This window comes from Pinus tabuliformis, chromosome 4_2, assembly GCF_031772625.1.
Source record: "Pinus tabuliformis cultivar Carrire ecotype Pingquan chromosome 4_2, CPIR1, whole genome shotgun sequence".
NCBI classification, from domain to species: domain Eukaryota; kingdom Viridiplantae; phylum Streptophyta; class Pinopsida; order Pinales; family Pinaceae; genus Pinus; species Pinus tabuliformis.
Window position 1 is genome coordinate 701,183,175 of NC_142304.1, and position 72,089 is coordinate 701,255,263.

General features: G+C 34.1%; 3 protein-coding genes across 3 annotated transcripts; 1 reads left to right on the plus strand and 2 right to left on the minus strand.

Annotated features, from left to right (window-relative positions):
- Positions 1-3,914: 3,914 nt before the first annotated feature.
- On the minus strand, positions 3,915-4,411 carry LOC149171417 (SKP1-like protein 3). The gene is made up of 2 exons (XM_089425961.1): positions 4,124-4,411; positions 3,915-4,022 (listed from the first exon to the last, which is right to left on the minus strand). Exons 1-2 carry the CDS (start codon positions 4,409-4,411, stop codon positions 3,915-3,917), a joined length of 396 nt encoding a protein of 131 aa, XP_089282087.1.
- Positions 4,412-40,188: 35,777 nt separating this feature from the next.
- Positions 40,189-40,685, minus strand: LOC149171418 (uncharacterized). The gene is made up of 2 exons (XM_089425963.1): positions 40,398-40,685; positions 40,189-40,296 (listed from the first exon to the last, which is right to left on the minus strand). The coding sequence occupies exons 1-2, from the start codon at positions 40,683-40,685 to the stop codon at positions 40,189-40,191; spliced, it is 396 nt and encodes a 131-aa protein (XP_089282089.1).
- Positions 40,686-54,243: 13,558 nt separating this feature from the next.
- Positions 54,244-54,733, plus strand: LOC149171419 (E3 ubiquitin ligase complex SCF subunit scon-3-like). Its single transcript, XM_089425964.1, has 2 exons — positions 54,244-54,531; positions 54,614-54,733. Exons 1-2 carry the CDS (start codon positions 54,244-54,246, stop codon positions 54,731-54,733), a joined length of 408 nt encoding a protein of 135 aa, XP_089282090.1.
- Positions 54,734-72,089: the final 17,356 nt, after the last annotated feature.

Genomic DNA, 72,089 nt, shown 5'->3' on the forward strand with positions numbered 1-72,089 from the left:
AAGGCTCTTCGACAGAAAAGAAGGAAGCCAACACCACAGATACAGGTTCAGTATCTGGTTCAGGTATGAGTGATGAAGTATTGTCAGTTAATATTTCAAAACATGATCAACATTGGTTGTTAGATTCCGGGGCATCTAACCACATGTGTATTCATAAATATTGGTTTAAAACATATAAATCAATTGATGATGGTGTTGTGTACATGGGTAATGATGTAACATGTAATATTGTTGGGATTGGAAGCATACAACTACAAATGTTTGATGGCACAACCAAAATATTAACTGATGTGAGGCATGTACCAGATTTAAGGAAAAATTTGATTTCATTAGGAGCACTTGATTCAAATGGATATAAAACTGTAATTCAAGGTGGAGTTATGAAAATCTATAAAGGTATCTTACTAGTGATGAAAGCCAAGAAAGTAGGAAATCTATTTCAGTTAGAAGGTAGAACTGGGTCAGATCATGTGTCTATGTCTGAACATCACAGTAGTTCCATTCACTTATGGCATCAAAGATTGGGGCATATGAGTGAAAGAGGATTGAAAATTTTGGCTGACCGAAAGTTACTTCCTAATCTAAGATCTGGAAAATTGGATTTCTGTAAACATTGTCTGTTTGGTAAGCAAAGTAACAAAAGTTTAAAACAGGAGAACATACTAGTAAAGGTATACTTGATTATATTCATTCAGATGTTTGGGGTCCAGCCCCTACAGCGTCGTATGGTGGCTCGTCTTATTTTGTATCATTCATTGATGACTTTTTTAGGAAGGTTTGGGTCTACATGTTGAAAAGAAAGTTTGATGTGTTTTCAGTTTTCAAGTAGTTTAGAGCATTGGTAGAAAACAACACTGGTAGAACAATAAAGTGTTTAAGAACTAACAATGGTGATGAGTTTACTTCCAGGGAGTTTGACAGCTATTGCAAGGATGCAGGGATCGAAAGACATAAGACCACGGTTTATACTCCTCAGCAGAATGGAGTTGTTGAACGCATGAACAGGACTCTTCTAGAGAGAGCAAGGTGTATGCTGAGTAATGCCAGGTTGCAAAAGGAGTTGTGCACGGAAGCAGTGGCAACAGCTTGTTATGTGATAAACCGATCTCCATCAACAGCAATAGGCTGCAAGGTTCCGCAAGAGGTATGGACAGGACACCCTTGTGACTATTCTAAACTCAGAGTGTTTGGTTGTGATGCATATGCTCTAGTGCCTAAACATCAGCGAACTAAATTAGATCCCAAATCGAAAAGGTATATCTTTGTTGGGTATGGTGATGGAACAAAGGGATTTAGATTGTGGGATCCTACTACCCGCAAAATCATCATCAACGAAGATGTAAAGTTTGATGAATCCTCTCTTGTACAGTTAGATGTAGATAGAAGATTGAAACAGGATGATGTATCTGATTTCTAGCATATTCAGTTTGACAACATTTCTAATGATAGTCTTAATGACCATAATTCAGATTCTAGTCATGAACAGGTTTCAGAATCAGATTATGAACAGGGTTCAGATGGAGGACATGAACAGGTCTCAGATGGCGATCATGAAGAAGTTCCTTCAGTTGATAGAAAACCAATTGTGGAAGCACCATAAACGTTCTTAAGGAGGTCTACAAGGATCAAACGCCTTCCGAGAAGGTATGATGATCATGTTACTTCAGTTGCTTTGATCGCTAATGATGATGAACCTTTGTGTTATCAGGAAGCTGTAGAAGGTTCAAATAATGACAAGTGGAAAGCAGCCATGAAGGAAGAAATGATGGCCTTAGGTAAGAATGGCACGTGGGATCTGGTTGAACTTCCGAAAGGCAGGAAAACTGTGGGGTTTAAATGGGTTTTCAAGCTGAAACGGGGTGTGAATGATACGGAAGACGGGTACAAAGCGAGACTGGTTGCAAAAGGGTTTTCTCAGAAAGCTGGCATAGACTTTCATGAGATATTTTCACCAGTGGTTAAAATTGTTTCAATTAGAATTGTGTTAGCATTAGTGGCTTTGTTTGATTTGGAGTTGCAGCAGTTAGATGTTAAGACTGCGTTTCTACATGGTGATTTAGATGAGGAAATATATATGGAACAACCGGAAGGGTTTGTTCAGCATCGCAATGATAAATTTGTCTGCAGGCTCAAGAAGTCATTATATGGCCTGAAGCAGTCGCCTCGGCAGTGGTATAAGAAGTTTGATTCTTTCATGTTGAGTCAGAAATATGTAAGAAGTGAATATGATCATTGTGTTTACTTTAAGCAGTTAAATAATGGCATGTTCATTATCTTAGTGTTGTATGTTGATGATATGCTTTTAGCAAGCAAAAGCATTGAAGAAATCAACAGGTTGAAGACTCAGATGGCAAGGACGTTTGATATGAAAGATCTAGGAGCCGCAAGACAGATTTTGGGCATGGAGATTTTCAGAGACAGGAGTAATGGTAAGATGTGGCTATCACAACAGAAGTATGTTGAGAAAATACTTTTGAGGTTTGGTATGAATAATGTGAAGCCTATGTCAGTCCCTTTAGCTTCCCATTTTAAGCTTTCTTCGAGTTTATGTCCTAATACAGATGAAGAAAAGGATTATATGTCTCGAATTCCTTATGTCAATGTAGTAGGATATTTGATGTATGTGATGGTGTGTATGCGACCAGATATTTCTCATGCAGTTGGGGTTGTCAGCAGGTACATGGAAAATCCGGGTAAAGAGCACTGGTCAGCAGTGAAATGGGTGGGTGCTTCGGTACTTGAGAGGCACAAGTAGTTATTGTATTTCTTACAATAAGAGTAGTGAATTTGTTTGCGGATATGTTGATTCCAATTTTGAAGGTGATTTGGATAAGATAAGATCAACTTTAGGGTACGTCTTTACTCTTGCAGGTGGAGCTATAAGTTGGATGTCAAAGCTAAAGAACATTGTTGCTTTATCCACTACTGAAGCAGAATACATTGTTGCTTCTCATGCTTGCAAAGAGGTGGTTTGGTTGAAAGGTTTGCTTGGTGAGTTTGGTAGGTTACAGGACAACATCAGGTTACTTTGTGATAGTCAAAGTGCAATACATTTGGCTAAGAATCCGGCCTATCATAGTAAGTCAAAGCATATTCCAATCAAATATCATTTTGTAAGACAGGTTATCACTGAAAGGGGAGTTTCTCTTGAAAAGGTGCATACAAAGGAGAACTGTGCAGACATGTTCATGAAACCAATTTTGTTGGAGAAGCTACGCTAGTGTTTGGCTTCTCTTGGCTTGCAGAAAAGATAAAATAATAATAACAGGGCATCAGGCGAATTGTTGTCAAGGTGGAGATTGTTGAGATTTTCTGTTTGGGATGAAATAGGCAAAAATCTCTGTAGGTGACAACAATAGGAATTCAGTTCCTAGATTAGCTCCAGTTTGTTGGGAGGGAGTTAATGCCTCCTATATTTGATGTGAGGGAATTAATGAGGCTATTAGATTCTCTGTGCTATATAACAGGCAACCATTCGGATGTTTGCTAAGAGAGTGTGAGGATTTCTTGATGTAATCTCCAATTTGATTAATAAATTCCTGATGCCTATGTTTGGTGGACGTAGCCCAGATTGGTTGGGTGAACCATGTTAAAAATTGTCTCCTATGTGCTTGATTGTTCTGCTGTGTTAATTCTGCTGTGTTAAATATATTTAAGTTTACTGTGCACCTGTACCAACACTTGACAACCGGGCTCTTCAGAATAGAAGTTCCTTAAAGATTTTTGAAGGTGCTGAATCCATATATGTAGTAAAAAAAATGAGTTTAAACAACACAAATCAAGATTTGGCCATCAAAATTTTGGCCAGATTCCCACCAGAAATCCACCAAAAACTCCAAAATATCAAAAGTAAAAACTACTCCTTAAAAAATATCAATCTAACTAAATACCAATTTTCTTTGATTTAATTATTTTTATATAAAAAATTCATCACTCTCGATCTCTAGCCTTGCAAGGATTTCTCTTTCCAATTTCTCACTTGACAAATCCAAAAGACTCTGCATAGCAAGAAAATCTGCTGCCTGCAGTAACATAATATAAAGCATATCAACCAGCATTCAATTACATTAATTATTGACTTTTAAAAAGATAATACTTCACATTATTTTTATGATAACATTACCTTTATCATATCCCGCAGTGTTGATATGTCCACGCTGATAAAATTCTCATCCCACTCTTTAACTTCACCTGAGGTTTGAGTTGAGTTGCGTAAATGATAGTCGTAGTATTGGATCACCTTTTCCAATATTGGAGTGGATACATAAACAGACATAGTTGCATGAGATATATCGTTGAATTCTGCCATATTTTTTATCACCTTCGACTCCATTGCAATTTCTCTACCCACCCGAAAAATTTCTCCGTCAGCCGTTTCCAGTGCCATTGTGTTGACCCTATCGTTTTCCATTGATCGTTCCACTTAAAACAACTCAGGTCCTGTGTCGGAAGTGAAAGGGTAGAAATAAAAATGTCCCAAGTCAAAGGGTAGAAATACAAATTAACGCCAGTTATTAATGTGCAGTTGACAAGAAATATAAAACATTTAGAAATGGGTAATTAATATATATATATATATATATATATATATATATATATCAAAGTTTTTTCACCGACCTTTTTGTGACTGTGTGCATTGAACCAATTTATGACTAGTTTAGAGTCACCAAATATCTACAGTTGCTGACATCTTTTGGCAAGGGAAAAAATAAGAAGTCTAAGGCTATTAAGTTATGCATATTTATTTGTGCCTCCCCTTAAACCTAACTTCATCTTGTAATGATGATCTTCATTTAAATACAAAACTGATCCTCTACCACAACCATCTTGTTGAGCAAATCCATCAAAATACACCAAAGGGTAAGCCTTGTCGATGATTTCTACATTATTGTTCCAGTGATTCTGTTTCAGTTCATCCTCAGGGATCAAGTTATAAAGTGCCACTATGTGGGAACATGTAAGATTCCAGTTTGATACCTTATTTTGAAAAATATTTTGGTTCCTTCCTAACCAAATACCCCAACAAACCAGAAGGGGCGGGTTTCATAACTTTGAATAGAAGCATTCCATGAGCTAGGGGCATTATTATAATATACTAATGTTATTATGAATATCAATGATATTAATAACATTGACATTAATATTAAGAACCCCTAAAATGGTTGTTGGCTCCAGACAATTGTCCTTGTCGTGTTGAACATAGGTGGATTAGGTGGCCACTTGGCCCATAACTTCAACCCTCATACAGGCCGGCATGCTCATATTTATACTCATGAGATGGAATCATTTACTTGCTCCTGTTATCATGCGTCATCACTCATTGGTTCATCATGTCGCCTTATTATTGCACAAAGAGGCTTACTTTGATGGAGATGGCCGAAGTTGGCATCATGGCTCATATGCGTCCTTCTTTAAGCCTGTCTCTGGACCTGATGACCAGTTTTGAAGATTTATTATTGATGTTAGGTATGCTTAGTGTTTCTCTCTCGCCTGTTTATGGTCGCCATGTGTGCACTCCAGATTGCATCCACACACTCTTCAGGTGGTCTGTATCTAAGTATGCATTGGACTTCTCGAAATTGGAGGGTCAACGTAGCCATCCTCCTTTGGTCTAGCAATTTCCATCCTCTCATGCTCACATAGTGGCTCTCAGGTCTCCCCTAGACTCTCATGATTTCAGTAATGGTCCCACTCTCATGAACAATGCTCTGCCTCCTCTTTGTCAATAAGAGGTTTTAATTTATCGACTCAGTTAGTGGATCCTTATTTGGAATGTGGGACTTTGCTTTGCATTTTCAACCTGTGCATTATAAGACTCTAAGGCCTCTCAATGGAGTCTCGTGTCCTTCCCAGTCTGCGGGTTTCAATAGTTCATGGTTTGTGGACACTCAATTGGTTTGTAGCAATTTGAGGTTCGTGGTTTCTCTTTTGGTTCTTGATAGCTCATGGTTCGTGGATGTTCGTGGCTAGTGTTTGTGGTTCATGGTTTGGAGATGTATTATTCCCGTTGCTTGTGGTTTGCTAGGCAAGCTCCATCGCATTGGACGCCATGGGCCCGAGTTTGGGCAATGCTTCTATTCAAAGCCTATGGGCCACTGCTGCTCGCCATTTCATGTCCTTGGCTATCTTATTTCAAGTTTTAATGGTAAATGGGTGAAATAATTTTGTTATGGTTCAACCTACATCAAAACCAAAAACCTATCTTGTTTAGTCAATAGGAGTTTCCAAGAGTCCATTCCACTTTAACTCACTAAATTGGAGCTCTTTAATTTTGACCAAAAAAAGAAACACAAGACGAGAAAATTATGAATATTGAACAAAATATTAGTAACCTTCAACAAGTAGTTTCAAAATCCAAAAATTTACACATTCATTGATGAAAACGAAAGATTTAAAGTATATTAAATGCTATGATGATGTAAGAATGAGACCAGACAAGTCATGGGCTGTACTTTCTTGTCACACTAGAAGGAAGAAAGGTTATACTATATATGTGAGGCTTTTGCAATATACAAAAATATTCAACAACCCAAAAACATGCTTAACATCATCATCATAATCATATCTCTGCAAGTCCTTCCCTTCTAGTTGAGAACCAGTGACCTTTACAACACAAAGTGCCTTAACATAACACCTTGTCATTGTTTGTTGTATGCCCCATGGGTATGGTTATACAAAATTTTGAGTATTAATTAATTCCCTTAATTTTGTAGCTTTTTGAGGTATTATTAACAACTACTAGATTTTTCAATGTTATGAAGAACATATGAGTTAGTGTAATGATACATTTTAGATATATGTTGCATGGTTTCATAACACTAAAAAATGCTCAGTGCAATTGTTAATTGTATTTCTTCTTATTGGTGACTTGTACAATTCCTATTATGTTTGCGTCAGCCGCCTAATACTGATTTGTCTTTTTGAATCTACAATTTTTAGGTAATCTTGTTAAAGGTGGGTAAAGGCTTTCAAGTGACTAAAAGTTAAACATTTTTGGACTATCTTGAATACTTGGAATAGACATGTTTCAGATAAAATTTCTTTTGAACTCAAATCATACCCTTTTCTAGTGTAGAGACATTTGTTTGTGAATAATCCTTTATCCAAATTATATCTATTATTTCAACACAAATTACTTGCATACATATCCTAACATACAATACTATAAGTTATTTCAACACAAATTACTTACATGCATATCCTAACATACAATATGAGGAAGAATTTAGGTTTTAGAATATGTGGAATAATTTATGTTTTCCTTCCACGAATATAGTAGCTTATCAGGGTTTTTATTCAAAAAAATGTTGTTTGTATGTGAACTTTGGTAAATATTGACAAAAATTATGTTTCTGGCTTCTCAAAGACCCATGCCAAGTCCTTTTTATTCAAATCAAGACTGTAAAGTTAAATATTTCACTTGATCGAATGAATTGAGAAAATGTTACAAATGCATAGTTGGATCTCCTTATAATAATTTTGAATTCTGAGTGATTATATTGGTTTCTTTTTTCACAAAAGGCAATAAATAAAAGGTATCTTTACTGATTGATTTTGAACTCAGTATCCATATAGAAAATGTTACAGATGCATATCTATATCTCCTTGTAATAGTTTTGAATTATGCCTGATTATATTGGTTCATCTTGTTACAAAGGTAGCTTTACTGATCGATTTTGGACTTAGTATCCATATTACTCTTCTAACAAGATCTCATTCTAGAGTGACTTAATATGTATAAAACAACAACATGTCTTATCCTAGCTTGGAAAACATATTGTTAGAATGCATTACTATTGTGTCAGTACAACATCATACAAGTTGTAACATCAATCAAAACCATGCTTGAAAAGAACTTCCAGGTAGAGAGGAGTGCGTGGAACTTCAAACCATTCCATGATATTTCTAACAGCCAAATGAAACATTTTACCATGGTATTCATAGGGAGTGGGCCTATTCACATGATTAGAAGCTGATTTCTTTTTTCTCGTAGTAGTTATCCTTGTAGTCCTTGTAGGGTAATAAGGAGTGTCTAGAAATTGAATCAATCACCAGATTATTGCCTTCATCATCTTGTAGGGGCTGATTCCATCCTCATTACTCTCCCACTTTCTCTTGGAAAATATGCAGGTGCTTGATTCTGATTGAGAATATGAAAGTAGGAGCATACTGAGCCATTTAACTCAATTAGAGAACCTCCCTTCCTTCATAGTAATTGAAACTCTAAAATGATTTCCGCTTACTTGAACAAAGCCACTTTTGCATGTATTTTCAAGGACAATTGTCATAGGACCTCCATGTCGTTTGGTTTCTTTTCATTAAAATAAACCATATTAATTTAAAGTATGGAGGAAAACAAAAGCAACACCAAAAAATTTGCTACATCAAGGATCAACAAATTTACTCCTTTTATGATTGCATAATATCATTTTGTCTCAACGCAGACAAACCAAAATTATTGAAGATACAATAAAGATTACGAGTGTATACTTCAACTTGCAAAAGAATGTACTAATAGAGGGATCCTTTATAAACAAGTTTCAAGTTTTTCTTTGTCCAACAGTGAAGGCTATGTCAATTAAGTCTACATTTGGATTCTATAAACAAAAATCACAAACATTTCATCAACTTAATTAATTCTATCAAAATATAAATAACAAATAAATCAAAATGTAATTTGAAGAAATTAGTGTACACATTGTTTTGAAGAGGAAGCAGGACTTTGACGTGACTTTGACATGGCTTTTGAGGAATATTCATTTAAATTACTCGCTGAATTCTCTTCCCCAGAGGAAATATTTAAATAGGTTATAGATTATATTTTGGAAGTAGTATGTACAGAGAGGAAACATGGCAGAAGGAGAAATGACACAAGAATCTAGTTGAGAAAAAGAATCTGAAATTAAATATAACATAACTTTTATTACCATCCTCGAAGAACTCAAACAAATTTATGAGACAACATAAAAATAGAGTCCATGAAATTTATCTTTTTATATTTAGTTGTATAAGATATGTGATGTAAATACAAATACATATCGCTCAAATTTCCTTGTATATCAATACATTTATAAACTTTTCATCTCTTCTTGTGCTAGAAAAATGATTTTTTTCTATATTCTAACAACAACTTGAAAATTATTCCTATATATTTGCTAGAAATTCCATTCAACAAAGCACTCAACCCTTTGTATTGAAATATTTTCATATCTAAAAGAAACTACAGTTCATTTGGAAAGCTTCCGATATGTTTGCTAGAAAATTCAACAAAGCATTCAGCCCTTTGGACTGAATGTTTGTCATATTTGGAACAATTTAGAATAAAATAAGTTTAATCTTCAAAGGGTTGTTCATCACGCAAGAGACACGTGTGTTCTATTTTTTCCATTTGTTCCCACCTTCTTGTTCCAATTTCTAGGTTTTGCAAACTCATATTTATCCTACATGTCAATTGTCTTTTGGAGATTGATATGGACTTATGTCAATGTTTGTATTCCTCATATATAACCATAGGATTCATTTTCATACTATAGTAGTTCATATGTTCTTTCGTCTTTTGCCAAATTTTTCACTTACTTTCCATTGAACTATATCTCTAATAGCAACTCGAAAATGATACAATGATTAAAGTTATTGATAATTCAACACCAACTACCTATGGATATGGTTATGTGCAAGAAGGTAATATATGGACCCAAACGTCAGAGACAAGATTAAATGAAACCTGGATACAATGGTTAGGCTTCCTTCCATTGACAATCTCCATCATCAACATTACAACGTTGTAAACATCGACCTGCTTCGTAGCAATCTATCCATTAAAATATTCTGGAGTCATGTACCCCAATGTCCCAGCTACCTAGATAGATATTTGACTCTTTTGACAATTTTTCTCTGCTATGGACTTCTAGTCCTATTCTTGAATTGATTTTAAATTCTTAAGAGCCACGGTGCAATATTGTGTTGAAGTGGATAAGGGGCCTTCTGCAAAAACTCTTGCACGACTGCTTCCATAGGCTAGAACCACCATTGTCTAGAGTATGGTGGGATGGAAGTGCACAAGTCAAAAAAGGGACCTCGTGTTCTTCAGAGAGGACAACAACTTTGCCTACTTATCACTCTTAGAGAGCCCTCTCCCCTCCATCTAAAAAAAGAATCAATGTTTTGTCTGAACTATATTTTCTCTACTGTCGATTTCAATGGTTTATTGGTGTTGACAACTTTGATCAAAAACCTTTTGTGAATCCTATGAAGAAGTATTTTTTCTTAGAACGTGCTCGCAGCCTGTTGTACAAGTGACATTAAACTACATAAATAATTATTCTACTTATCCCTCCAAATTGCATGTTAATTAACAGATTTTGTTTGAAATTTTGAGTTTGGCATTTTGTCAAACTTTTTTTGGGTTTGCTGGTTTATGCTTGATTCAATGGTTTTCTGAGACATAATCTCTTTATTTTAAAATTAGTGGAAAATGATTGCCTAATACACGAAATGCAACAATAACCCCAAATCCAAGCAATTTAAGAGGAAGTAAGGGAGAACATTTTATCAAACACAATTATAATGATCTGATCTTTGTTTATTCTTCACAAGCTTGTTGTAAATGCAGATTTAGAGTGTGAATACACCCAAAACTTCGAATAAATCTTAGTTTGACTTTCAGGAGTATTTTCCAGCCTCTATACAATTGTGGGTCAGCTATACAAGGAATATTTAACAAATTTTTGCACTCAACAATGAGGAAATGAGGTGAATGTGTAGCTTACTATTGGCCACAACCTTAAGAATATGGTTGCAATCTCCAACCTTAAGAAAATTATCAGTTCTCCTTAGTGCACCCTCACTCCTCCATAATAAGCAACCCTATTGTGTAGTGGAATGAAGAAAATTCAATCAACTAATAATAAACCACTCATACAAATAAATAGTAGAAATATATCCAAACTAGACATGGTAGAAAAGGCCTCAACCTTACAGTGTTCCTCACATTCTCTTTATTAATCAATCCAATGTACAAAGAATGATAATAGTACAAATAAATACATGAGGAAGTTGGTCTCAAGATAGTACGTCTATCTTGGACACTATGGTTGAGAAAATATCTCAACAACACACTAATCTAGGACCTTAACTAGTTGGAGATAATATCTCAACCAACTAAGCCTAAACTGACTCCTAATCATGAGGAACAAACTCAATCTAGAAAGGTAGGATTAAATCCTAACTTTCGTGATTTTAATTAATTTAATAATTTGGACTTAGAATTTTTTTTAGTGTGAGAGTGAGGCTAACATTCCCCCCCCCAATGATAAGTCCAAAATAAGAACAAGAAACCCTCTTCCAAGTTCTCAAGTTGATCCTCAAAAAACACTGCCTGAAAAGCAGCCAAAGTTGGATGCTGAAGGAACTGCTTGAAATCAACATCCTTTTTCCATTAACAAAACATTGAGAATGCCCACTAGCTACGTTGATGTTGACAGCCCACTCGCGAATTTGTTGATGTCGAAAACTGTGCACTGCAGCTTTTGTTGTTGATGCCCACTAGCTGAATTTGTTGAAAAACAACTCACTGTTACTTTTGCTATATTTGAAAACAGCTCAATGTTGACTTTGTTATCGATCGCCCATTGACAAATTTGTTGATGCTCACTCAATGATGAAAATTCCCACCGGCTGCTTTGCTGATGTTGTCGAGACTTTCAATCTAACAACCACTGTCAATTTCATTGACAGTTTCCCCTGGCAATGTAACCAAGTTGTAAGGTATGTGAAAAATTTCAATTTTCATACCAACACAGGAAGATTCAAATTAGTAACATGGAAATAGGGTCATAAATACATATGATTCCCTTCTTACCCCTTTCACCTAATTCTACAAAACTAAATGCATCCTTTAATTTTGCAAGAATATCCTTCAGAATCAACATCTCCAGCTTCCGTGTTAAAAACTCTTTCATAGCTTCAAAATGTATCTTCTGCATTTCCACAAAAATATCGAATGAACGATGCTCAAAATCATTATGAAAGGCTTTATATGCCTCCTTGTATTCTTTACTTTCTGATAAAACGTCTAATTGCTTCATTAACTATAGTCTTCCCATAGCCCTGTTTGAATGCCGATAAGACTACTCTTATAAATTCAACATTTAGACAAAACTGTTGAATAAGTCAGATTCACTAACACACAGCTTATAATCACCCATCACAGTTTTCGAAAATAGCTCTGCTTGGACTTTGAATACAGTTGCAAAGAGCAGCAACAGCCACATTTGAGAGACTCAAACCAAAATCCAATCGTTCGTGAATGGTTGCATGACTAGTGGCAGCAGGGTAATGGCAATGAAGTTGGTTGAAAATTATGTTGTGGGATCCAACTACCGAAGACATTCTTCTATCATTCAATCCAACGTTGTAGACCAGTGCAGAGTGGAAATTGGGGGAGTTTTTATAAAAAGAAAACACCTTACCATCTAATAAAAAAAATATATTTATTAATACTTTAATTGTGAATAAGATATGAATTTTGTACATTTACTTTGGAACGCGCTCCACTGCTAGCGATTTCTTTGCTGAAAAAAATTGGTACTGATTACGATCCTAATTTGGGTTAAATTTCTCGGATCCTAATTTGGGTTAAACTCACCAGACTATTACTATCTTACTGGAGCGCTGCTTGCTAAGGGAATCAAAAGTAGAGTTGGCAGTTGGCTCCCAGTTTACATGCACCAAAATATGCGTGGATGTTGATCTAGAAAAGGGGCAATCAAAAGTGGAGTTGGTAGCTGACTCACGGTTTACATGCGCCAAAATATGCGTGGATGTCGATTTAGAAAAGATCTAGAAAAGGGGCTTCCTTCTATGATTAATATCACAACAGGGGAGTGGATACATCGCCAAACCCTAGATTACGAGAAAATATAATTCAAATGTTTTTTATGTCATAAATACCATCACTTTGCTAAATGTTGTTTATGTCACGAATATGACCACTTTTCTAGAGGATGTTGCAAGACTCCTAGAAGAAAAGGGCCAAAAACTACAACAGATCAAGGAAAACAATGGCAGATACAAAGAAAAGAAGGAAATAAATTGACATCGGCACCATATGCAAACACCCAAAACAAAAATGAAGCCACCGCATCTATAAAACACTTTGAGGTTATTCAAAATCATGAATAAGTTGGTCAAGAGGATCCAAAGCCTTACTCAAAATGGGGAGTAAAGAAATGAAGAATATAAAGAAAAGGAAATATTAAAGGGATATGCTCCAATTGCAAGCTTCAAGTTAGATCACATAATCTGGACAGGATTTAAGAAAGTAAGTATATAGTCAAAGAAGGTTAAGAAAGGCTAATTGGCAATCTTTCACAACCCCTTAATTTGGATAACATGTGGGGTAAAATTTGGAATAAAGATGGTTTTCCCAAAGTTAACCTAGGAACTAGTGCATGGAAAAATTTCACTGGCAGAAAATCTATAAAAAAAAGAACTATTCGTTGTACTCTTTACTTTCTGATAAAACGTCTAATTGCTTCATTAACTACAGTCTTCCCATATCCCTGTTTAAATGCCAATAAGACTACTCTTATAAATTCAACATTAGGCAAAATCGTTGAAGAAGTCAGATTCACTAAACACACGCAGCTTATAATCACCCATCGTAGTTTTCGAAAACAGCTCTGCTTAGACTTTGAATACAATTGTAGAGAGCAGGAATAGCCACATTTGAGAGACTCAAACCAAAATCCATCCATTCCTGAACGGTTGCATGACGAGTGGCAGCAGGGTAATGGAAATGAAGTTGGTTGACAATTATGTTGTGGGATCCAACTACCGAAGACATTTTAATCTTCTAACATTCAATCCAATGTTGTAGACCAGTGCAGAGTGGAAATTGGGGGAGTTGTTATAAAAAGAAAATACCTTACCTACTAATAAAAACAAAATATTTACTAATACTTTATTGGTGAATAAGTTTTGAATTTTTTACATTTACATTGGAACGTGCTCCATTGGTAGTGATTTCTATGCTGAAAAAACTGGTGCTGATTACGATCCTAATTTGGGTTAAACTCACCAGACTGTTACTATCTTACTGGTGCGATGATTGCTAAGGGAAATCAAAAGTAAAGTTGGTAGATGGCTCCCAGTTTACATGCACCTAAATATGCATGGATGTTGATCTAGAAAAGATCTAGAAAAGGGGCAATCAAAAGTGGAGCTGGTCACTGACTCACAGTTTACATGCACCAAAATATGTGTGGACATCGATTTAGGAAAGATCTAGAAAAGGGGCTTCCTTCTGTGATTAATCTGACTAAGCATACCTAACATCAATAATAAATCTTCAGAAGTGGTCATCGGGTCCGAAGGCAGGCTTAAATAAGGACGCATATGAGCCACGATGCCAGCTTCAGCCATCTCCATCAAAGTAAGCTTGTTCGTGCAATAATAAGGCAACATGATGAACCAATGAGGGGTGATGTACGATAATAGGAGCAAGTAAATGATTCCATCTCGCGAGTATAAATATGAGCCTGCCGGCCTATATGAGGGTTGAATCTATGGGCCAAGTGGCCACCTGATCCACCTGTGGTCAGCATGACAAGGACAATTGTCTGGAGCCAACACCCAGTGTGGGGGTTCTTAATATTAATGTTAATGTTATTAATATCATTGTTATTCATAATAACATTAGTCTATTATAGTAATGCCCCTAGTTCGTGGAATGCTTCTATTTAAAGCTATGAAACCTGCCCCTTCTGGTTTGTTGGGGTATTTGGTTAGGAAGGAACCAAAATATTTTTCAAGATAAGGTATCAAACTGGAATCTTACATGTTCCCGCATAGTGGCACTTTATAACTTGATCCCTCAGGATGAATTGAAACAGAATCACTGGAACGTTAATGCGGAAATCATCGACAAGGCTTTCCGTTTGGTGTATTTTGATGGATTTGCTCAACAAGATGGTTGTGGTAGAGGAGCAGTTTTGTATTTAAATGAAGATCATTATTACAAGATGAAGTTGGGTTTAGGGAGAGGCACAAATAACTATGCATAACTTAATAGCCTTAGACTTCTTATTTTTTCCCTTGAGAAAGGATGTCAACAACTGCAGATATTTGGTGACTCTAAACTAGTCATAAATTGGTTCAATGCACACACTCAGAAATGTGTTAGAAGAAACTATTACAATAAAATCACATTTTGACTATGTAATTTGTCGTCATATCTATAGGGAAAGGAACCAGATTTCTGACAGTCTATCTAAAGATGTAGCGCAGCAACATTTTGGTACTTGGATGACATAGGAACATATAGGACATGAGTTCTACCAGTATTTTCACAGGCCATTCATTGATCTTCAGCCACGGGAGGCAGCGACAACTTGATCCTACACAACACATAGAATGACCTCTTTTTGCAATCCTTGCTTTATGGAATGTATATATTTTATATGTTTTTTATTTCGAGTTACAGTTATCTATCAATTGTTATTTGAACTCTATAAAATATTGTGGCAGCTATGACCACCAATAGTAAGAATGATCATAATCTCACATTATAATAATAATAATAATAAATAGTAAGAATGATCATAATTTCACATTATAATAATAATAATAATACGATGATCATCATGTATGTCGGTCCTTAGAGAAGATTATCATAATGATGATAATAAAAATGTAGTCCCACCAAGCTTACAAAAATAAAAACTTAATTTGACATAGAATAAATAGTAAGAATGATCATAATTTCACATTATTATTATAATAATAATAATACGACGATCATCATCTACCATGGTCCTTAAATAAGATTATCATAATGATAATAATAAAAATGTAGTCCCACCAAGGTTACAAAAATAAAAAACATAATTTGACATAGAGTAAATAGTAAGAATGATCATAATTTCACATGATTATAATAATAATTCGATGATCGTCATGTATGTCGATCTTTAAGAAGATTATCATAACCATAATAATAAAAATGTAGTCCCACCAAATTTACAAAAATAAAATTTAATTTGACATAAAATAAATACTAAGAATGATCATAACATATGTCGGTGGTGGAAAAAGGTCAGTGAAAAAACTCTGATATATATATATATATATATATATATATATATATATAATCCATTTCTAAATGTTTTAAATTTCTCTCTCAACTTCACATTAATATCTAAGTTCAGCTCGCGTTAATTTGTATTTCTACCCTTTGACTTGGGACGTTAATTTGTATTTCTACCCTTTGACTTCGGACACAGGATCTGAGTCGAACGATCAATGGAAAACGATATGGTCAACACAGTGGCACTGGAAACGTCTGGGTGGGCAGAGAAATTGCAATGGAGTCGAAGGTGATAAAGAATATGGCAGAATTCATCGATATATCTCATGCAACTGTGCCTGTTTATGTATCCACTCCAATATTGGAAAAGGTGATCCAATACTATGACTATCATTTACGCAACTCAACTCAAACCTCACGTGAAATTAAAGAGTGGGATGACTATCAGCGTGGACATATCAACACTGCGGGATATAATAAAGGTAATGTTATCATAAAAATAATGTGGAGTATTATCTTTTTAAAAGTCAATAAGTAATGTAATTGAATGCTGGTTGATATGTTTTATATTATGTTATTGCAGGCAGCAGATTTTCTTGCTATGGAGAGTCTTTTGGATTTGTCAAGTGAGAAATTGGAAAGAGAAATCCTTGCAAGGCCCGAGATCGAGAGTGATGAATTTTTTATATAAAAATAATTAAATCAAAAGAAAAACTGTATTTAGTTAGTTTGATATTTTTTTGGAGTAATTTTTATGTCTGATATTTTGGAGTTTTTGGTGGATTTCTGGCTAAAATTTTTATGGCCAAATTTTGATTTGTGTTGTTTAAACTCGTTTTTTTACTGCATATATGGATTCAACACCCTCAAAAATCTTTAAGGCACTCCTTGTGATTTTAATGAAGCAGAAAACTTTGCAAAAAGTCACAGATAAAATTACTCTTTATTTTTATATCATTCCTTTTATATTATATTCATCATATTGTTTTTAGTGAATTTTAAAACATGATTGATATTATTTTATAAAACTGCAAATTATATTATTATATAATTATGATTGTTTTATCTTATAAAATTATTTATATTTATTAGTTTCTTTTCATCTATAAATTAAATTTAGATAAATATCAAAATTTTCAATAATGTTGTTATTTATAATAACTATTTCTTACTTGTTTTGAAAATTATGTGTAAATCATTCAATTTTTTGGAACTGTTTTCTTTTCTTTCTTTCTTTTCTCCCACACTTAACTCATTTTATGTATTTCTATATTTACGAAAAATTTAATTTATATGATCCTCTAGTGATGTAAACTTAAGGTTGTAATAAAATTCAAAACTCCTTTTTTAATTTCCATTAAGTCAATTTGTTTTCTTCTTCATTGACTCTAGCATGACTCTAGCATGACCATAATGGTTTTGTGGCGGTTGCTGCTCTGTGCAACTGTATTCAAAGTCTAAGCAGAGCTATTTTCGAAAACTGCGATGGTTGATTATAAGTTGTGTGCTTAGTGAATCCGACTTCTTCAACAGTTCTGCCTAAGGAGACGCTGATTTCGAAGGATATTCTTGCAAAATTAAAGGATGCATTTAGTTTTGTAGAATCGGGCGAAAGGGGTAAGAAGGGAATCATATGTATTTATGACCCTATTACATGTTACTAGTTTGAAATCTTCCTGTGCTGGTATGACAATTGAAATCAAAGGATCAAATGACAGGAGAAGAGGCGCAAACCCTCAATGTAGTGATTTTTGTTGATTGAATAAACTATGGGTCAACTTTGTGAAGGCAAAGACGAATTGGAAGCAATTTAGAAGTTTGTACCCATATATTTCTAAATCAAACAAAGTCCAAGCTATATCACTATTATTGGGGGTGATTTTCACCATATTTCTACGACATGTTTGAGTTATATGGAAGGTTGATTTACTGCTTATTGACTGTTGCATTTTTATAGAGAATGTGGCTCAGATTGGGGCACATTTCCTTTGGCTAGGAATTCCATTCTTGTAGTCGCATGAATACTAAATTATAATCAGGCTTTGGGGTGTTCCACTACACAAAAGGGGCTTCTTGTTATGTAGGAGTGAGGGTGCACTAAAAAGAACTAATAATTTTCTTAAGGTTGGAGATTGGAACCATATTCTTGAGGTTGTGGCCAACAGTAAGCTAAATGTTCACCTCATTTCCTCATTGTTGAGTGAAAACATTGGTTAAATATTCCTTGTATAGGTGACCCACTATTGTATAGAGGCTGTGAAATACTCTAGAAAGTCAAACTAAGTTTTATTCCAAGTTTTGGGTGCATTCAAACTCTAAATCTACATTTACAACAAGGATGTGAAGAATAAACAAAGTTCATGTCATTATAATTGTGTTTGATAAAATGTTCTCCCTTACTTCCTCTTAAATTGCTTGGATTTTGGGTTATTGTTGCATTTGGTGTATTAGGCAATCATTTTCCACTAAGTTTAAAATAAAGAGATTATGTCCCAGAAAACTATTGAATCAAGCATAAACCAACAAACCCAAAAAAAGTTTGACAAAATGCCAAACTCAAAATTTCAAACAAAATTTGTTAATTAACATACAATTTAGAGGGATAAGTAGACTAATTACTTTTGTAGTTTAAGATCACTTGTACAAAAGGCTGCGAGCACATTCTAAGAAAAAATATTTCCACATAGGATTAACAAAAAGTGTTTGACGAAAATTGCCACCACCAATAAACCATTGAAATCAGCAGTAGAGAAAATATAGTTGAGACAAAACATTGATTCTTCTTTAAATGGATGGGAGAGGGCTCTTTAAGAGTAAGAAGTAGGCGAAGTTGTTGTCCTCTATGGAGAATACGAGGTCCCTTTGTTGACTTGTGCACTTCCATCCCACCATACTCTAGACAATGGTGGTTCTGGCCTATGGAAGCAGTCGTGCAAGAGTTTTTGCAGAAGGCCCCTTATCCACTTCAACACAATATTGCACCGTGGCTCTTAAGAATTTACAATCAATTCAAGAATAGGACTAGAATTTGATAGCAGAGAACAATTGTCAAAAGCATCAAATATCTATCCAGGTAGCTCGGACATTGGGGCACATGCCTCTAGAATATTTTAATGGATATATTGCTACGAAGTAGGTCGATGTTTACAACGTTGTAATGTTGATGATGGAGATTGTCAATGTAAGGAAGCATAACCTTTGTATCCAGGTTTCATTGACTCTCGTCTCTAACATTTGGGTCCATATATTACATGCTTGCACATACCCATATCCACAGGTAGTTGGTCTTGAATTATCTATAACCTTAATCATTGTATCATTTGTGAGTTGCTATTAGAGATATAGTTCAACATAATGTAAGTGAGAAAATTTGGCAAAAGACAAAGGAACGTATGAACTACTATAGTATGGAAATAAATCCTATGGTTATATATGAGGAATCCAAACGTTGACCTATGTCCATATCAGTCTTTGAAAGACAATTGGCATGTAGGATAAATATGAGTTTGCAAAACCTAGAAATTGGAACAAGAAGGTGGGAACAAATGGAAAAAATAGAACACACGTGTCTTCTATGCGATGAAAAATGATGCAGGAGCATCTAACCCCCCTTAATCAAAGAGGAATCTGAAGCAGAGTAAAAAGAGGACAACATGGACCATGGAGCAAAACAGGGGAAAATCTATATTAAAACAAATTTAAAGATGGAAGTGGTAAGTCTCAAAGACTTGATCTAAATGTAATATGCCATGTGTTGTATGCATGCATGTAATGAGAGCTTTAAGGGATTTTTTTTAGAGGGTTGATTGGATCCTTCTGTGACCCGATCCAACAATGCTTCCTTATATATATAGAGGGAAACACATAGTGACATGAATAGATTGTGTAATCAGTGCTTAGACTGATGTAGTCGGGGAAGAACCCGTGTTAATGCTGAAATGCTTTAGCTATATTGTATATAATAAATATGTGTTTTTCGGGTTTCTATATGTCTGTGTATTAAGTCTTTCACTTCTATTATATATGTGTCTGGGAGGATTGAAATCCCAATTCTAAATTCATGTTGATCGACCATTGATCACGGAAGGATCAATGGGGATCCAAAGATCTCGTGTTTATATGAAGGTTATGTGTGTTGACATAGAGTGGTAGAGTAATCGTGTTTTAGGTAAGAATCCATCAAAGGAAACAAACTCCATTTACATAGAGAAATAGCGAAAACCCCTTAGCAAATCTGTAAAGCGGACCTGAAATATTATAAATCATGGCATATACCCTTATCAGGTATGGAATGCATATCGCGTTGGCACGTTGAGCCAGTCAGAACAAGCCTTTGAAATGCAGTGATAGCGATATGCGATTAAATCGCAACTGTCGGATCAGAAAGCAGTTCGACGATGCAGATCTAATCGCTAATCGCAATCAGGGACTTAAGAGATAGCGCGAGCGTGATCAATGCCGATGGACGACGAGCAAATATGGCGATATCACTAATAAACCAATCGGCGATCGGAGGTGTCGGTAGTCGGGTATCAAAGGTCAAAGGTGGAGCATCGTTGAGGAGCGACAAAAGGAACAAACCTGCCGATATATATAGAGGCGGGTATATTATTTTTGAAGTCCGTATATGTGAAATGGAGTGGGATTTACACAGTTTCCCATGTATTTTGTATTATGTGTGGCTGCGGGGTTAAGGCTTGAACCCCATAGTTATATTGGCTCGGCTTCTAATGTAAGTCCGTGATTATAATTTAAAAGGCTTAAAGCCTAGAAAGCTTCCGATAAGGATTTGTGGGCCCATAACGCATAGGCCTCATAATTGTTTTGTTTAAGGAAATGGATTTTGACTTACCCCCAAGATTTCTTTTCATCAAGTGGTATCAGAGCATAATATGATTCTACGCGAAGAAGGAGTGCAAGCAGAAGCGAATGGAAGTATAGTTGTTTAAAATTGGAGAGTTTCTAGTCTTACTGTCGTGCAGATAGCGAAAGTAGAAGGTGAGATGACTTGCAACAAACTTAGAGCAAGGTGTGCTCATATGGTTCCACAGGAGAGAACCAGAAGGATGCCAAAAGACCGAGTGAGGAGGGCTTGGTGAGGTATCGTGTAAAAAAGGAAGACTATTACTGCAGAGGTTTGGTTGCAGCTCACAAAAGACCATGAAGGCAGTTCCACTAAAGAAATGCAGTGGGTAGAATTGCCAATGACAAGGAGAAGCATATGACCAGAAGGTCATAAAATTTTGTGCCTCGGGAGTCTTATGCAGGATCATCTAACCCCCCTAATCAAAGAAGAATCTGAAGCAGAGCAAAGAGAGGACAACGTGGACCATGGAGCAAAATAGGGGAAAATCTATTTTAAAACAGATTTAAAGATGGAAGTGATAAGTCTCAAAGGCTTGATCTAAATGCAATCTACCATGTGTTGTATGCATGCATGTAATGAGAGCTTTAAGGGCTTTTTATTAGAGGGTTGATCGGATCCTTCTGTAATCTGATCCAACAATGCTTCCTTATATATATAGAGGGAAACACATAGTGACATGAATAGATTGTGTAATCAGTGCTTAGATTGATGTAGTCGTGGAAGAACCCATGTTAAGGTTCAAATATTTTAGTTGTACTGTATATAATAAATATGTGTTTTGTGAGTTTCTACATGTCTGTGTATTAAGTCTTTCACTTCTGTTATATATGTGTGCGGGAGGATTGAAATCCCAATTGTAAATGCATGTTGATCGACCATCGATCACGGAAGGATCGATGGAAATCCAAAGATCTTGTGTTTATATGAATGTTATGCGTGTTAACAGAGAGTGGCAAAGTAACTGTGTTTTAGGCGATAATCCATCAAAGGAAACTAACTCCATTTACACAGAGAAATGGAAAAAACGCCTTAGCGGATCCGTAAAGTGGACCTGAAATATTATAAATCATGGCCTATACCCTTATTGGGTCTGGAATGCATATCGAGTCGGCGCATTGAGCCGGTTGGAACAGGCCTTTGAAATGTAGCGATAGCGATATGTCGATATCGCTGATAAACCAATCGGCGATCGAAGGTGTTGGTAGTCGAGTATCAGAGCGATGACGAGGAGTGACAAAAGGAACGTACCCACCAATATATATAAAGTCGGGTGTATAAAAGGATGGTAATAAAAGTTATGCTTCATTTAATTTCAAATTCATTTGCTCAACTAGATTCGTGGGTCATTTCTACTTCTGCCACATTTCCTCTCTGTACATACTACTTCCAAAATATAATATGTAACCTATTTAAAAATTTCCTCTAACAAAGAGACTTCGGCCAGTAATTTAAATGCATAGTCCTCAAAAGGCATGTCAAATTCATGTCAAAGTCATGCTTCCTCTTCAAAACAATGTGTACACTAATTTATTTGATTTACATTTTGAGTTATTTGTTATTTATATTTTGATAAAATGAATTAAATTGATGAAATGTTCGTGATTTTTGTTTATATAATCCAAATGTAGACTTAATTGACATAGTCTTCATTGTTGGACAAAGAAAAACTTGTAATTTGTTTGTAAAGGATCCTTCTATTAGTACTGTTTTGTGCAAGTTGAAGTATACATTGGTAATCTTTATTGTATCTTTATTCATTTTGGTTTGTGTGCTTCGATACAAAATGATATTATGCAATCGTAAAAGGAGTAAATTTGTTGATCGTTGATGTAGAAAAAATTTTAGTGATGCATTTTTTCCTGCATACTCTAAATTAATTTGGTTTACTTTGCTGAAATGAAACCAAACGACATGGAGATCCTATGACAATTGTACTTGAAAGCATAGGAAATAGTGGCTTTGTTGAAGTTGGCGGAAATCATTATAGAGTTTCAATTACTATGAAGGAAGGGAGGTTCTCTAATTGAGTGAAATTGCTCGGTATGCTCCTACTTTCATATTCTCAACTGGAATCAAGTACCTGCATATTTTTCAAGAGGAAGTGGGAGAGTAATCAGGATGGATTCAGCCCCCGTAAGATGATGAAGGCAATAATCTGGTGATTGATTCAATTTCTAGACACTCCTTATTACCCTACAAGGACTATAAGGATAGGTACTACGAGAAAAAAGAAATAGGTTGTTAATCATGTGAATAAGCCCACTCCCTATAAAATATCATCGTAAAAATGTTTCAGTTTGCTATTAGAAATATCATGGAATGGTTTGAAGTTCCACACACTCCTTTCTACCTAGAACTTCATTTCAAGCCCGGTTTTGACTGATGTTACAACTTGTATGATGTTATACTGACACAATAGTAATGCATTGTAAGAAACCCTTTTCCAAGCTAGGATAAGACATGTTTTTGTTTTATATATATTAACTCACTCTAGAATGGGATCTTGTTAGAAGAGTAATATGGATACTAAGCCCAAAATCGATTAGTAAAGCTACCTTTGTAACAAAAGAAACCAATATAATCAGGCATAATTCAAAACTACTATAAGGAGATATAGATATGCATCTATAACATTTTCTATATGGATACTGAGTTCAAAATCAATCAGTAAAGATACCTTTTGTTTATTTCCTTTTGTAACAAAAGAAACCTATATAATCCCTCAGAAATCGAAATTATTAAAAGGAGATCCAACTATACATATGTAACATTTTCTCAATTCGTTCGATCAGGTGAAATATTTAACTTTATAGTCTTGATTTGAATAAATAGAACTTGGCATGGGTCTTTGAGAAGCCACACACATCATTTTTGTCAATATTTACCAAAGTTCACATACAAACAACATTTTTTTAAATAACAACCTCGATAAGATAATAGCTTCGTGGAAGGAAAACATAAATTCTTCCACATATTCTAAAACCTAAATTCTTCCTCATATTTTATGTTAGGACATGCATGTAAGTAATTTGTGTTGAAATAACTTATAGTATTGTATGTTAGGATATGTATGAAAGTTATTTGTGTTGAAATAACATATAGAATTTGGATAAAGGATTATTCGCAATAAATGTCTCTAAACTGGAAAAGGGCATAATTTGAGTTCAAAAGAAATGTTACTGACACATGTCTATTCCCGGTATTCAAGATAGTCCAAAAATATTAAACTTTTAGTCACTTGAAAGCCTTTACCTACCTTTAACAAGATTACCTAAAAATTGTAGATTCAAAGAGACAAACCCTTATTAGGCAGTTGATGCAAACATAATAGGAAGTGTACAAGTAGTCAATAAGAAGAAATACAATTAACAACTGCATTGAGCATTTTTCAGTGTTATTCAACCATGCAATAGATATCTAAAATATATCATTACACTAACTCATATGTGCTTCATAACATTGAAAAATCTAGTAGTTGTTAATAATACCTCAAAAAACTGCAAAATTAAGGGAATTAAATAATACTAAAATGTTGTATAAACATACCCATGGGGCATACAACAAACAATGCCAAGGTGTTATGTTAAGACGCTTTGTGTTGTAAAGGTCACTGGTTCTCAACTAGAAGGGAAGGACTCGCAGAGATATGATTATGATGATGATGCTTAAGCGTGTTTTTGGGTTTTTGAATATTTTTGTATATTACAAAAGCCTCACAGATATAGTATAACCTTCCTTCCTTCTAGTGTGACAAGAAAGTACATCCCACGACTTATCTGGTCTCATTCCTGCAGCATCATATCATTTAATACACTTTAAATCTTTTGTTTTCATTAATGGATGTGTAAATTTTTGGATTTTGAAACTCCTTGTTGAGGGTTACTAATATTCTATGCAATATTGACAATCTACTCGTCTTCTGTTTCTTATTTGGTTCAAAATTGAAGAGCTCCAATTTAGTGACTTAAAGTGGAATGGACTTTTGTAAACTCCTATTGATTGAACAAGATAGGTTATGGGTTTTCATTTAGGTAAAACCATAACAAAAGTATTTCGCCCATTTACCATTAAAACTTGAAATAAGACAACCAAGGACATGAAATTGCGAGCACCAGTGGGCCATAGGCTTTGAATAGTAGCATTCCATGAACTCGGGCCCTTGGCGTCCAATGCAATGGAAATTCCCTAGCAAACAACGAGCAACGGGAATAATACATCTCCAAACCGTGAACCACAAACATTGGCTGTGAACATCCACTAACCATGAGCTATCAAGAAACAAAAGAGAAACCACGAACCTCAAACTGCTACAAGCCAATGGAGCATCCACAAACCATGAACTATTGAAACTCGTGGACTGGGAAGGACAGGAGACTCCATTGAGAGGCCTTAGAGTCTTATAATGCACAAGTTGACAATGTAAAGCAAAGTTCGGCATTCCAAATAAGGAGCCATAATGGCAGAAGTGTCCTCAGACACGTAATTTTATTAATTAGAAAAAACAATTACATAATTTATTTTGCAAGAGTTTACACCCAAACAACACAAACACTCTTGCAATGAGCTATTTATAAGCTCCATGTATTAACTACCTCTAATTATGGATCACTTATTAAATAACAAGTGTCCATTTACATTAAATGCTATTCAAACCAACTAGCTAACTAATCTCCTAAAATAGAGCCTAAGATACGACACATTTGGAGAGTCATATCTTCTTACAACAATATACTAATTCTAATTGTCTCCATTAAATAATTAATCATTCTAGAATAATAATTATTAATTTGCCCCGGATGCGGGTGCCACGAGCGCGGAGATGGGAACGCCACCTGGTCACCATGGGCAGTACCAAGAATAAGATGTGCATTCACTGCAATCTGCCGTCAGGGATTGCAAGCGTGGGTGTTGTTGAGAGAAGGGACGGCAATTTATTGCCTGGTCCGGATTACAGCTACGGTTTCTGTGTGCAATTATGGCATGCGGGGGTCGAGACGTCACAGAGGATCATAAGTATGATGAAGGTAAGGAATGTTATGCATTGGATTGTTTACAGTTTGTGGAATTGGGAGTATGGTTGTCAGCTCCCAGAGGTTTGGCTCAAGGCACCCCCTTTGCATTTGAAGTTGGGAGAAAGTCTGCAAGCGTGGGCGACGGGTGTGTTTCTGTTCACCTTGCTCTGTTTCGCTCTCCGGTTTCCAACGCCATCATGGTCAAGCCCCGACAGCGCCTTATCAGCCATCGAGGCTCTGGCAGAGGCGGAACTTCACGCTCCTCCGTCGAAAATGCCTCTTCTCGTTGTTGCCGCTGTTTATGTCACCGAGTTGCAGAAGCTAATACCTTCCAATCGAGCCAGTTCATGGATTTTGGCAATCGTGATGTGGGCTCTAATCCTCTTCCTGTGTTTGGAACCGCGGTTTTCTCCTTTAACAACTCCCAGGCCAATTCGCGTATTAATGCCCATGTCTCTGTCCTTTTTCTGGAAGAACTGGTGGAGGAGGTCGGGGAGCAGCCCCGCCCACAGCTTCATCAGGCTGAGAGCTCCAGGGCTGCTGAGGGAATGCCAGAAGACCGCCCAAAGCCAGACATCGACCTTCCTGCGACTCAGGAAGCACCTTCGTCAGAGAAAGCCAAGGTCGATTGGGGCCCCCCCCGGAAGGTATGTGCTGGATATATGAAGAGGAGCCGGACGATTAGTCGTCTGCTCGCTCAGTCTCTTCCTTTCATACGATGCTTTGGTTTTGCTATGAAACGTCATGTAAGCGGCTATGGTAGCCGGTATGTTTTGAACGTCTCTGTTTTGTATGCGAATTCTACTGTTCAGTGTGTCTCCACGTCCCTGCGAGTAAGTTTGATGAAGATTCTCCTTTTCTCTTCCACGCCCCTGAATGGAATGACTACTTCTGCCCTCACTGCTCCTCAAAGGTTTAAAGCCCCTGCGTGGGCATTCTATCTCTGTGGTAGCGCCCATGCGTGGGTGTCTGGTCTCAAGGATGCTGCCCCTACGCAGGTGATTTGTTTTCATGTTAAGGCCCCTGCGTGGGTAATCAATCTAGTGGTGTGGACCCTGTATGGGTGGATTTTTGAGCACTGTAAGTCCAGAGTGCCATCCCCGGCCTCTGGCATATGACTTCATGGCTGTAACTGTTTTTCTTTTAATGTAAATAATAGCATAGCATAGTATTAACGAGAAAAAAAAAAAATAATTAATTTAATTTCTTAAATTAATAATTATTTTATTTCAATTTTATAACCTATGATAATAAACTATTTTTGGATCATCTAACAAGCCACTGACTGAGTTGATAAATTACAACCTCTTATTGACTGAGAGGAAGCAGAGCATTGTTCGTGAGAGTGGGACCATCACTGAAATCCTTAGAGGCCAGGGGAGACCTAAGAGACACTATGTGAGCATGAGAGGATGGAAATTCCTAAACCAAAGGCGGATGACTACATTGACCCTCCAATTTTGAGAAGTCCAACGCATACTGAGATACAGGCCAGTTGAAGAGTGTTTGGATGCAATCAGGAGTGCAGGCATGGTGACCATAAACAAGCGAGATGGAAACACTAAGCATAACTAACATCAATAATAAATTTTCAGAACTTCTCATCGGGTCCGAAGACAAGCTTAAAGAAGGACGCATATGAGCCATGATGCCAGCTTCATCCATCTCCATCAAAGTAAGCCTCTTCGTGCAATAATAAGGCGACATGATGAACCAATGAGGGATGACGTACAATAATAAGATAAAGTAAATGATTCCATCTCGCAAGTATAAATATGAGTGTGTCAACCTATATGAGGGTTGAAGTTATGGGCCAAGTGGCCACCTAATCCACCTGCATTGAACGTGACAAGGACAGTTGTTCGGATCCAACACCCATTGTGGGGATTCTTAATATTAACGTTAATGTTATTAATATCATTGATATTCATAATAACATTAATATATTATAATAATGCCCCTAGTTCGTGGAATGCTTCTATTCAAAGATGTGAAACCTACCCCTTCTTGTTTGTCGGGGTATTTGGTTAGGTAGGAACCAAAATATTTTTCAAGATAAGGTATCAAATTGGAATCTTACATGTTCCCACATAGTGGCACTTTATAAGTTGATCCCTGAGGATGAACTGAAAGAGAATCACTGGAACATTAATGCAAAAATCATTAACAAGGCTTTCCCTTTGGTGTATTTTGATGGATTTTCTCAACAAGATGGTTGTGCTAGAGGAGTAGTTTTGTATTTAAATGAAGATCATTATTACAAGATGAATATGGATTTAGGGAGAGGCACAAATAACTATGCATAACTTAATAGCCTTAGACTTCTTATTTTTTCCCTTGAGAAAGGATGTCAGCAACTGCAGATATTTGGTAACTCTAAACTTGTCATAAATTGGTTCAATGCACACACTCAGAAATGTGCTAGAAACTATTACAATAAAATCACATTTTTACAATGTAATTTGTCGTCATATCTACAAGGAAAGGAACCAGATTCCTGACAGTCTATCTAAAGAAGCAGCGCATCAACATTTTGGTACTTGGATGACACAGGAACATATAGGACACGAGTTCTACCAGTATTTTCACAAGCCATATATTGATCTTCAGCCACAGGGGGTAGCGACAACTTGATCCTACACAACACATAGATGGACCTCTTTTTACAAACCTTGGTTTATGGAATGTATATATTTTATATGTTTTTTATTTCGAGTTACAGTTATCTATCCATTATTATTTGAACTCTATAAAATATTGTGGCAGTTATGACCACCAATTTTGAGATATGCTCCTTTTGTAGCATCTATAGCATGTATTTTTCAATATTTTATATAATGAAAATTAAGATTTTTCTTTGCGAAAACAAATATTATTCTTATTTTTAAAATATTAATATTAATGTAATTAATAATATTGATCATTATTTTTATTATATTCTTTATGTTGATATTAATAGTATTAATAGTATTAAAATTATTAATAATATATTAATTTTATTGAATATTATAGTAATATTTTTATTAATATTAATAATTCGATTATATTATTATTAAAAATATTTAACATTATTAATGTTATAATTTAATATTAAATATATTTATTAACATTGTAAACTAATATTAAAACAATAATTTAATAAAAAACAATGTGACATAGAATAAATAGTAAGAATGATCATAATTTCACATTATTATAATAATAATAATAGGATGATCATCATGTATGTCGGTCCTTAGAGACGATTATCATAATGATGATAATAAAAATGTAGTCCCACTAAGCTTACAAAAATAAGAACTTAATTTGACATAGAATAAATAGTAAGGATGATCATCATTTCACACTATTATAATAATAATAATACGATGATCATCATGTATGAAGATTATCGTAACGATGATAATAAAAATGTAGTCCCACCAAGCTTACAAAAATAAAAACTTAATTTGACATAGAATAAATAGTAAGAATTATTTGACATTATAATAATAATAATACGATGATCATGTACGGCGGTCCTTAAATAAGATTATCCTAATGATAATAATAAAAATGTAGTCCCACCAAGGTTACAAAAAAAAAAACTTAATTTGACATACAATAAATAGTAAGAATGGTCATAATTTCACATTATTATAATAATAATTGGATGATCATCATGTATGTGGACCTTTAAGAAGATTATCATTAAAAATGTAGTGCTACCAAACTTACAAAAATAAAATTTAATTTGACATAAAATAAATAGTAAGAATGATCATAACATATATTAGTGATTGAAAAAAGTGAGTAAAAAAAACTCTGATATATATATATATATATATATATATATATATATATATATATATATTATCCATTTCTAAATGTTTTATATTTCTCTCTCAACTGCACATTAATATCTGAGTTCAGCTCGTGTTAATTTTTATTTCTACCCTTTGACTTGGAACGTTAATTTTTATTTGTACCCTTTGACATAAGTAATTGTGAAATATTATCTTTTTAAAAGTCAATAAGTAATGTAATTGAATGCCGGTTGATATGCTTTATATTATGTTATAGCAGGCAGCAGATTTTCTTGCCATGCAAAGTCTTGTGGATTTTTCAAGTGAGAAATTGGAAAGAGAAATCCTTGCAAGGCCAGTGATCGAGATATATTTTTAGTTAGTGATGAATTTTTTATATAGAAATAATTAAATCAAAGAAAATTTGTATTTAGTTAGTTTGATACTTTTTTACGAGTAGTTTTTAAGTCTGATATTTTGGAGTTTTTGGTAAATTTTGTGGCGAAAATTTTTAGGGCCAAAACTTGATTTTTGTTGTTTAAACTCATTTTTTTACTGCATATATGGATTCAACACCCTCAAATCTTTAAGGCACTTCTATTGGGAAGAACCCAATTGTCAGACTTGTGATTTTAATGAAGCTGAAAACTTTCCAAAAAATCACACTTAAAACTATTCTTTATTTTTATATCATTTCTTTTATATTATATTCCATCATATTGTTTTTAGTGAATTTTAAAACATGATTTATACTATTTTATAAAACTGCAAATTATATTATTATATAATTATGATTGTTTTATCTTATAAGATTATTTATATTTATTAGTTTCTTTTCATCTATAAACTAAATTTAGATAAATATCAAAATTTTCAATAATGTTGTTATTTATAATAACTTCAAACAATAAATATCAAAATGTTAATTTAAGTTCTTATTCACAAATTTTAGGAAATGATTTATTTTATTTAATTAATTTACTATTTCTTACTTGTTTTGAAAATTATGTATAAATCATTCAAATTTTTGGAACTGTTTTCTTTTCTTTCATTCTTTTCTCCCGCACCTAACTCATTTTATGTATATCTATATTGACGAAACATTTAATTTATATGATAGTCTAGTGATGTAAACTTAAGTTTGTAATAAAATTCATTTTTTTTTTTTTAATTTTCATTAAGTCAATTTGTTTTCTTCTCCATGGACTCTAGCATGAGCATAATGGTTATTTGCATAATGTTTTGATTGCCTCTCCCTCCATAAATAATCACTGAGATTTTTGAATTGCCAACGATGTAGCTGCTTTTGTTTTGCATGTCCTAGATTTTCCTAATGTGTACATTGTTGTAGGCGATATGGGTGACATCAGCGAGGTTTGGGATTGGAAATTTCCGTACTTTAGTGGAGAAGGAACACAGTTGAAAAACAGGATAGGTATTTTCTTTGGATTTTCTCATAATATGCATTGGGAAGGTCCATGAATAGTTCTTTTTTTTTTTTATAGATTTTTTGCAGGTAAAATTTTTCCATGCACTAGTTCCCAGCAGAAAAGCCTAACTTTCGGAAAACCATCTTTATTCTAGATTTTAACTTTGGGAAAACCATCTTTATTCCAGATTTTACCCCACATGTTATCCAAGTTAACAAGTTATGTGAGATTGCCAATTAGCCTTTCTTAACCTTCTTTAACTATATACCTATTTTCTTAAATCCTCTCCAGATTATGTGATCTAACTTGAAGCTTGCAATGGGAGCATATCGCTTTAATATTTCCTTTTATTTGTATTCTTTATTTCCTTACTCCCCATTTTATGTTAGGCTTTGGATCTTCTTGACCAACTTCTTCATGATTTTGAACAACTTCAAAGTGGTTTACGGATGTGGAGGCCCCGTTTTTGTTTTGGGTGTTTGCATATGGTGCCAATGTCAATTTAGTTACTTCTTTTCTTAGCATCTACCATTGTTATCATTGATCTATGGTAGTTTTTGGCCCTTTTATTCTCAGAGTCTTGAAACATTTTCTAGCAAAAGTGGTCGTATTCGTGACATAAAAAACATTTACCAAAGTGATGGTATTCATCACATAAACACCATTTGAATGATATGTGCTCGTAATCTAGAGTTTGGCGAGGTATCCACTCCCTTGTTGTGATATTAATCATAGAAGGAAGCCCCTTTTCTAGATCTTTTCTAAATCGACATCCACGCATATTTTGGTGCATGTAAACTGTGAGTCAACTACCAAATCCACTTTTGATTGCCCCTTTTCTAGATCAATTTATACGAGTAGTCTTATCGTTATTTAAATAGGGCTATGGGAAGACTGTAGTTAATGAAGCAATTAGACGTATAGAGCCTTTCACAATGATTTTAACGTATAAAGACGTTCATTCGATATTTCCGTGGAAATGCAGAAGATACATTTTGTAGCTATGAAAGAGTTTTTAACACGGAAGCTGGAGACACTGATTCCGAAGGATATTCATGAAAAATTAAAGGATGTATTTAGTTTTCTAGAATCTGGCGAAAGGGGTAAGAAGGGAATCATATGTATTTATGACCCTATTTCCATGTTACTAATTTGAAATCTTCTTGTGCTAGTATGACAATTGAAATCTTTCATGTAGCTTACAACTTGGTGACATTGCCAGGCTTTTAAATTTGCTACTTTTATATCTGAATTTGATGAGACTAAATCCTTTGCTTCATAATACAGTCCAACACATCCATACTAAGGATTTCCAGAATGATTTTTGCTCTACATTTCCGCAAGCTCCATTGTCTCCAAGCAAGAAGATATATGAGTCATTCTTATGCCCGTTAGTAGGGAGGGCACCAGATCAGCACCATTCACAAGTCTAAAGCTACAAAGATTCTGCAATATGTATCAATTTCTTCCAAAGACAAATAATATTCTTTTTCTTTATTCAACTTTGGTATCTTCCTCGCTGTGGTTGAAGGTGACATGTCACTTGGTCATGGAAGAAACCCAGTGGTTTCTAAGTCTTTTATTATATCATATCATTTATTTTCTTTTATATTATCTGAATTCTGTTTTTTAACATATTTATTGGGAGTTAATAAGTTATTAATATATATATATATATATATATATATATATATATATATATATATATATATATATATATAAATTAAATATAATTTATTTATACATTAAAATATCATATGTAAAAATTATTTATTAAATTTTAAATTTTAAAATAAAAAATTAATATATTGAAAAGTTATTTATTTATTTTTAAGCTTTTTTATTTAATTATTATTATTAATAAATGGTTTAAGCATTCTTATTTTAAATTATTCAAAGTTAAAAATAGAATAATGAAACTTACATTATCTAAATACTTTACAAATAAATTATAGAGTAAATATTAGAGTGTGTGAATTAAATGTTGCACTTTTTAAGAATATTATAATTAAATTACAAAAAAAAATTTTATGTAACTAATAAATTGTATAAATTATATTGTCTATTTAATTATTATTATTATTTGAATAAAAATGACAAAGTTGGTATTTTTTTGGATAATGTATATTATTAATGATAAATTATAAAAATAGAATAAGTCTACTACCTCAGCCTCTCTCTCTCTCTCTCACACACACACACACATATATATATATATATATATATATATGACTACTAAAGTCTATATAATTCTCTTTAGTGAGAAAAGGGCACCACAAGGGGAGCATTTGGTTTAGATAAATCCTTGCAGGTCTCAAAGGATCAAGAGACAGGAGAAGAGGCGCAAACCCTCGATGTAGTGATTTTTGTTGATTGAATAAACTATGGGTCGAATTTGTGAAGGCAAAGACGAATTGGAAGGAATTTAGAAGTTTGTACCCATATATTTCTAAATCAAACAAAGTCCAAGCTGTATCACTGTTATTGGGGGTGATTTTCACCATATTTCTAGGGCATGTTTGAGTTATATGGAAGGTTGACTTATTGCTTATTGGTTGTTGCATTTTTATAGAGGTTGTGGCTGAGATTGGGCACATTTCGTTTGGCTGGGAATTCCATTCTTGTAGTCGCATGAATACTAAATTATAATCAGACTTTGGGACGTTCCACTACATAAAAGGGCTTCTTAGTATGGAGGAGTGAGGGTGCACTAAAAAGAACTCATAATTTTCTTAAGGTTGGAGATTGGAACCTTATTCTTGAGGTTGCGGCCAATAGTAAGCTAAATGTTCACCTCATTTCCTCATTGTTGAGTGAAAACATTGGTTAAATATTCCTTGTATAGGTGACCCACTATCGTATAAAGGTTGTGAAATACTCCAGAAAGTCAAACTAAGTTTTATTCCAAGTTTTGGGTGCATTCAAACTCTAAATCTGCATCTACAACAAGGTTGTGAAGAATAAACAAAGATCATATCATTATAATTGTGTTTCATAAAATGTTATCCCTTACTTCCTCTTAAATTGCTTGGATTTGAGGTTATTGTTGCATTTGGTGTATTAGGCAATCATTTTCCACTGAGTCTAAAAGAAAGAGATTATGTCCCAGAAAACCATTGAATCAAGCATAAACCAGCAAACCCAAAAAACGTTTGACGAAATGCCAAACTCAAAATTTCAAACAAAATTTGTTAATTAACATGCAATTTAGAGGGATAAGTAGACTAATTAATTTTGTAGTTTAAGATCACTTGTACAAAAGGCTGCGAGCACGTTTTAAGAAAAAACACTTCCGCATAGGATTAACAAAAAGTGTTTGATGAAAGTTGTCAACACCAATAAACCATTGAAATCCGCAGTAGAGAAAATATAGTTGAGCCAAAACATTGATTCTTTTTTTAAATGGAGGGGAGAGGGCTCTTTAAGAGTAAGAAGTAGGTGAAGTTGTTGTCCTCTATGGAGAATACGGGGTCCCTTTGTTGACTTGTGCACTTCAATCCCACCATACTCTAGACAATGGTGGTTCTAGCCTATGGAAGCAGTTGTGCAAGAGTTTTTGCAGAAGGCCCCTTATCCACTTCAACACAATATTGCACCGTGGCTCTTAAGAATTTACAATCAATTGAAGAATAGGACTAGAAGTCGATAGCAGAGAACAATTGTCAAAAGAGTCAAATATCTATCCAGGTAGCTCGGACACTGGGGTACATGCCTCTAGAATATTTTAATGGATATATTGCTACGAAGCAGGTCGATGTTTACAACGTTGTAATGTTGATGATGGAGATTGTCAATGTAAGGAAGCATAACCTTTGTATCTAGGTTTCATTGACTCTCGTCTCTGACGTTTGGGTCCATATATTACATGCTTGCACATACCCATATCCACAGGTAGTTGGCCTTGAATTATCTATAACTTTAATCATTGTATCATTTGTGAGTAGTTGTTAGAGATATAGTTCAACGGAATATAAGTGAGAAAATTTGGCAAAAGACAAAGGAACATATGAACTACTATAGTATGGAAATAATTCCTATGGTTATATATGCGGAATACAAACATTGACATAAGTCCATATCAATCTTTGCAAGACAATTCGCATGTAGAATAAATATGAGTTTGCAAAACCTAGAAATTGGAACGAGGAGGTGGGAACAAGTGGAAAAAATAGAACACATGTGTCTTCTATGTGATGAACAATGATGCGGGAGCATCTAACTCCCCCTTAATCAAAGAGGAATCCGAAGTGGAGCAAAGAGAGGACAACATGGACCATGGAGAAAAACAAGGGAAACTCTGTTTTAAAACAGATTTAAAGATGGAAGCGATAAGTCACAAAGACTTGATCTAAATGTAATCTGCCATGTGTTGTATGCATGCATGTAATGAGAGATTTAAGGGCTTTTTTTAGAGGGTTGGTCGGATCCTTCCATGATCTGATCCAACAATGCTTCCTTATATATATAGAGGGAAACATAGAGTGACATGAATAGATTGTGTAATCAGTGCTTAGACTGATGTAGTCGGGGAAGAACCCGTGTTAAGGCTAAAATGCTTTAGCTGTACTGTATATAATAAATATGTGTTTTGTGGGTTTCTACATGTCTTTGTATTAAGTCTTTCACTTCTGTTATATATGTGTGTGGGAGGATTGAAATCCCAATTGTAAATTCGTGTTGATCGACCATCGATCACAGAAGGATCGATGGCGATCCAAAGATCTCGTGTTTGTATGAATGTTATGTGTGTTAACAGAGAGTGGCAGAGTAACTGTGTTTTAGGTGAGAATCCATCAAAGGAGGCGAACTCCATTTACACAAAGAAACGATGAAAACCCCTTAGCGGATCTGTAAAGCGGACCTGAAATATTATAAATCATGGCATATACCCTTATCAGGTCTGGAATGCATATCGGGTCAGTGCATTGAGCTGGTCGGAACAAGCCTTTGAAATGTAGCAATAGCGATATGTGATTAAATTACAACCGTCAGATCGAAAGGCAGATCGATGGTACGGATCTAATCGCTAATCGCAATTGGGGACTTAAGAGATAGCAGGAGTGTGATCAATGCCGACGGCCGACGAGCGAATATGGTGATATCGCCGATAAACCAATTGGCGATCAGAGGTGTCCGTAGCTGAGTATCGGAGGTCAGGGGTGGAGTAACGTTGAGGAGAGGCAAAAGGAACAGACCCGCTGATATATATAGAGGCAGGTGTATTATTTTTGAACTCCGTATATGTGAATCGGAGCAGGATTTACATGGTTTCCCATGTATTTTGTATTATGTGTGGCTGTGGGGTTAAGGCTTGAACCCGATAGTTATATTAGCTCCAATTCTAATGTAAGTCCGCGATTATAATTTAAAAGGCATAAAGCCTAGAACGCTTCCGATAAGGCTTTGTGGGCCCATAATCCACAGGCCTCATAATTGATTTGTTTAGGGAAAGGGATTTTGACTTACCCCCAAGATCTCTTTTCATCAAGTGGTATTAGAGCAAAAGACAATTCTACGTCAAGAAGGAGTGCAAGCAGAAGGGAAAGGAGGTATCGTTGTTTAAAACTAGAGAATTTGTGGTCTTACTGTCGTGCAGATAGTGGCAGCAGAAGGTGAGATGACTTGCAGCAAACCTAGAGTGAGTTAATATGTATACAGCAACAACATGTCTTATCCTGGCTTGGGAAAGAGATTCTTACAATGCATTACTATTGTGTTAGTACAACATCATACAAGTTGTAACATCAATCAAAACCATGCCTGAAAAGAACTTCCAGGTAGAGAAGAGTGTGTGGAACTTCAAACCATTCCATGATATTTCTAACAGCCAAATGAAACATTTTTACCATTGTATTTCATAGTGAGTGGGCTTATTCACATGATTAGAAGCCGATTTCTTTTTTCTCATAGTAGATATCCTTGTAGTCCTTGTAGGGTAATAAGGAGTGTCTACAAATTGGATCAATCACCAGATTATTACCTTCATCATCTTGTGGGGGTTGATTCCATCCTCATTACTCTCCCACTTCCTCATGGAAAATATGCAGTTGCTTGATACCAATATGAAAGTAGGAGCGTACCGAGCCATTTCACTCAATTACAGAACCTCCCTTCCTTCATAGTAATTGAAACTCTAAAATGATTCCTCCTGACTTGAACAAAGCCACTATTTTATGTGCTTTCAAGGACAATTGTCCTAGGACCTCCATGTCATTTGGCTTCATTTCACCAAAATAAACCATATTAATTTAAAGTATGTAGGAAAACAAATGCATCACAAAAATTTGCTACATCAATGATCAACAAATTTACTCCTTTTATGATTGCATAATATCATTTTGTCTCGAAGTAGACGAACGAAAATTACTGAAGATACAATAACGATTACAAGTGTATACTTCAACTTGCACAAAACTATACTAATAGAAGGATCCTTTATAATCAAATTGCAAGTTTTTGTTTGTCCACAGTGAAGATTATGTCAATTAATTCTACATTTGGATTCCATAAACAAAAATCACGAACATTTCATCAACTTAGTTAATTATATCAAAATATAAATAACAAATAAATCAAAATGTAAATCGAAGAAATTAGTGTACACATTGTTTTGAAGAGGAAGCATGAATTTTACGTGACTTTGACATGGCTTTTGAGAACTGTGCATTTAAATTATTCCTCGAATTCTCTTTGTCAGAGGAAATATTTAAATAGATTACATATTATATTTTGGAAGTAGTATGTATGGAGAGGAAATGTGGCAGAAGTAGAAATGACCCAACAATCTAGTTGAGCAAATGAATTTGAAATTAAATGAAACATAACTTTTATTACCATCCTCGAAGAGCTCAAACAGATTTATGGGACATCATAAAAATAGAGTCCATGAAATTTATCTTTTTATATTTAGTTGTATAAGATATGTGATGTAAATACAAATATATGTCACTCAAATTTCCTTGTATATCAATACATTTATAAACTTTTCATCTCTTCTTGTGCTAGAAAAATGATTTATTTTTATATTCTAACAACTGCTTGAAAAATATTACTAAATGTTTGCTAGAAATTCAATTCAACAAAGCATTCAACCCTTTGTAATGAAAGTGTTTCATATCTAAAATAAACTAGAGTTCATTGGGAAAGCTTCCTATATGTTTGCTAGAAAATTCAACAAAGCATTCAACCCTTTGGACTGAAAGTTCGTCGTATTTTGAACAATTTAGAAACAAACAAGTTTCATCTTCAAAGGGTTGTTCATCACATAAGAGACACGTGTGTTCTATTTTTTCCATTTGTTCCCACCTTCTTGTTCCAATTTCTAGGTTTTGCAAACTCATATTTATCCTACATGTCAATTGTCTTTCGGAGACTAATATGGACTTATGTCAACGTTTGTATTCCTCTTATATAACCATAAGATTTATTTCCATACTAAAGTAGTTCATATGTTCCTTTGTCTTTTGCCAAATTTTCTCACTTACTCTCCATTGAACTATATCTCTAATAGCAACTCGCAAATGATACAATGATTAAAGTTATAGATAATTCAAGACCAACTACCTGTGGATGTGGGTATGTGCAAGCAGGTAATATATGGACCCAAATGTCAGAGACAAGAGTCAAAGGAACCTGGATAGAAAGGTTAGGCTTCCTTCCACTGATAATCTCCATCATCAACATTACAACGTTGTAAACATCAACCTGCTTCGTAGCAATCTATCCATTAAAATATTATGGAGGCATGTACCCCAATGTCCCAACTACCTGGATAGATACTTGACTCTTTTGACAAATGTTCTCTGCTATGGACTTATAGTCCTATTCTTGAATTGATTGTAAATTCTTAAGAGCCACGGTGCAATATTGTGTTGAAGTGGATAAGGGGCCTTCTGCAAAAAGTCTTGCATGACTGCTTCAATAGGCCAGAACCACCATTGTCTAGAGTATGGTGGAGTTGAAGTGCACAAGTCAACAAAGGGACCTCATATTCTTTAGAGAGGACAACAACTTCGCCTACTTATCACTCTTAAAGGGCCCTCTCCCCTTCATTTAAAAAAAGAATCAATGTTTTCTCTCAACTATATTTTCTCTACTGCCAATTTCAATGGTTTATTGCTGTTGACAATTTTCGTCAAACACTTTTTTTGAATCCTACTTGGAAGTATTTTTTCTTAGAACGTGCTCATAGCCTGTTGTACAAGTGATATACATTAAATGTCCCGTAAATATAGATATAAATAGATGTTATTATTGATATTAATAATATTATATAAAAATATTTAAATTAGTATTCAAATTAATAATACATAATAATAATAATTTAATTGAATAAAATTAGAAAATATAAATTGATTTCTTGTTAAATGAGTTACGTGTTAGAGAAAGAAAAAAAAACAGTTCCAAAAAATTGAATGATTTATTTCAAAACAAGTAAGAAATAGTAAATTAATCAAATAAAATAAATCATTTCCTAAAATTTGTGAATAACAACTTAAATTAACATTTTGATATTTATTGTTTGAAGTTATTATAAATAACAACATTACTGAAAATATTTATCTAAATTTAATTTATAGATGAAAAGAAACTAATAAATATAAATAATTTTATAAGATAAAACAGTTAGAATTATATAATAATATAATTTGTTATTTTATAAAATAATATAAATCATGTTTTAAATTCACTAAAAACAATATGATGGAATATAATATAAAAAGATAACAAATAGTTTTAAATGAGACTCTTTGGAAAGTTTTAGGCTTCATTAATATCACAAGTTTGACAACTGGGCTCTTCGGAATAGAAGTGCCTTAAAGATTTTTGAAGGTGTTGAATCCATATATGTAGTAAAAAAAAACAACACAAATCAAGATTTGGCCATCAAAATTTTGGCCAGATTCTCACCAGAAATCCACCAAAATCTCCAAAATATCAAACTTAAAAACTACTCCTAAAAAATATCAATCTAACTAAATACAAATTTTCTTTGATTTAATTATTTTTATATAAAAAATTCATCGCTCTCGATCTCTGGCCTTGCAAGGATTTCTCTTTCCAATTTCTCACTTGACAACTCCAAAAGACTCTGCATAGCAAGAAAATCTGCTGCCTGCAGTAACATAATATAAAGCATATCAACCAGCATTCAATTACATTACTTATTGACTTTTAAAAAGATAATAATTCACATTATTTTTATGATAACATTACCTTTATCATATCCCGCAGTGTTGATATGTCCACGCTGATAAAATTCTCATCCCACTCTTTAATTTCACGTGAGGTTTGAGTTGAGTTGCGTAAATGATAGTCATAGTATTGGATCACCTTTTCCAATATTGGAGTGGATACGTAAACAGGCACAGTTGCATGAGATATATCGATGAATTCTGCCATATTTTTTATCACCTTCGACTCCATTGCAATTTCTCTACCCACCCGAAAAATTTCTTCGTCAGACGTTTCCAGTGCCATTGTGTTGACCATATCGTTTTCCATTGATCGTTCCACTTAAACCAACTCAGGTCCTGTGTCCGAAGTCAAAGGGTAGAAATACAAATTAATGCCACCTATTAATGTGCAGTTGACGAGAAATATAAAACATTTAGAAATGGGTAATATATATATATATATATATATATATATATATCAAAGTTTTTTCACTTACCGTTTTCTGAGTGTGTGCATTGAACCAATTTATGACTAGTTTAGAGTTACCAAATATCTGCACTTGCTGACATCTTTTCGCAAGGGAAAAAATAAGAAGTCTAAGGCTATTAAGTTGTGCATATTTATTTGTGCCTCTCCTTAAACCCAACTTCATCTTGTAATGATGATCTTCATTTAAATACAAAACTGATCCTCTACCACAACCATCTTGTTGAGCAAATCTATCAAAATACACCAAAGGGTAAGCCTTGTCGATGATTTCTACGTTATTGTTCCAGTGATTCTGTTTCAGTTCATCCTCAGGGATCAAGTTACAAAGTGCCACTATGTGGGAACATGTAAGATTCCAGTTTGATACCTTATCTTGAAAAATATTTTGGTTCCTTCCTAACCAAATACCCCAACAAACCAGAAGGGGCGGGTTTCATAGCTTTGAATAGAAGCATTCCATGAGCTAGGGGCATTATTATAATATACTAATGTTATTATGAATATCAACGATATTAATAACATTAACATTAATATTAAGAACCCCTACAATGGGTGTTGGCTCCAGACAATTGTCCTTGTCATGTTGAACACAGGTGGATTAGGTGGCCACTTGGCCAATAGCTTCAACCCTCGTACAGGCTGGCATGCTCATATTTATACTCACGAGATGGAATCATTTACTTGCTCCTGTTATCATACGTCATCCCTCATTGGTTCATCATGTCGCCTTATTATTGCACAAAGAGGCTTACTTTGATGGAGATGGCCGAAGTTGGCGTCATGGCTCATATGCGTCCTTCTTTAAGCCTATCTCCGGACCTGATGACCAGTTCTGAAGATTTATTATTGATGTTAGGTATGCTTAGTGTTTCTCTCTCTCCTATTTATGGTCGCCATGCGTGCACTCCAGATTGCATCCACACACTCTTCAGTTGGCCTGTATCTAAGTATGCATTGGACTTCTCGAAATTGGAGGGTCAACGTAGCCATCCTCCTTTGGTCTAGCAATTTCCATCCTCTCATGCTCACATAGTGGCTCTCGGGTCTCCCCTGGACTCTCATGATTTCAGTAATGGTCCCACTCTCATGAACAATGCTCTACTTCCTCTCAGTCAATAAGAGGTTTTAATTTATCGACTCAGTTAGTGGATCCTTATTTGGAATGTGGGACTTTGCTTTGCATTGTCAACCTGTGCATTATAAGACTCTAAGGCCTGTCAATGGAGTCTCGTGTCCTTCCCAGTTTGCAGGTTTCAATAGTTCATGGTTTGTGGACACTCAATTGGTTTGTAGCAGTTTGAGGTTCGTGGTTTCTCTTTTGGTTCTTGATAGCTCACGGTTCGTGGATGTTCGTGGCTAGTGTTTGTGGTTCACGTTTGGAGATGTATTATTCCCGTTGCTCGTGGTTTGCTAGGGAAGCTCCATCGCATTGGACGCTAAGGGCCCGAGTTTGGGGAATGCTTCTATTCAAAGCCTATGGGCCACTGCTGCTCGCCATTTCATGTCCTTGGCTATCTTATTTCAAGTTTTAATGGTAAATGGGTGAAATAATTTTGTTATGGTTCGACCTACATCAAAACCCAAAACCTATCTTGTTCAGTCAATAGGAGTTTACAAGAGTCCATTCCACTTTAACTCACTAAATTGGAGCTCTTTAATTTTGACCCAAAAAAGAAACAAAAGACGAGAAAATTATGGATATTGAACAAAATATTAGTAACCTTCAACAAGTAGTTTCAAAATCCAAAAATTTACACATTCATTGATGAAACCGAAAGATGTAAAGTATATTAAATGATATGATGATGCAAGAATGAGACCAAACAAGTCGTGGGCTGTACTTTCTTGTCAAACAAGAAGGAAGAAAGGTTATACTATATCTTTGAGGCTTTTGCAATATACAAAAATATTCAACAACCCAAAAATATGCTTAACATCATCATCATAATCATATCTCTGGATGTCCTTCCCTTCTAGTTGAGAACCAGTGACCTTTACAACACAAAGTGCCTTAACATAACACCTTGTCATTGTTTGTTGTATGCCCCATGGGTATGGTTATTCAAAATTTTGAGTATTAATTAATTCCCTTAATTTTGTAGTTTTTTGAGGTATTATTAACAACTACTAGACTTTTCAATTTTATGAAGAACATATGAGTTAGTGTAATGATATATTTTAGATATATGTTGCATGGTTGCATAACACTAAAAAATGCTCAGTGCAATTGTTAATTGTATTTCTTCTTATTAGCGACTTGTACAATTCCTATTATGTTTGCATCAGCCGCCTAATAATGATTTGTCTTTTTGAATCTACAATTTTTAGGTAATCTTGTTAAAGGTGGGTAAAGGCTTTCAAGTGACTAGAAGTTCAACATTTTTGGACTATCTTGAATACTTGGAATAGACATGTTTCAGATAAAATTTCTTTTGAACTCAAATCATACCCTTTTCTAGTGTAGAGACATTTATTTGTGAATAATCCTTTATCCAAATTCAATCTATTATTTCAACACAAATTACTTGCATACATATCCTAACATAGAATACTATAAGTTATTTCAACACAAATTACTTACATGCATATCCTAACATACAATATGAGGAAGAATTTAGGTTTTAGAATATGTGGAATAATTTATGTTTTCCTTCCACGAATCTAGTAGCTTATTAGGGTTTTTATTCAGAAAAATGTTGTTTGTATGTGAACTTTGGTAAATATTGACAAAATTTATGTTTTTCCCTTCTCAAAGACCCATGCCAAGTCCTTTTTATTCAAATCAAGACTGTAAAGTTAAATATTTCACTTGATCGAATGAATTGAGAAAATGTTACAAATGCATAGTTGGATCTCCTTGAAATAATTTTGAATTCTGAGTGATTATATTGGTTTTTTTTTTCACAAAAGGCAATAAACAAAAGGTATCTTTACTGATCGATTTTGAACTCAGTATCCATATAGAAAATGTTACATATGCATATCTATATCTCCTTATAATAGTTTTGAATTATGCCTGATTATATTGGTTCATCTTGTTACAAAGGTAGCTTTACTCATCGATTTTGGACTTAGTATCCATATTACTCTTCTAACAAGATCTCATTCTAGAGTGAGTTAATATGTATAAAACAACATGTCTTATCCTAGCTTGGAAAAGATATTCTTAGAATGCATTACTATTGTGTCAGTACAACATCATACAAGTTGTAACATCAATCAAAACCATGCCTGAAAAGAACTTCCAGGTAGAGAGGAGTGCGTGGAACTTCAAACCATTCCATGATATTTCTAATAGCCAAATGAAACATTTTTACCATGGTATTCATAGGGAGTGGGCCTATTCACATGATTAGAAGCTGATTGCTTTTTTCTCGTAGTAGCTATCCTTGTAGTCCTTGTAGGGTAATAAGGAGTGTCTAGAAATTGAATCAATCACCAGATTATTGCCTTCATCATCTTGTAGGGGCTGATTCCATCCTCATTACTCTCCCACTTTCTCTTGGAAAATATGCAGGTGCTTGATTTTGATTGAGAATATGAAAGTAGGAGCATACTGAGCCATTTAACTCAATTAGATAACCTCCCTTCCTTCATAGTAATTGAAACTCTAAAATGATTTCCGCTTACTTGAACAAAGCCACTATTGCATGTACTTTCAAGGACAATTGTCATAGGACCTCCATGTCGTTTGGTTTCCTTTCATTAAAACAAACCATATTAATTTAAAGTGTGGAGGAAAACAAACGCAACACCAAAAAATTTGCTACATCAAGGATCAACAGATTTACTCCTTTTATGATTGCATAATATCATTTTGTCTCAACGCAGACAAACCAAAATTACTAAAGATACAATAAAGATTACGAGTGTATACTTCAACTTGCACAAAAATGTACTAATAGAAGGATCCTTTAAAAACAAGTTGCAAGTTTTTCTTTGTCCAATAGTGAAGGCTATGTCAATTAAGTCTACATTTGGATTCTATAAACAAAAATCACAAACATTTCATCAAATTAATTAATTCTATCAAAATATAAGTAACAAATAAATCAAAATGTAATTTGAAGAAATTAGTGTACACATTGTTTTGAAGAGGAAGCAGGACTTTGCCGTGACTTTGACATGGCTTTTGAGGAATATGCATTTAAATTACTCGCCGAATTCTCTCTGCTAGAGGAAATATTTAAATGGGTTATAGATTATATTTTGGAAGTAGTATGTACAGAGAGGAGACGTTGCAGAAGGAGAAATGACCAAAGAATCTAGTTGAGAAAAAGAATCTGAAATTAAATATAACATAACTTTTATTACCATCCTGGAAGAACTCAAACAAATTTATGAGACATCATAAAAATAGAGTCCATGAAATTTATCTTTTTATATTTAGTTGTATAAGATATGTGATGTAATTACAAATACATATCGCTCAAATTTCCTTGTATATCAATACATTTATAAAATTTTCATCTCTTCTTGTGCTAGAAAAATGATTTTTTTCTATATTCTAACAACAACTTGAAAATTATTCCTATATATTTTCTAGAAATTCCATTCAACAAAGCATTCAACCCTTTGTATTGAAAGATTTTCATATCTAAAAGAAACTACAGTTCATTTGGAAAGCTTCCTATATGTTTGCTAGAAAATTCAACAAAGCATTCAGCCCTTTGGACTGAAAGTTTGTCATATTTGGAACAATTTAGAAAAAAATAAGTTTCGTCTTCAAAGGGTTGTTCGTCACGCAAGAGACACGTGTGTTCTATTTTTTCCATTTGTTCCCACCTTCTTGTTCCAATTTCTAGGTTTTGCAAACTCATATTTATCCTACATGTCAATTGTCTTTTGGAGATTGATATGGACTTATGTCAATGTTTGTATTCCTCATATATAACCATAGGATTCATTTTCATACTGTAGTAGTTCATATGTTCGTTTGTCTTTTGCCAAATTTTTCACTTACTTTCCATTGAACTATATCTCTAATAGCAACTCGCAAATGATACAATGATTAAAGTTATAGATAATTAAATACCAACTACCTATGGATATGGTTATGTGCAAGAAGGTAATATATGGACCCAAACGTCAGAAGCAAGATTCAACGAAACCTGGATACAATGGTTAGGCTTCCTTCCATTGACAATCTCGATCATCAACATTACAACGTTGTAAACATCGACCTGCTTCGTAGCAATCTATCCATTAAAATATTTTGGAGTCATGTACCCCAATGTCCCAGCTACCTAGATAGATATTTGACTCGTTTGACAATTTTTCTCTGCTATGGACTTCTAGTCCTATTCTTTAATTGATTGTAAATTCTTAAGAGCCACGGTGCAATATTGTGTTGAAGTGGATAAGGGGCCTTTTGCAAAAACTCTTGCACGACTACTTCCATACGCTGGAACCACCATTATCTAGAGTATGGTGGGATGGAAGTGCACAAGTCAACAAAGGGACCTTGTGTTCTTTAGAGAGGACAACAACTTTGGCTACTTATCACTCTTAAAGAGCCCTCTCCCCTCCATCTAAAAAAAGAATCAATGTTTTGTCTCAACTATATTTTCTCTACTGCCGATTTCAATGGTTTATTGGTGTTGACAACTTTGATCAAAAACCTTTTGTGAATCCTATGAAGAAGTGTTTTTTCTTAGAACATGCTCGCAGCCTATTGTACAAGTGATCTTAAATGACATAAATAATTATTCTACTTATCCCTCCAAATTGCATGTTAATTAACAGATTTTGTTTGAAATTTTGAGTTTGGCATTTTGTCAAACTTTTTTTGGGTTTGCTAGTTTATGCTTGATTCAATGGTTTTCTGAGACATAATCTCTTTATTTTAAACTTAGTGGAAAATGATTGCCTAATACACTAAATGCAACAATAACCCCAAATCCAAGCAATTTAAGGGGAAGTAAGGGAGAACATTTTATCAAACACAATTATAATGATCTGATCTTTGTTTATTCTTCACAAGCTTGTTGTAGATGTAGATTTAGAGTGTGAATACACCCAAAACTTGGAATAAATCTTAGTTTGACATTCAGGAGTATTTTCCAGCCTCTATACAATTGTAAGTAAGCTATACAAGGAATATTTAACAAATTTTTTCACTCAACAATGAGGAAATGAGGTGAACATGTAGCTTACTATTGGCCACAACCTCAAGAATATGGTTGCAATCTCCAACCTTAAGAAAATTATCAGTTCTTCTTAGTGCACCCTCACTCCTCCATAATAAGCAACCCTTTTGTGTAGTGGAATGAAGAAAATTCAATCAACTAATAATAAACCACTCATAAAAATAAATAGTAGAAATATATCCAAACCAGACATGGTAGAAAAAGCCTCAACCTTACAATGTTCCTCACATTCTCTTTATTAATCAATCCAATGTACAAAGAATGATGATAGTACAAATAAATACATGAGGAAGTTGATCTCAAGACAGTACGTCTATCTTGGACACTCTGGTTGAGAAAATATCTCAACAACACACTAATCTAGGACCTTAACTAGTTGGAGAGAATATATCAACCAACTAAGCCTAAACTGACTCCTAATCATGAGGAACAAACTCAATCTAGAAAGGTAGGATTAAATCATAACTTTCGTGATTTTAATTAATTTAATAATTTGGACTTATAATTTTTTTTAATGTGAGAGTCAGGCTAACATTCCCCCCCCAATGATAAGTCCAAAATAAGAACAAGAAGCCCTCTTCCAAGTTCTCAAGTTGATTCTCAAAAAACACTGCCTGAAAAACCGCCAAAGCTGGATGCTAAAGAAACTGCTTGAAATCAACATCCTTTGTCCATTGACAAAACATTGAGAACGCCCACTAGCTACGTTGATGTTGACAGCCCACTCGCGAATTTGTTGATGTCGAAAACTGCACACTGCAGCTTTTGTTGTTGATGCCCACTAGCTGAATTTGTTGAAAAACAACTCATTGTTACTTTTGCTATGTTTGAAAACAACTCACTACTGACTTTGTTATTGATCGCCCACTGACAAATTTGTTGATGCTCACTCAATGATGAAAATGCCCACTGGCTGCTTCGCTGATGTTGTCGAGACTTTCAGTCTGACAACCACTGTCAATTTCATTGACATTTTCCCCTAGCAATGTAACCAAGTTGTAAGCTACGTGAAAGATTTCAATTTTCATACCAACACAAGAAGATTCAAATTAGTAACATGGAAATAGGGTCATAAATACATATGATTCCCTTCTTACCCCTTTCACCCGATTCTACAAAACTAAATGCAGCCTTTAATTTTGCAAGAATATCCTTCAGAATCAGCGTCTCCGGCTTCCGTGTTAAAAGCTCTTTCATAGCTTAAAAATGTATCTTCTGCATTTCCACAAAAATATCGAATGAACGATGCTCAAAATCATTATGAAAGGCTTTATATGCCTCCTTGTACTCTTTACTTTATGATAAAACGTCTAATTGCTTCATTAACTATAGCCTTCCCATAGCCCTGTTTAAATGCCGATAAGACTACTCTTATAAATTCAACATTTAGACAAAACAGTTGAATAAGTCAGATTCACTAAACACACAGCTTATAATCACCCATTGCAGTTTTCGAAAATAGCTCTGCTTGGACTTTGAATACAGTTGCAGAGAGCAGCAACAACCACATTTGAGAGACTCAAACCAAAATCCAATCGTTCGTGAAGGGTTGCATAACTAGTGGCAGCAGGGTAATGGCAACGAAGTTGGTTGACAATTATGTTGTGGGATCCAACTACCTAAGACATTCTTCTAACTTTCAATCTAACGTTGTAGACCAGTGCAGAGTGGAAATTGGGGGAGTTTTTATAAAAAGAAAACACCTTAACATCTAATAAAAAAATAAAATTTATTAATACTTTATGGTGAATAAGATTTGAATTTTATACATTTACATTGGAACGCGCTCCACTGCTAGCGATTTCTTTGCTGAAAAAAACTGGTGCTGATTATGATCCTAATTTGGGTTAAATTTCTCGGATCCTAATTTGGGTTAAACTCACCAGACTGTTACTATCTTACTGGAGCGCTGCTTGCTAAGGGAATCAAAAGTAGAGTTGGTAGTTGGCTCCCAGTTTACATGCACCAAAATATGCGTGGATGTTGATCTAGAAAAGGGGCAATCAAAAGTGGAGTTGGTAGCTGACTCGCAGTTTACATGCACCAAAATATGCGTGGATGTCGATTTAGAAAAGATCTAGAAAAGTGGCTTCCTTCTATGATTAATATCATAACAGGGGAGTGGATACATCGCCAAACCCTAGATTACGAGAAAATATAATTCAATTTTTTTTTATGTCATAAATACCATCACTTTGCTAAATGTTGTTTATGTCACGAATACGACCACTTTGCTAGAGAATGTTCCAAGACTCCTAGAAGAAAAGGGCCAAAAACTACAACAGATCAAGGATAACAATGGCAGATACAAAGAAAAGAAGGAAATAAATTGACATTGGCACCATATGCAAACACCAAAAACAAAAACAAAGCCTCCACATCTATAAACCACTTTGAGGTTATTCAAAATCATGAATAAGTTGGTCAAGAGGATCCAAATCCTAACACGAAATGGGGAGTAAAGAAATGAAGAATATAAAGAAAAGGAAATATTAAAGGGATATGCTCCAATTGCAAGCTTCAAGTTAGATAACATAATCTGAATAGGATTTAAGAAAATAGGTATATAGTTAAAGAAGGTTAAGAAAGGCTAATTGGAAGTCTCCCACAACCCCTTAATTTGGATAACATGTGGGGAAAAATTTGGAATAAAGATGGTTTTCCCAAATTTAACCTAGGAACTAGTGCATGGAAAAATTTCACTGCCAGAAAATCTATAAAGAAAAGGACTATTCGTTGTACTCTTTACTTTCTGATAAAACGTCTAATTGCTTCATTAACTACAGTCTTCCCATATCCCTGTTTAAATGCCAATAATACTACTCTTATAAATTCAACATTAGGCAAAATCGTTGAAGAAGTCAGATTCACTAAACACACACAGCTTATAATCACCCATCTTAGTTTTCGAAAACATCTCTGCTTAGACTTTGAATACAATTGTAGAGAGAAGGAACAACCACATTTGAGAGACTCAAACCAAAATCCAACCATTCCTGAACGTTTGCATGACGAGTGGCAGCAGGGTAATGGAAATGGAGTTGGTTGACAATTATGTTGTGGGATCCAACTACCGAAGACATTTTAATATTCTAACATTCAATCCAACATTGTAGACGAGTGCAGAGTGGAAATTGGGGGAGTTGTTATAAAAATAAAATACCTTAACTTCTAATAAAAACAAAATATCTATTAATACTTTATTAGGGAATAAGTTTTGAATTTTTTACATTTACATTGGAACGTGCTCCACTGCTAGTGATTTCTATGATGAAAAAGCTGGTGCTGATTACGATCCTAATTTGTGTTAAACTCACCAGACTGTTACTATCTTACTGGAGCGATGATCGCTAAGGGAAATCAAAAGTAAAGTTGGTAGATGGCTCCCAGTTTACATGCACCAAAATATGCATGGATGTTGATCTAGAAAAGATCTAGAAAAGGGGCAATCGAAAGTGGAGCTGGTCGTTGACTCACAGTTTACATGCACCAAAATATTCGTGGACATCAATTTAGGAAAGATCTAGAAAAGGGGCTTCCTTCTGTGATTAATCTGACAACAGGGGAGTGGATACATCGCCAAACCCTAGATTATGAGCAAATATCATTCAAATGTTGTTTATGTCATGAATACCATCACTTTGCTAAATGTTGTTTATGTCACGAATACGACCACTTTGCTAGATAATGTTCCAAGAAAAGGGCCAAAAACTACAATAGATTAAGGGTAACAATGGCAGATGCAATGAAAAGAATGAAATAAATTGACATTGGCACCAGATGCAAACACCGAAAACAAAAACGGGGCCTCCACATCCATAAACCACCTTGAGGTTATTCAAAATCATGAAGAAGCTGGTCAAGAGGATCTAAAGCCTAACCCAAAATGGGGAGTAAGGAAATGAAGAATATAAAGAAAAGGAAATATTAAAGGGATATGCTCCAATTGCAAGCATCAAGTTAGATCACATAATCTAGACAAGATTTAAGAAAATAGGCATACCGTTAAAGAAGGTTAAGAAAGGCTAATTGGCAATCTCCCAAAACCCCTTAATTTGGATAACATGTGGGGTAAAATCTAGAATAAAGATGGTTTTCCCAAAGTTAACCTTTTCTGCTGGGAACTAGTGCATGGAAAAATTTCACCTGTAGAAAATCTATAAAAAAAGAACTATTCATGGGCCTTCCCAATGCATATTATGTGAAAAATCCAAAGAAAATACCTATCATGTTTTTAGACTGTGTTCATTCTCCACTGAAGTATGGAAATTTGCAATCCCAAACATGAGTGATGTTACCCATATCACCTAGAACAATCTACACATTAGGATAATCTAGGACATGCAAAACAAAAGTAGCTACATCGTTGGAAATTCGAAAATCTCATTGATTATTTATGGAGGGAGAGGCAATCAAAACTTCAGGCAAAGAACCATTATGCTCATGCTAGAGTCAATGAAGAAGAAAACAAATTGACTTAATGCAAATTAAAAAAAAAAAGTTTTGAATTTTATTACAACCTTAAGTTTACATCAGACGATCATATAAATTAAATGTTCCGTAAATATAGGTATACATAAATGTTATTATTAATATTAATATTATATTATAATAATATTCAAATTAGTACTCAAATTAATAATACATAATAATAATAATTTAAGTGAATAAAATTAGAAAATTTAAATTAATTTCTTGTTAAATGAGTTACGTGTCAGAGAAAAAAAGAAAGAAAAGAAAACAGTTCCAAAAAATTGAATGATTTATAAGTAATTTTCAAAACAAGTAAGAAATAGTAAATTAATCAAATAAAATAAATCATTTCCTAAAATCTGTGAATAACAACTTAAATTAACATTTTGATATTTATTGTCTCAAGTTATTATAAATAACAACATTATTGAAAATTTTGATATTTATCTAAATTTAATTTATAGATGAAATGAAACTAGTAAACATAAATAGTTTTATAAGATAAAACAATCATAATTATATAATAATATAATTTGCATTGTTCATGAGAGTGGGACCATTACTGAAATCCTTAGAGTCCAGGGGGGACCCGAGAACCACTATGTGAGCGTGTGAGGATGGAAATTTCTAGACCAAAGGAGGATGGCTACGTTGACCCTCCAATTTCAAGAAGTCCAATGCATACTGAGATATAGGGCAACTAAAGAGTGTGTGGATGCAATCCGGAGTGTAGGCATGGCGACCATAAACAAGTGAGAGAGAAACACTAAGCATACCTAACATCAATAATAAATCTTCAGAAGTGGTCATCGGGTCCGAAGGTAGGCTTAAATAAGGACGCATACAAGCCATGACGCCAGCTTCAGCCATCTCCATCAAAGTAAGCCTCTTCGTGCAATAATAAGGCGACATGATGAACCAATGAGGGACGATGTACGATAATAGGAGCAAGTAAATGATTCCATCTCACGAGTATAAATATGAGCCTGCCGGCCTATATGAGGGTTGAATCTATGGGCCAAGTGGCCACCTGATCCACCTGTGGTCAGCATGACAAGGACAATTGTCTGGAGCCAACACCCAGTGTGGGGGTTCTTAATATTAACGTTAATGTTATTAATATCATTGTTATTCATAATAACATTAGTATATTATAGTAATGCCCCTAGTTCGTGGAATGCTTCTATTTAAAGCTATGAAACCTGCCCCTTCTGGTTTGTTGGGGTATTTCGTTTGGAAGGAACCAAAATATTTTTCAAGATAAGGTATCAAACTAGAATCTTACATGTTCCCGCATAGTGGCACTTTATAACTTGATCCCTGAGGATGAATTGAAACAGAATCACTGGAACATTAATGCGGAAATCATCGACAAGGCTTTCCTTTTGGTGTATTTTGATGGATTTGCTCAACAAGATGGTTGTGGTAGAGGAGCAGTTTTGTTTTTAAATGAAGATCATTATTACAAGATGAAGTTGGGTTTAGGGAGAGGCACAAATATCTATGCATAACTTAATAGCCTTAGACTTCTTATTTTTTCCCTTGAGAAAGGATGTCAGCAACTGCAGATATTTGGTGACTCTAAACTAGTCATAAATTGGTTCAATGCACACACTCAGAAATGTGTTAGAAGAAACTATTACAATAAAATCACATTTTGACTATGTAATTCGTCGTCATATCTACAGGGAAAGCAACCAGATTTTTGACAGTCTATCTAAAGAAGTAGCGCAGCAACATTTTGGTACTTGGACGACACAGGAACATATAGGACACGAGTTCTACCAGTGTTTTCACAGGCCATTCATTGATCTTCAGCCACAGGGGGCAGCGGCAACTTGATCCTACACAACACATAGAATGACCTCTTTTTGCAAACCTTGCTTTATGGAATGTATATATTTTATATGTTTTCTATTTCGAGTTACAGTTATCTATCAATTGTTATTTGAACTCTATAAAATATTGTGGCAGCTATGACCACCAATAGTAAGAATGATCATAATCTCACATTATAATAATAATAATAATAATACTAAATAGTAAGAATGATCATAATTTCACATAATAATAATAATAATAATAATAATAATAATAATAATAATAATAATAATACGATGATCATCGTGTATGTCGGTCCTTAGAGAAGATTATCATAATGATGATAATAAAAATGTAGTCCCACCAAGCTTACAAAAATAGAAACTTAATTTGACATAGAATAAATAGTAAGAATGATCATAATTTCACATTATTATTATAATAATAATAATACGATGATCATCATGTACCATGTTCCTTAAATAAGATTATCGTAATGATAATAATAAAAATGTAGTGCCACCAAGGTTACAAAAATAAAAAAACATAATTTGACATAGAATAAATAGTAAGAATGATCATAATTTCACATTATTATAATAATAATTCGATGATATCATGTATGTCCATCTTTAAGAAGATTATCATAACCATAATAATAAAAATGTAGTCCGATCAAACTTACAAAAATAAAACTTAATTTGACATAAAATAAATACTAAGAATGATCATAACATATGTCGGTGGTGGAAAAAGGTCAATGAAAAAGCTCTGATATATATATATATATATATATATATAATCCATTTCTAAATGTTTTATATTTCTCTCTCAACTGCACATTAATATCTAAGTTCAGCTCGCGTTAATTTGTATTTCTACCCTTTTACTTGGGACGTTAATTTGTATTTCTACCCTTTGACTTCGGACACAGGATCTGAGTCGAACGATCAATGGAAAACGATATGGTCAACACAGTGGCACTGGAAACGTCTGACGGAGAAATTTTTCGGGTGGGCAGAGAAATTGCAATGGAGTCGAAGGTGATAAAGAATATGGCAGAATTCATCGATATATCTCATGCAACTGTGCCTGTTTATGTATCCACTCCAATATTGGAAAAGGTGATCCAATACTATGACTATCATTTACGCAACTCAACTCAAACCTCACGTGAAATTAAAGAGTGGGATGAGAATTTTATCAGCGTGGACATATCAACACTGCGGGATATAATAAAGGTAATGTTATCATAAAAAAAATGTGGAGTATTATCTTTTTAAAAGTCAATAAGTAATGTAATTGAATCCCACCATACTCTAGACAATGGTGGTTCTGGCCTATGGAAGCAGTCGTGCAAGAGTTTTTGCAGAAGGTCCCTTATCCACTTCAACACAATATTGCACCGTGGCTCTTAAGAATTTACAATCAATTCAAGAATAGGACTAGAATTCGATAGCAGAGAACAATTGTCAAAAGCATCAAATATCTATCCAGGTAGCTCGGATATTGGGGTACATGCCTATAGAATATTTTAATGGATATATTGCTACGAAGTAGGTCGATGTTTACAACGTTGTAATGCTGATGATGGAGATTGTCAATGTAAGGAAGCATAACCTTTGTATCCAAGTTTCATTGACTCTCGTCTCTAACGTTTGGGTCCATATATTACATGCTTGCACATACCCATATCCACAGGTAGTTGGTCTTGAATTATCTATAACTTTAATCATTGTATCATTTGTGAGTTGCTATTAGAGATATAGTTCAACATAGTGTAAGTTAGAAAATTTGGCAAAAGACAAAGGAACGTATGAACTACTATAGTATGGAAATAAATCCTATGGTTATATATGAGGAATCCAAACGTTGACCTATTTCCATATCAGTCTTTGCAAGACAATTGGCATGTAGGATAAATATGAGTTTGCAAAACCTAGAAATTGGAACAAGAAGGTGGGAACAAATGGAAAAAATAGAACACACGTGTCTTCTATGTGATGAACAATGATGCAGGAGCATCTAACCCCCCTTAATCAAAGAGGAATCTGAAGCAGAGTAAAGAGAGGACAACATGGACCATGGAGCAAAATAGGGGAAAGTCTATTTTAAAACAAATTTAAAGATGGAAGTGATAAATCTCAAAGACTTAATCTAGATGTAATCTGCGAAGTGTATGCATGCATGTAATGAGAGTTTTAAGGGTTTTTTGTTAGAGGGTTGATTGGATCCTTCCGTGATCCGATCCAACAATGCTTCCTTATATATATAGAGGGAAACACAGAGTGACATGAATAGATTGTGTAATCAGTGCTTAGACTGATGTAGTCGGGGAAGAACCCGTGTTAAGGCTGAAATGCTTCAGCTATACTGTATATATAAATATGTGTTTTTCGGGTTTCTATATGTCTGTGTATTAAGTCTTTCACTTCTATTATATATGTGTGTGGGAGGATTGAAATCCCAATTCTAAATTCATGCTAATCGACCATTGATCATGGAAGGATCAATGGAGATCCAAATATCTCGTGTTTATATGAAGGTTACGTGTGTTAACAGAGAGTGGCAGAGTAATTGTGTTTTAGCCCAGAATCCATCAAAGGAAATGAACTCCATTTACATAGAGAAATAGCGAAAACCCCTTAGCAAATCTGTAAAGCGGACCTAAAATATTATAAATCATGGCATATACCCTTATCGGGTCTGGAATGCATATCGGGTTGGCGCATTGAGCCAGTCAGAACAAGCCTTTGAAATGTAGCGATAGCGATATGTGATTAAATCACAACCGTCGGATCAGAAAGCAGATCGACGATGCGGATCTAATCGCTAATCGTAATCAGGGACTTAAGAGATAGCGCGAGTGTGATCAACGCCGACGACCATCGAGCAAATATGGAGATATCACGGATAAACCAATCGGCGATCGGAGGTGTCGGTAGTCGGGTATCAAAGGTCAAAGGTGGAGCGTCGTTGAGGAGCGACAAAAGGAACAAACCCGCCGATATTTATAGAGGCGGGTGTATTATTTTTGAAGTCCGTATATGTGAAATGGAGCGGGATTTACATGGTTTCTTGTGTATTTTGTATTATGTGTGGCCGCGGGGTTAACGCTTGAACCCCATAGTTATATTGGCTCGGCTTCTAATGTAAGTCCGCGATTATAATTTAAAAGGCTTAAAGCCTAGAAAGCTTCTGATAAGGATTTGTGGGCCCATAACCCATAGGCCTCATAATTGTTTTGTTTAAGGAAAGGGATTTTGACTTACCACCAAGATCTCTTTTCATCAAGTGGTATCAGAGCAGAATATGGTTCTACGTGAAGAAGGAGTGCAAGCAGAAGCGAAAGGAGGTATATTTGTTTAAAATTGGAGAGTTTGTGGTCTTACTATCGTGCAGATAACGACAATAGAAGGTGAGATGACTTGCAGCAAACTTAGAGCAAGGTGTGCTCATATGGTTCCATAGGAGAGAACCAGAAGGATGCCAAAAGACCGAGTGAGGAGGGCTTGGTGAAGTATCGTGTAAAAAAGGAAGACTATTACTGCAGAGGTTTGGTTGCAGCTCACAGAAGACCATGAAGGCAGTTCCACTAAAGAAATGCAGTGGGTAGAATTGCCAAGGACAAGGAGAAGCATATGACCAGGAGGTCATAAAATTTTGTGCCTCGGGAGTCTGATGCAGGAGCATCTAACCCTCCTAATCAAAGAGGAATCTGTAGCAGAGCAAAGAGAGGACAACGTGGACCATCGAGCAAAACATTGGAAAATCTATTTTAAAATAGATTTAAAGATTGAAGTGATAAGTCTCACAGACTTGATCTAAATGTAATCTACCATGTGTTGTATGCATGCATGTAATGAGAGCTTTAAGGGCTTTTTATTAGAGGGTTGATCGGATCCTTCTGTGATCCGATCCAACAATGCTTCCTTATATATATAGAGGGAAACACATAGTGACATGAATAGATTGTGTAATCAGTGCTTAGACTGATGTAGTCGGGGAAGAACCCATGTTAAGGTTGAAATGTTTTAGTTGTATTGTATATAATAAATATGTGTTTTGTGAGTTTCTACATGTCTGTGTATTAAGTCTTTCACTTCTGTTATATATGTGCGCGGGAGGATTGAAATCCCAATTGTAAATGCATGTTGATCGACCATCGATCATGGAAGGATCGATGGCGATCCAAAGATCTCGTGTTTATATGAATGTTATGTGTGTTAACTGAGAGTGGCAGAGTAACTGTGTTTTAGGCAAGAATCCATCAAAGGAAACGAACTCCATTTACACAAAGAAATGACAAAAACCCCTTAGCGGATCCGTAAAGCAGACCTGAAATGTTATAAATCATGGCCTATACCCTTATTGGGTCTGGAATGCATATCGAGTCGGCGCATTGAGCCAATTGGAATAGGCCTTTGAAATGTAGCGATAGAGATATGTCGATATCGTTGATAAACAATTCGGCGATCGAAGGTGTCGGTAGTCGGGTATCGGAGCGATGCTGAGGAGTGACAAAAGGAACATACCCGCCAATATATATAAAGGCGGGTGTATTATTTTTGAAGTCCATATATGTGAACTAGAGCGGGATTTACATGGTTTCCTGTGTATTTTGTATTATGTGTGGCTGCGGGGTTAAGGCTTGAATCTGATAGTCATATTGGATCCGATTCTAATGTAAGTCTGCAATTATATTTTAAAAGCCTTAAAACCTAGAATGCTTCTGGTAAGGCTTTGTGGGCCCATATCCCACAGGCCTCAGAATTGATTTGTTTAGGGAAAGGGATTTTGACTTACCTGCAAGATATCTTTTCATTAAACAACCCTTTGAGGATGAAACTTGTTTGTTGCTAAATTGTTCCACATATGACAAACTTTCAGTCCAAAGGGTTGAATGCTTCATGTAATTTTCTAGCAAACATATAGGAAGTTTTCCCAATGAACTGTAGTTTGTTTTAGATATGAAAAACTTTCAGTTCAAAGGGTTGAATGCTTTGTTGAATTGAATTTCTAGCAAACATATAGGAATATTTTTCAAGGAGTTGTTAGAATATAGAAAAAAACCATTTTCTAGCATAAGCAGGGATGAAGAGTTTATAAATGTATTGATATACAAGGCAATTTGAGCGATATATATTTGTATTAACATCACATATCTTATACAACTAAATATAATAAGATAAATTTCATGGACTCTATTTTTATGATGTCCCATAAATATGTTTGAGCTCTCAGAGGATGGTAATAAAAGTTATGCTTCATTTAATTTCAAATTCATTTGCTCAACTAGATTCGTGGGTCATTTCTACTTCTGCCACATTTCCTCTCTGTACATACTACTTCCAAAATATAATATGTAACCTATTTAAAAATTTCCTCTAACAAAGAGACTTCGGCCAGTAATTTAAATGCATAGTCCTCAAAAGCCATGTCAAAGTCATGTCAAAGTCCTGCTTCCTCTTCAAAACAATGTGTACACTAATTTCTTTGATTTACATTTTGAGTTATTTGTTATTTATATTTTGATAAAATGAATTAAATTGATGAAATGTTCGTGATTTTTGTTTATATAATCCAAATGTAGACGTAATTGACATAGTCTTCATTGTTGGACAAAGAAAAACTTGTAATTTGTTTATAAAGGATCCTTCTATTAGTACTGTTTTGTGCAAGTTGAAGTATACATTGGTAATCTTTATTGTATCTTTAGTCATTATGGTTTGTGTGCTTCGATACAAAATGATATTATGCAATCGTAAAAGGAGTAAATTTGTTGATCGTTGATGTAGAAAAAATTTTAGTGATGCATTTTTTTCCTGCATACTCTAAATTAATATGGTTTACTTTGATGAAATGAAACCAAACGACATGGAGATCCTATGACGATTGTACTTGAAAGCATAGGAAACAGTGGCTTTGTTCAAGTCGGTGGAAATCATTTTAGAGTTTCAATTACTATGAAGGAAGGGAGGTTCTCTAATTGAGTGAAATTGCTCGGTATGCTCCTACTTTCATATTCTCAACCGGAATCAAGTACCTACATATTTTTCAGGAGGAAGTGGGAGAGTAATCAGGATGGATTCAACCCCTACAAGATGATGAAGGCAATAATCTAGTGATTTATTCAATTTCTAGACACTCCTTATTACCCTACAAGGACTATAAGGATAGGTACTACGAGAAAAAAGAAATAGGTTGTTAATCATGTGAATAAGCCCACTCCCTATAAAATATCATCGTAAAAATGTTTCATTTCGCTATTAGAAATATCATGGAATGGTTTGAAGTTCCACACACTCCTTTCTACCTGGAACTTCATTCCAAGCCTGGTTTTGACTGATGTTACAACTTGTATGATGTTGTACTGACACAATAGTAATGCATTGTAAGAAACCCTTTTCCAAGCCAGGATAAGACATGTTTTAGTTTATATATATTAACTCACTCTAGAATGGGATCTTGTTAGAAGAGTAATATGGATACTAAGTAAAAAATCGATTAGTAAAGCTACCTTTGTAACAAAAGAAACCAATATAATAAGGCATAATTCAAATTTACTATAAGGAGATATAGATATGAATCTATAACATTTTCTATATGGATACTGAGTTCAAAATCAATTAGTAAAGATACCTTTTGTTTATTGCCTTTTGTAACAAAAGAAACCTATATAATCACTCATAATTCAAAATTATTAAAAGGAGATCCAACTATACATATGTAACATTTTCTCAATTCGTTCGATCAAGTGAAATATTTAACTTTATAGTCTTGATTTGAATAAAAATAACTTGGCATGGGTCTTTGAGAAGCCACACACATCATTTTTGTCAATATTTACCAAAGTTCACATACAAACAACATTTTTTTAAATAACAATCTCGATAAGATAATAGCTTTGTGGAAGGAAAACATAAATTCTTCCACATATTCTAAAACCTAAATTTTTCCTCATATTTTATGTTAGGACATGCATGTAAGTAATTTGTGTTGAAATAACTTATAGTATTGTATGTTAGGATATGTATGAAAGTTATTTGTGTTGAAATAACATATAGAATTTGGATAAAGGATTATTCGCAATAAATGTCTCTACACTGGAAAAGGGCATGATTTGAGTTCAAAAGAAATGTTATCTGACACATGTCTATTCCCGGTATTCAAGATAGTCCAAAAATATTGAACTTTTAGTCACTTGAAAGCCTTTACCTACCTTTAACAAGATTACCTAAAAATTGTAGATTCAAAAAGACAAATCCTTATTAGGCGGTTGATGCAAACATAATAGGAAGTGTACAAGTAGTCAATAAGAAGAAATACAATTAACAACTGCATTGAGCATTTTTTAGTGTTATGCAACCATGCAATAGATATCTAAAATATATCATTACACTAACTCATATGTGCTTCATAACATTGAAAAATCTAGTAGTTGAAAAATCTAGAGTCTTATAATGCACAAGTTGACAATGTAAAGCAAAGTCCGACATTCCAAATAAGGAGCCACTGACTGAGTTGATAAATTACAACCTCTTATTGACCGAGAGGAAGCAGAGCATTGTTCGTGAGAGTGGGACCATCACTGAAATCCTTAGAGGCCAGGGGAGACCTGAGAGACACTATGTGAGCGTGAGAGGATGGAAATTCCTAGACCAAAGGAGGATGGCTACATTGACCCTCCAATTTCAAGAAGTCCAAGGCATACTAAGATAGAGGCCAATTGAAGAGTGTTTGGATGCAATCAGGCGTGCAGGCACGGTGACCATAAACAAGCGAGAGAGAAACACTAAGCATAACTAAAATCAAGAATAAATTTTCAGAACTTCTCATCGGGTCCGAAGATAGGCTTAAAGAAGGACGCATATGAGCCATGATGCCATCTTCATCCATCTCCATCAAAGTAAGCCTCTTCGTGTAATAATAAGGTGACATGATGAACCAATGAGGGATGGCGTACGATAATAGGATCAAGTAAATGATTCCATCTCGCAAGTATAAATATGAGTGTGTCAACCTGTATGAGGGTTGAAGTTATGGGCCAAGTGGCCACCTAATCCACCTGTGTTGAACGTGACAAGGACAGTTGTTTGGATCCAACACCCATTGTGGGGATTCTTAATATTAATGTTAGTGTTATTAATATCATTGATATTCATAATAACATTAATATATTATAATAATGCCCCTAGTTCGTGGAATGCTTCTATTCAAAGCTGTGAAACCTACCCCTTCTGGTTTGTTGGGGTATTTGGTTAGGTAGGAACCAAAATATTTTTGAAGATAAGGTATCAAATTGGAATCTTACATGTTCCCACATAGTGGCACTTTATAAGTTGATCCTGAGGATGAACTGAAACAGAGTCACTGGAACATTAATGCAGAAATCATTAACAAGACTTTCCCTTTGGTGTGTTTTGATGGATTTGCTCAATAAGATGGTTGTGCTAGAGGAGCAGTGTTGTATTTAAATGAAGATCATTATTACAAGATGAATTTGGATTTAGGGAGAGGCACAAATAACTATGCATAACTTAATAGCCTTAGACTTCTTATTTTTTCCCTTGAGAAAGGATGTCAGCAACTGTAGATATTTGGTAACTCTAAAATAGTCATAAATTGGTTCGATGCACACACACAGAAATGTGCTAGAAACTATTACAATAAAATCACATTTTGACTATGTAATTTGTCGTCATATCTACATGGAAAGGAACCGGATTTGTGACAGTCTATCTAAAGAAGCAGCGCATCAACATTTTGGTACTTGGATGACACAGGAACATATAGGACATGAGTTCTACCAGTATTTTCACAAGCCATTCATTGATCTTCAGCCACAGGGGGTAGCGGCAACTTGATCCTACACAACACATAGATGGACCTCTTTTTACAAACCTTGCTTTATGGAATGTATATATTTTATATGTTTTTTATTTCGAGTTACAATTATCTATCAATTATTATTTGAACTCTATAAAATATTGTGGCAGTTATGACCACCAATTTTGATATATGCTCCTTTTGTAGCATCTACACCATGTATTTTTCAATATTTTATATAATGAAAATTAAGATTTTTCTTTGGGAAAACAAATATTATTATTATTTTTATATTATTAGTATTAATGTAATTAATAATATTGATCATTATTTTTATTGTATTCTTTATGTTGATATTAATATTATTACTTAAACAATATTAAATTTAATAGTATTAAAATTATTAATAATATATTAATTTTATTTAATATTATCAGTAATATTTTTATTAATATTAATAATTCGATTATATTATTATTATTAAAAATATTTAACATTATTAATGTTATAATTTAATATTAAATATATTTATTAACATTGTAAACTAATATTAAAACAATAATTTAATAAAAAACAATGTGACATAGAATAAATAGTAAGAATGATCATAATTTCACATTATTATAATAATAATAATAGGATGATCATCATGTATGTCGGTCCTTAGAGAAGATTAACATAATGATGATAATAAAAATGTAGTCCCACTAAGCTTACAAAAATAAAAACTTAATTTGACATAGAATAAATAGTAAGAATGATCATCATTTCACATTATTATAATAATAATAATATGATGATCATCATGTATGTCCGTCCTTAGAGAAGATTATCATAATGATGATAATAAAAATGTAGTCCCACCAAGCTTACAAAAATAAAAACTTAATTTGACATAGAATAAATAGTAAGAATGATTTCACATTATAATAATAATAATACGATGATCATGTACAACGGTCCTTAAATAAGATTATCGTAATGATAATAATAAAAATGTAGTCCCACCAAGGTTACAAAAATAAAAACTTAATTTGACATAGAATAAATAGTAAGAATGGTCATAATTTCACATTATTATAATAATAATTGGATGATCATCATGTATGTCGATCTTTAAGAAGATTATCATTAAAAATGTAGTGCTACCAAACTTACAAAAATAAAACTTAATTTGACATAAAATAAATAGTAAGAATGATCATAACATATATCGGTGATTGAAAGAGGTGAGCGAAAAAACTCTCATATATATATATATATATATATATATATATATATAATCCATTTCTAAATGTTTTATATTTCTCTCTCAACTGCACATTAATATCTGAGTTCAGCTCGTGTTAATTTGTATTTCTACCCTTTGACTTGGGACGTTAATTTTTATTTCTAACCTTTGACACAAGTAATTGTGAAATATTATCTTTTCAACAAGTAATGTAATTGAATGCCAGTTGATATGCTTTATATTATGTTATTGCAGGCAACAGATTTTCTTCCATGCAAAGTCTTTTGGATTTTTCAAGTGAGAAATTGGAAAGAGAAATCCTTGCAAGGCCAGAGATCGAGATATATTTTTAATTAGTGATGAATTTTTTATATAACAATAATTAAATCAAAGAAAATCTGTATTTAGTTAGTTTGATACTTTTTTAGGAGTAGTTTTTAAGTCTGATAGTTTGGAGTTTTTGGTGAATTTATGGCGAAATTTTTTATGGCCAAAACATGATTTGTGTTGTTTAAACTCATTTTTTTACTGCATATATGGATTCAACACCCTCAAAAATCTTTAAGGCACTTCTATTGGGAAGAGCCCAATTGTCAAACTTGTGATTTTAATGAAGTTGAAAACTTTCCAAAAAATCGCACTTAAAACTACTCTTTATTTTTATATCATTCCTTTTATATTATATTCCATCATATTGTTTTTAGTGAATTTTAAAACATGATTTATACTATTTTATAAAACTGCAAATTATATTATTATATAATTATGATTGTTTTATCTTATAAAATTATTTATATTTATTAGTTTCTTTTCATCTATAAATTAAATTTAGATAAATATCAAAATTTTCAATAATGTTGTTATTTATAATAACTTCAAACAATAAATATCAAAATTTAAGTTCTTATTCACAAATTTTAGGAAATGATTTATTTTATTTAATTAATTTACTATTTCTTACTTGTTTTGAAAATTATGTATAAATCATTCAATTTTTTGGAAATGTTTTCTTTTCTTTCATTCTTTTCTCCCACACGTAACTCATCTTATGTATATCTATATTTACGGAACATTTAATTTATATGATCGTCTAGCGATGTAAACTTAAGGTTGTAATAAAATTCAAAACTTTTTTTTTTAATTTCCATTAAGTCAATTTGTTTTATTCTCCATGGACTCTAGCATGAGCATAATGGTTCTTTGCATAATGTTTTGATTGCCTCTCCCTCCATAAATAATCACTGAGATTTTCGAAAATTCCCAACGATGTAGCTGCTTTTGTTTTGCATGTCCTAGATTTTCCTAATGTGTACACTGTTGTAGGTGATATGGGTGACATCAGTGAGGTTTGGGATTGCAAATTTCCATAGTTTAGTGGAGAACGAACACAGTTGAAAAAGAGGATAGTTATTTTCTTTGGATTTTTCTCATAATATGCATTGGGAAGGTCCATGAATAGTTATTTTTTTTTATAGATTTTTTGCAGGTAAAATTTTTCCATGCACTAGTTCCTAGCAGAAAAGGTTAACCTTGGGAAAGCCATCTTTATTCCAGATTTTAACTTTGGGAAAACCATCTTTATTCCATATTTTACCCCACATGTTATCCAAGTTAACAAGTTGTGGGAGATTGCCGATTAGCCTTTCTTAACCTTCTTTAACTATATACCTATTTTCTTAAATCCTGTCCAGATTATGTGATCTAACTTGAAGCTTGCAATGGGAGCATATCCCTTTAATATTTCCTTTTATCTATATTCTTTATTTCCTTACTCCCCATTTTGGGTTAGGCTTTGGATCTTCTTGACCAACTTCTTCATGATTTTGAACAACTTCAAAGTGGTTTACGGATGTGGAGGCCCCGTTTTTGTTTTGGGTGTTTGCATATGGTGCCAATGTCAATTTATTTCCTTCTTTTCTTAGCATCTACCATTGTTATCATTGATCTATTGTAGTTTTTGGCCCTTTTCTTTCGAGAGTCTTGGAACATTTTCTAGCAAAAGTGGTCGTATTCGTGACATAAAAAAACATTTAGCAAAGTGATGGTATTCATCACGTAAACATCATTTGAATGATATGTGCTCGTAATCTAGGGTTTGGCGACGTATCCACTCCCTTGTTGTGATATTAATCATAGAAGGAAGCCCCTTTTCTAGATCTTTTATAAATCGACATCCACGAATATTTTGGTGCATGTAAACTGTGAGTCAACTACCAACACCACTTTTGATTGCCCCTTTTCTAGATCAACATCCAGGCATATTTTGGTGCATGTAAACTGGGAGTCATCTACCAACTCTACTATTCATTTCCCTTAGCAATAATCGCTCCAGTACGATAGTAACAGTCTCGTGAGTTTAACCCAAATTAGGATCCAAGAAATTTAACCCAAATTAGGAAATCGCTAGCAGTGAAGCGCGTTCCAATGTAAATGTACAAAATTCAAAACTTATTCACCAATAAAATATTAATAATTTTTTTTTTTTAATTAGATGGTAAGGTGTTTTCTTTTTATAAGAACTTCCCCCATTTTCCACTCTACACTGGTCTACAACATTGGATTGAATGTTAGAAGATTAAAATGTCTTTGGTAGTTGGATCCCACAACATAATTGTCAACCAACTTCGTTGCCATTACCCTACTGCCACTCGTTATGTAACCATTCACGAACGATTGGATTTTGGTTTGAGTCTCTCAAATGTGGCGGTTGATGATCTCTCCAACTGTATTCAAAGTCTAAGCAGAGCTATTTTCGAAAACTGCGATGGGTGATTATAAGCTGTGTGTGTTTAGTGAATCATACTTCTTTAATTGTTTTTCCTAATGTTGAATTTATACGAGTAGTCTTATCGTCATTTAAATAGGGCTATGGGAAGACTGTTGTTAATGAAGCAATTAGACGTATAAAGCCTTTCACAATGATTTGAACATATAAAGACGTTAATTTGATATTTCTGTGGAAATGCAGAAGATACATTTTGAAGCTATGAAAGAGTTTTTAACACGGAAGCTGGAGACGCTGATTCCGAAGGATATTCGTGAAAAATTAAAGGATGTATTTAGTTTGTAGAATCGGGCGAAAGGGGTAAGAAGGGAATCGTATTTATTTATGACCCTATTTCCATGTTACTAATTTTAAATCTTCTTGTGCTAGTATGACAATTGAAATCTTTCATGTAGCTTACAACTTGGTGACATTGCTAGGCTTTTAAATTTGCTACTTTTATATCTGAATTCGCTGAGACTAAATCGTTTGCTTCATAATACAGTCCAACACATCCATACTAAGGATTTCCAGAATGATTTTTGCTCTACATTTCCGCAAGCTCCATTGTCTCCAAGCAAGAAGGTATATCATTTGTATCTGGTACAGTCATTCTTATGCCCGTTAGCAATGAAGGCACCAGATCAGCTCCATTCACAAGTCTAAAGCTACAAAGATTCTGCAATATGTATCAATTTCTTCCAAAGACAAATAATATTCTTCTTTTTTTATTCAACTTTGGTATCTTCCTCGCTGTGGTTGAAGGTGACATGTCACTTGGTCATGGAAGAAACCCAGTGGTTTCTAAGTCTTTTTTTGATATCATATCATTTATTTTCTTTTATATTATCTGAATTCTGCTTTTTAACATATTTATTGGGAGTTAATAAGTTATTAATAAAATGTTGGGTCCCAATAATACTAGTGATTACCCCATTACTATTGTAGTTATACCCCTTATTTATATTGTTGTGCCCCAATTACCCCCATACTGTTATTTCTGTGCCCCATAGAATCCCTCTATTGTTATTTTTGTGGCTTTATATTATTATTGTTAGGTCGGCTGGATTATATTGTGACTCCTTACACTCCTATATATAGAAAGGAGGTTTTGTCATTTGTATCATCCAAGAATTGTTCATTTATGTAATGTAAAGGAGGTTGCCCCCTCGAAGAGGCTGAATTCTAAGGCGTTGATCTTTCTTTTCTATCTTTCCTTGACCTGGTTTCATAACATAATATATATATATATATATATATATATATATATATATATATATATATATATATATATATAATCTAATTATTAATAAATTAAATACAGTTTATTTATACATTAAAATATCATATGTAAAAATGATTTATTAAATTTAAAAAAAAAAAAAAAAATTAATATACTGAAAAGTTATTTATTTATTCTTAAGCTTTTTTATTTAATTATTATTATTAATAAATGGTTTAAGCATTCTTATTTTAAATTATTCAAAGTTAAAAATAGAAGAATGAAACTTACATTATCTAAATACTTTACAAATAAATTATAGAGTAAATATTAGAGTGTGTAAAAACTTACCATAGGGTTAAGAAGGAATTTTTTTGGGATGGCCTTAAATCAGATATTCAAAAGTTTGTGGCGGAATGTTTGGTTTGCCAACAAAATAAAGTTGAAACAATTAAGACACCGGGTCTATTACAACCTTTATCCATTCCAAGCCAACGTTGGGAGGAGGTTTCAATGGATTTTATCATAGGTTTACCCAAGTCTGAGGGAAAGATTGTCATCATGGCGGTAGTTGAAAAACTTACCAAGTATGCACACTTTTGTGCATTATCACATCCATTTAAAGCCAGTACAGTTTCTACTGCATTTATGGAAACAGTTCAAAAGCTACATGGAAACCCAAAGATTATTGTAAGTGACAGAGAACCCATTTTCACTGGAAATTTTTGGACAGAATTATTTTATTGTCTTGGTACTCAGTTAGCTCATAGCTCATCTTATCATCCTCAATCTGATGGGAAAACTGAGATAGTAAACAAATGTTTGGAAGGATATCTTCGTTGCTTTGTATCTGATAAACAGACACAATGGGTCAAATGGTTGCCTCTGGCTGAATGGTGGTATAACACTTCCTTCCATACAACAACAAAAATGACCCCATTTATGGCACTTTATGGGTACCAACCACCATCAATCACATCATATTTAAGAGAAAATTCTAAGGTTCAGGCAGTGGAACATCACATCGAACATCAACAACAAGTCCTTCAACTCTTAAAGGATAACCTTGTGTTGGCACAAAATAGAATGAAACAACAGGCAGATCAACATCGCAGTGAAAGAAGTTTTGATGTAGGTGATTGGGTATTCCTACGGCTACAACCATATAAGCAAATGTCCCTAACGCAAGCTAAGAAGGATAATAAATTATCACCAAAGTATTATGGTCCGTACAAGGTGTTGGAAAAGATTGGTACTATGGCATACAAATTGGAGCTTCCTGCAGCTTCTCGATTGCACCCAGTTTTCCATGTTTCATGTTTAAAGAAGGTTATAGGCGACAAGCTCCCAGTTCAAACAATATTTCGAGAACTTGACGAGGAAGGAAAAATTATATTGGAACCGGAAGCAGTCACAGAAACAAGAACTCGACAGCTACGAAATCGATCAATTTCAGAGTATCTTATCAAGTGGAAGAACTTATCCGCTGAAGATTCCACATGGGAGGATGAGAATTTTATGCAGAAGTATCCAGAACTGCTCAAGCGTTGAGGACAACACTTTTTTGAAGGAGAGGGGCATGTTGGGTCCCTATAATACTAGTGATTACCCCATTACTATTGTAGTTATACCCCTTATTTATATTGTTGTGCCCCTATTACCCCCATATTGTTATTTCTGTGCGCCATAGAATCCCTCTATTGTTATTTTTGTGGCTTTATATTATTATTGTTAGGTCGGCTGGATTATATTGTGACTCCTTAGACTCCTATATATAGAAAGGAGGTTTTGTCATTTGTATCATCCAAAAATTGTTCATTTATGTAATGTAAAGGAGGTTGCCCCCTCGAAGAGGCTGAATTCTAAGCCGTTGATCTTTCTTTTCTATCTTTTCTTGAGCTGGTTTCATAACATAATATATATATATATATATATATATATATATATATATATATATATATAATCTAATTATTAATAAATTAAATACAATTTATTTATACATTAAAATATCATATGTAAAAATTATTTATTAAATTTTAAATTTTAAAATAAAAAATTAATATACTGAAAAGTTATTTATTTATTCTTAAGCTTTTTTATTTAATTATTATTATTAATAAATGGTTTAAGCATTCTTATTTTAAATTATTCAAAGTTAAAAATAGAAGAATGAAACTTACATTATCTAAATACTTTACAAATAAATTATAGAGTAAATATTAGAGTGTGTGAATTAAATGTTGCACTTTTTAAAAATATTATAATTAAATTACAGAATTATTTTTATGTAACTAATAAACTATATAAATTATATTGCCTATTTAATTATTATTATTATTATTTGAATAAAAATGACAAAGTTGGTATTTTTTTGTATAATGTATATTATTAATGATAAATTATAAAAATAGAATAAGTCTACTACCTCAGCCTCTCACACACACACACACACATATATATATATGACTACTAAAGTCTATATAATTCTCTTTAGTGAGAAAAGGGCACCACAAGGGGAGCATTTGGTTTAGATAAATCCTTGCAGGTCTCAATTTAAGGATCAAGAGACAGGAGAAGAGGCGCAAACCCTCGATGTAGTGATTTTTGTTGATTGAATAAACTATGGGTCGAATTTGTGAAGGAAAAGACGAATTGGAAGGAATTTAGAAGTTTGTACCCATATATTTCTAAATCAAACAAAGTCCAAGCTATATCATTGTTATTAGGGGTGATTTTCACCATATTGCTAGGGCATGTTTGAGTTATATGGAAGGTTGACTTATTGCTTATTGGTTGTTGCATTTTTATAGAGGTTGTGGTTGAGATTGGGCACATTTCGTTTGGCTGGGAATTCCATTCTTGTAGTCGCATGAATACCAAATGATAATCAAACTTTGGGACGTTCCACTACATAAAAGGGCTTCTTAGTATGGAGGAGTGAGGGTGCACTAAAAAGAACTCATAATTTTCTTAAGGTTGGAGATTGGAACCTTATTCTTGAGGTTGCGACCAACAGTAAGCTAAATGTTCACCTCATTTCCTCATTGTTGAGTGAAAACATTGGTTAAATATTCCTTGTATAGGTGACCCACTATCGTATAAAGGCTGCGAAATACTCCAGAAAGTAAAACTATGTTTTATTCCATGTTTTGGGTGCATTCAAACTCTAAATCTGCATCTACAACAAGGTTGTGAAGAATAAACTCTCAATCTACATCTAGTATGGAAATAATTCCTATGGTTATATATGAGGAATACAAACGTTGACATAAGTCCATATCAATCTTTGCAAGACAATTCACATGTAGGATAAATATGAGTTTGCAAAACCTAGAAATTGGAACAAGAAGGTGGGAACAAGTGGAAAAAATAGAACACATGTGTCTTATATGTGATGAACGATGATGCAGGAGCATCTAACTCCCCCTTAATCAAAGAGGAATCCGAAGTGGAGCAAAGAGAGGACAACATGGACCATGGAGAAAAACAAGGGAAACTCTATTTTAAAAACGATTTAAAGATGGAAGCGATAAGTCTCAAAGACTTGATCGAAATGTAATCTGCCATGTGTTGTATGCATGCATGTAATGAGAGATTTAAGGGCTTTTTTTTAGAGGGTTGGTCGGATCCTTCCATGATCTGATCCAACAATGCTTCCTTACATATATAGAGGGAAACATAGAGTGACATGAATAGATTGTGTAATCAGTGCTTAGACTGATGTAGTCGAGGAGGAACCCGTGTTAAGGCTGAAATGCTTTAGCTGTACTGCATATAATAAATATGTGTTTTGTGGGTTTCTACATGTCTGTGTATTAAGTCTTTCACTTGTGTTATATATGTGTGTGGGAGGATTGAAATCCCAATTGTAAATTCATGTTGATCGACCATTGATCGCGGAAGGATCGATGGCGATCCAAAGATCTCGTGTTTGTATGAATGTTATGTGTGTTAATGGAGAGTGGCAGAGTAATTGTGTTTCAGGTGAGAATCCATCAAAGGCGGTGAACTCGATTTACACAAAGAAAGGATGAAAACCCCTTAGTAGATCCGTAAAGCGGACCTGAAATATTATAAATCATGGCATATACCCTTATCAGGTCCAGAATGCATATTGGTTCGGTGCATTGAGCTGGTTGAAACAGGCCTTTGAAATGTCGCGATAGCGATATGCGATTAAATTACAACCGTCGGATTGGAGGGAGATCGACGGTGCGGATCTAATTGCTAATCGCAATTGGGGACATAAGAGATAGCGGGAGTGTGATCAATGCTGACGGCCGACAAGCGAATATGGTGATATTGTTGATAAACCAATTGGCGATCAGAGGTGTCCGTAGTCGAGTATCAGAGGTCAGGGGTGGAGCGACGTTGAGGAGCGACAAAAGGAACAGACCCGCCGATATATATAGAGGCGGGTGTATTATTTTTGAACTCCGTATATGTGAATCAGAGCAGGATTTACATGGTTTCCCGTGTATTTTGTATTATGTGTGGCTGCAGGCTTAAGGCTTGAACCCGATAGTTATATTGGCTCCGATTCTAATGTAAGTCTGCGATTATAATTTAAAAGGCTTAAATCCTAGAACGCTTCCGATAAGGCTTTGTGGGCCCATAATCCACAGGCCTGATAATTGATTTGTTTAGGGAAAGGGATTTTGACTTACACCCAAGATCTATTTTCATCAAGTGGTATTAGAGCAAAAGATGATTCTACGTGAAGAAGGAGTGCAAGCAGAAGGGAAATGAGGTA

What these genes read in the sequence shown, in the direction of transcription:
- LOC149171418 (XM_089425963.1), bottom strand. Translation starts at nt 40,685, where the DNA reads ATGGAAAACGATATGGTCAACACAATGGCACTGGAAACGTCTGACGAA. An exon ending in CACTGCGGGATATGATAAAG is followed by an intron (nt 40,297 to 40,397) that starts GTAATGTTATCA and finishes ATGTTACTGCAG; the next exon opens with GCAGCAGATTTTCTTGCTAT.
- LOC149171419 (XM_089425964.1), top strand. Translation starts at nt 54,244, where the DNA reads ATGGAAAACGATATGGTCAACACAGTGGCACTGGAAACGTCTGACGGA. An exon ending in CACTGCGGGATATAATAAAG is followed by an intron (nt 54,532 to 54,613) that starts GTAATGTTATCA and finishes ACCATACTCTAG; the next exon opens with ACAATGGTGGTTCTGGCCTA.
- LOC149171417 (XM_089425961.1), bottom strand. Translation starts at nt 4,411, where the DNA reads ATGGAAAACGATAGGGTCAACACAATGGCACTGGAAACGGCTGACGGA. An exon ending in CACTGCGGGATATGATAAAG is followed by an intron (nt 4,023 to 4,123) that starts GTAATGTTATCA and finishes ATGTTACTGCAG; the next exon opens with GCAGCAGATTTTCTTGCTAT.